Below are 72,089 nucleotides of genomic sequence, written 5' to 3'. Positions count from 1 at the left end.
GACACCGGTGAGCCCCATTGTAATCCCATGTGTGACTCCCGCTGGGGCACCCCTAAGGATCAAGGGAGTTGGAATAATAGGTAATAATATAACATTTACTTTGTCTTTTATAAAATAAACACGGACTCTGGAAAAGTTTAAACACTTTATCTCTGAAATATTTTGTGAGTCAGAGTCCAATACAGACTATTCAACAGTTTCTCAATAATAAGAATAATATTCGAAGCAAAAATCTTTGGAGACTTAACATAGACTTTAGATATTGGTACCTGGGAAGGGTGAAAAATGGAAACGGTACGAGGACATACCACACAGATTATATTTACTTGGAATGGTGTGAGGACCAACCCTGGCCACGGGCTGGGACAAAAATCAGGTGCCAACAGGACAAGACAGGTGCAGAACAGGACAGGTAGCCTCACCTAAGTGCAACACCAGCGTTACACCCCTCTCTACAGCTACTCTCGTACTCCGCTTCTCCCTCAGCAAACTCCTGATTCTTCTGTCAAAGTCCTCGACCAGCACTCTGCTCTCGATTCACCTTCAGCATACGTTGGGTCAGTGACAGGTCTGTGACATGTCTGACAATCTAACTAACTAAGCCTACCTTAGTTATACCATTTCAGAGTGTGTACCACCCCCTTAATATTGCAGATTCTATGTGTTCCCTTCATTTGATTGGTCAGAAAGACGAGGAGAGGTCATCACACCATACTAAGATGAGGTTATTTCCATTCGATATAGCTGATTAATGTTCCAGCCTATAATTTACTTTTCCATGCTTTTTATTCCACCCAGCAAAATTGGTTTAAAATCATTTACAATGTATTTAGATACAGTTCAATCTTCTTCCTCTCCTGAGCTCAAATGGTCAGGTTACCAGGAACATCGTGGGTAAGACAGTCATTGGCATGTGTTCATTGCCACTGCTCGAGGTCTTTCAATTCATTCAGTACATGCGCAGAGGAATTTTCAATATGGCGATTCAAGTCACCCTTCAGGCCCAAATACAAGCTATTAATAAAGTCAAAGAAAAACACGTTAGAATACAAAAATAAATAAATACACTGTATACCACTTATTTCTACTCTAGCCCCATTACTTTATTTTAAGTATAGCATTAATAGTTAAGCAAAACACACAAAGTTTAGTTCGAGCATGTGCATTAGAATGTGAAGGATGAAAGCGGCCATCTTTGGCACTAGTGCTCACCTGCAAGAGAATTCCACCAAAAGCACAGATGTTTCACACCACGTAGATGTGGCAGACGCATGTGCAGAAAAGTTCCTGCACTTTCGAAGGCCATTTTAGAACACTCGGGTTACTGTTAGTATATACACATATGCAAGCTTCCCCTTGATTCTTAAAATGCCGTGAAATGCAATTATTAGTATAAACAAAACATGTTGATTGATAAGTTACATGTTACTTCGAGAGAATTGAATCCGAGCAAGTTTCTGTACGTATGAAACCTTGCTCCATCACTTAACACAACCATACCTTTTTAATATTTAATTTTATTCATTTGTTACTTCACTAATGAATCTGCAGTTCATAAATGTTTAGAAAAAGTGCATGAATTGGAGTGGTGAGATTTACTATTCTTACTCTCGTCCCAGAAACATTGGAAAAGGTGTGAAAATTAAGGAGGTGCAATGTATTATTCTTGTTCCACTGCCACAAACATGCTGAAAGTGCATGAATGGACGTGGACAGTATTCTATCAAAAATCCAGTTCACAAGGGGCGTGGCTTGAGGTGTCAAGATGGCGGTCACGCTCTAAGAGTGCTCTGGACCCCCTCCGTCATCCGCCTCACATCCACCCGCTGGCGGCTGGCATCGACTCCTACCTTACACCTGTTTTGGCTCCCCCGACTGCTGGCTCGGTCCCAGTTCCATTTTGGGATGAATCGATGCTTCCTTCGCCTCGCTGGGCCTCCTCCCTCCTGGGGCCTTCCAGATGTTAAAATGGCGGCCTCCCTGCCGATCCTTCTCCGGGCTTGAAGGCCCTGCCCTGGCGGTCGGAGTTCGGCTGCCCCGCTACCTGGGATTCTCCCTGCGACGGCAGCGGCCTCTGAAGCTGGTGGGCTGAGGCGCTTGGCGGCCCGGTGCTGGGGTAAGGGGCCCCCTCCCCGCGTGGACGAGCTGTGCGGCCTGCATCGCTGGAAGAGTGGCGCTGCCTGGAGGCCTCCGGGCACGGCGGTGGGGGCAACCTGGAGCTCTGTGCGGCAGCGTCCCGGTGAGTGCGGCCCACCGGTGTTGAACGCTGCGGCTGGACCGGGGCGGGTGCTTTGCTGAGAGAGAGACTGGCTGGCACGGGACGTCGGCCCCTAGGCGCCGCAGCTGCTGATCCTGGAGGGTTGAGGCCTCCCCCCCTGGATTGTTAGGAGCCTTGGGGGGTGGATCTACCTGCTGCGGCCTGCTCCGGGCCTCCTGCCCCCCCTTCTGCACGATGGAGGCTCGATCCCTGCGGCCCCCTCCTGTGACTGTTGGCTCCCGGGGCGAAGAGAGATCTATCAGCTGCCCTTGACCCCTATGCCTGGTGAGGGGGTTAATGCCATTGTGAGCCCCTTCCCTTGTTGCCTGCATGTCGCGCCCATCTACATAGGAGTCAACCCGGGACGGCGGATCCGGGCCTACCGCTCTGCTGGCCCTGCCCCCGGGCGTCCTGGTGGTGAGTGGCTGCTGGGTTTTGGGGGTGCAGCCGCCGGGGGCGGCTGAAGAGGTGCCTGGAGCCGGGTGCAGCCTGAGCCACTTAACTGAGGAGGTGAGGAGGCGGGGGGTGCTGGGTGTGTCACCCCCCGAATCCTTCGGCGGCCATACCGGGCCGCGTGGACACAGAGCAGAGGGACTGTGGCAGAGGGACTGTGTGCTGCGGTGCTGCCTGGCTGGCTGGGCCGCCCCTGGGGCCGATTCACTGCCTGCTCCTTTGTCTGCCCCGCTACCGGAGAGGCGGGGTGCATGACTCCCACGGCCCGGCAGGTTCCCTGGCCTACCTTGGACTTGCAGCCTGGGAGGCCCGCCCTTCCCCACTATCTGAGGGCTGTGAGGTGTGCTGCGATTTGGTGTGGGGCAGATCGGCTACTGTGTCGAGTGGTGCATGTGTGTGCCTGCCCCCCCTCCTCTTTCCCTGGAGGCCCGGGACCTTACTGTGGATGCCGGTGGAGGGGTCCTGGGGTCTTGGGCCCACCAGGGTTGCCTTCCGGGCCACCACTGACGTGAAGAGTTGAGTTCCCCTAGAGAGCGGCCTCCTCCCTTCATCGTAGGGGAGCAGGTGAGGGATCGGCCACCATACCGGGTGGCGGGGGCTGCGGCTGAGGTGCTGATGCGTCCCCCCTTTCTCCCGTCGATCACCTCCACCTGACTCTTTGGGAACATGGGCAGAAACCGTGCTACTCAGGCCACCATTCCCCCAACCCAAACAAAAATGGTCCAATTCACCAAGCCTGATCGTGACTCAGTGGGTGGGTCTACAGATACGCCTGGGGCGGCCGGAGGTGACCTCTCCACTATCCTGCAGGCGATTAGCGCATCACAGGCCTCAGTGGAAAACAAGATTGGTGAGGTGAGGGTAGACGTGGCACTGATTCGACAAGACCTCCGTAATGCCACGGCACCTATTACAGAGGGGGAGTCCCGTATTTCCACAATGGAGGATGACGTGGGTGCTCTCAAATCCCTGGTGGCCCGCCTTCAGACACAGACCTCGGAACTGCATAGAAGGGTCGAGGATGCAGAAAATAGGGCCTGGAGAAACAACCTGCGCCTCCTGGGTTTTCCAGAGGGGGTGGAGAAGGGACGCACCAACACCTTTATCGTGGCCTGGGTCTGGTCCTGGATCCCCAAAGAGAAACTCTCCCCCTGGTTCGCGATGGAGAGGGCTCACCGCTCCCTCGCTATCAAACCCCCTCCTGGAGCTCCCGCTCATCCCATTATCCTCCGAATCTTCAACTTCCGAGACAGGGATGTGATTTTGGAGGCCGCCAGGGCACTAGGTCCACTGCACTTCCCAAACTCCAAAATGATGATCTTCCCGGATTATTCTAGAGAGGTGCAGACTCAACGCCGGTCATGTGACGAGGTCAAGCAAAAACTCTGGGCCATGGGCCTCCGATATGGACTCCTCTTCCTGACTCATTTTAAGGTATTTTTCCAGGCAAAACATACCTGGTGCGGCCCCCTCCCCTGCCCGGAAAGCAACAAACCAGCCTGGCCAGGAGGCACCCAAGGCGCAGCGGCGCCAAACTGGATCTAGAAGACAAGGCAACCACCGGGGGGGGGGGACCTCGAGCCAAAGGGCCTCCTCCCCTACTCTGGTGTTTTCACATATCGACATGGGTAGCGCCCCAGACGTCACTCGACGAAGGGCCATGTCAGACTGGGACCTGTTTGGGAGCCCCGTGATCTGTGGCTCTGGTGGGGAGGAGGGGGTGTGATCGGTGCTATAAGTTGTGTATCTTCATTCCACCCTTCAGGACTCGATATAGTGGGCCTATTCCCGTCCCCGTGAACGGGGTTCTACCTGGCTCCCCTTGACGACCCGGCCAGGGTTTACCTTATCATTGCACCTGGATCTGAACCATCCAATGACCTTTTTGTTATCCAATCCATGTTTCGCTACTGTGTGTACGCATCCGTATACATGGAGGGGGGTCTGACGCCATGCTCCTGACTGTTTGTTGCTAACCGCTTTAGAGTAGCGAATCACCTCTTTGTGGGGTAGTTAGTAGTTGGGGTTTTGCGGCGACAGATGCTTCCACTTCAGAAGTGTAGGGTGGGGGGAGTTGGGGGGAAAAGGAGGGAAGGGGGACCGTTGTTCCTCGACAGTTTGTTATTTTTAACCGTCTACGGGCCGTTGGTTGCAGTTCTCCTTGGTAGCCATGTCTCCCTGATTGGTCCACAGTTGACAAACAGATAACATCTTCCATCAGTTTTTTATTTTTGGCCGCCTACGGGCCGCCGTTGGAGGTTCCCATTGGTAGTCGTGTTCCCTCCTTTTTTGGGTTCCACAGTTGACGAGCAGATCATCAATTTCCATGGCCCCTTTTCTGAGCCCGGTGTTGGGTGGCGGATCCCCTCGGGCTGGGCAAGGTCCCACGCAGGCATCCGCCCCTCCACATTCCATTCCTCTAGATGACTTACACCCTCATTAGGCCTATCCACATCCTTTCCTGGAATGTCAATGGCCTCTTGGACCGAATCAAGCACACAGCTGTCCTCCGCACTGCTCAACGCCACACACCGGACATTCTCTTCCTCCAAGAGATGCACCTCCTGGGTACACAATGCAACTTCCTAGCTCGCTACGGATTTGACAGGGTCTGGCACTCTGGTTTTACACGGGGCTCCCGGAGGGTGGCTATCTTACTCAGAAAGGGGCTTCCATTTACCCTGGCTAAAGCCGAGACTGATGCGCAGGGCCGCTATGTGGCCTTCTCGGGAACCATTGAAGGGCGTCCCCTGAACCTCCTAAGCCTCTACTATTGTGTTTTTATCTAGGAGCCTAAATCGATATTCCTATTTTATGCCCTTGTCCGGTTATAATCAATAATATCCATACAACGGCATAATAATCATATCCATATTCAGTCGTAGCACATGCTGTCACATTAAGCAAGGCTACTTCCCCGGCCCCCTAGAAAGCACAACGAGTTCTCTAAACAATCCAAACCTCCAGCAACCTGGGAAATCCCCCTTGCTTTGTTTTGATTTCATCCTAGAACTCCTGTAAAGCACTGTAAGAACGGCCAGTTCTTAGTGACAGCTTTATTGACGTCTTATGTCCAGCCTTACGTCAAACCCGGCACCTTACAGGTATAAATATACCAACGTTGCCTTAAGCAAACACACGGTGGTGGTATTGGGAGCAGCTATCTACTTGCCCGAGAGCCCAACTGATGCGAGAGCCCACGGACGCTGCCCCTCCTCTTTTGACGCACTGAGAGAGACGCTGTCTTTTCTCCTGCCGAGAAATCCAGCTCCGGTGTTTCCAGATACCTTCGCGGGTTACTGGGATATCGAGTCCTGAGAGAGAGATACAAGACCTCCTGCTTTCTATTACCCAGGTACGGAGCTGACTAAACCCTTAAAGAGAATTCTTGAGTTAGATTCTTGGCAAAAACAAATTTAACTTAAACTGCTAATTACTTACTCCTTCCCACGTATTAGGCTTAGGTCAGGTACACAGGGGTAGGCGTATTTAGAAGCACTAGTTGAGTACGTTAGTCAATGTATATATGTATATATACTTTATCTATTTTAAAGTATCATATGGCTAAGAAACCATATCAATGCTTTTACAGTATTATTTTATAAAACTCCTTTTGCTGTACGCACTTTACTTTACTATGAGTATTGCAATAGTGGCAATTCATTTCTCTTGTATGAGGAAGAAGACTGCTCAATAAATTACACCTTTTTATTGAAAAAGCTCGTCTTTCTTTTCTCTGCATTCTGGTGAAACTAAGTACGCACATTTGACTGAGTGAAATAGCTGTCGATTGTTTTCACACGACTCTGAGATACACTCTTATTCTGAGGGAGCAAGGTTGTCATGTTATATGGTTGTCAGAAGCTAATCCCTTCTTGTCTATCCAGGGAGGTTAAACTCCTCCTCGTTTATTCGAGAAAGTTTCTAGTGACCTCTGAGCTAGCTGGCAAACCTTAAGTCTAATATAGTCAGTAGAGACCTAGTCGACCTCAGTCCTACGTCTACACTGCTGAATATATTATTCCAATGCGCAGAGCCTATTGGAAATATAGGAACTACACTACATGGCGCCCAACGTTTGGTAAGGCGATAAATCTAACGCAAGACGTTAAAGTAACTCAGTCGTGCTTTTTCACACAGACCCTTTTTCCCGTAAATACTCCAAAAGACGTCTGGAGTGGGTAAAAGGTTAAAATCCGCCGGAACTTAGTAGGAAGAGATTCCTATGTATAGTTTTTGGTTTAGTCAACGTTGAAGGATACAGTGTTCCAAAAATATTGTGCACCTAATCTTTGTTTCCTTGAAACTTGATCTGCAAACAAAAACCTTTCTGCCGGTAAAATGACGGAAAGTGAAGAAGAAAGGGAGGCAGCTAGAATTGCAGCTCCACTCCTAGCGGATGACACAAGTCTCCAAGAGAATGACCCGAATGCTATACTCATTCCGGTCAACATAAGAAAAACTATAACTCTTAAACTTATAGAAAATGGACTAACACTAAGAGGTGGAATAGTCGTATTCGTAATTGAGGCCCATGAATATCGGCAGACAGAGGTATTCTACACATGGATAAACTTTCCAGCAGCAAACGCTGTACCACACGACTTCCACTATTACAAAATAGAGGAACCTCCGGATGAGTACACCCCTTTCGAAGAGGTGGAAATCCCATTAAAATACCAAGAGCACCTGCTCTGGTTTAAAGGCGCCCTAAAACATAATAATCACATCACCAGGCTCGGTCCACTAGGTAGACCAGGAGCAACGTGGCCGGTTCTAGCCAGCTACACACCACATCCAGACATAGAAAAAATGTCATTACCAGAACTTTTAGTCCAGCTAAAAGTACTAATTAAAATACATAGACAATTAGTCCAATATGTCATGCGGTCTTCAACAGTCCAACCAGCTATTAACATTCCACAGCTGACCCCTCATCAGGGGAACACAAACAAAATTACACCACAGAACATACAATCATGTCTGGGTAAAGTACCCGCAAAACGGGAACAAATTCCATTCTGGTTAGCACAAAAAATCACTCAAATAGAGGCAGTATTTCCAGATACTACCCCTACTGAGAAACACAGAATTGTAACTATCTGCCTTCCAATGGGGATCGCACCACATGTGGAAGACTGTGACACTTGGGGCACAGTCTTTGCTTCCATTTACACAAAAACACATGGTGTTCCGTCTATGGCGATAATACCAGATGTGCTAAGACAGATTCAAAATGAATACGGTGCAGAACCTGCTTTAACTCTGGGTATGAAATTACTGAAAGACTTCAGGCAGGTCTCGGCTATATTATTAGCCAACATAAAAGGAGAAGCAGCATCTGTGGCGATCCGCCAGAAATTGAAAGAAACAGATATAGCAGACCAACCAACTGAACTTGCCAGAATCATAGAAAAATCCTATGAAGAACTAGGAAGAGATAGTTTGGGTGGGAAACCAGTAAAACCCCAACTAACTGAAAATCCTGAAAAGATATTTATTAAAAATAATCTAAACATACCAAAAAAGAGCTGGGATGGAAATAAACAATCCACTCCCAAAGAAAAAAGATTCCAGTCCAGAGGTAGGTCTCCTCGGCGGAGAGAAAGATCTCCGGACCAAGGGCACAAGTCTCCCCAGAGGGAGCCCTCTGAGAAAAGATACAACCTTAGAAATAGGGATAATCTGAAGAAACCTGATAGATATCAAGACATTGATACACGTCCCTCTCGACCTTTTCAGACTTCCTCGCAGAAATCGGAAAGGAGAGGACGGTCGGAACACAGAGAAGAGCACGTCAAGTCCAAAGACAAGGAACCTGCTCATCAAAGTAAAAAATTACAATTTCCAAGAAAGAAGGTAGCCAGCATTAAAATAGTTAAACATGCCGAGGATACTGAGGACACAACTGAAAAACGGAGAGTGGGCCCAGACAATGCTAGATAGCACAGCAGAAGTGACCATAGCTCGCAGGATCCTGATGAATCATCTGGAGACAGTGGACACGAATGAATACATTCAGGTGGAAACTGCAGATACCAGAGTTAGCAAACCTCATAAAATATACGAGATAACATTCTGTATAGAGGGAGATAAGACTAGGAAAGTAAGGGGTCTATTTTGGGAAAACCTTTCCAAAGGCTATGACATCCTTTTAGCTGAGAAAGACTGGCCACCAGAGTTTGTCAGGGAGTGCCCTCATGGCGAAGAAATGATTATGCCTGCCTTCTCAAATCATATTCCAATTCATAAAAAATATACATATGCAAGAAAATGGGCAGTAGCCCAAGCTCCTGCATTATATAAAAATCATGTAGGATGGGATGAGGACTCTCCTCCTCACAAAATCCAGTTAAAATGTCAACCAACTGCACAAAGACAGTACCCAATTAAGCAAGAAGCTAAAAAACAGGTCAGGGAGATCTTAGATCAACTTGAATACCAGGGGGTGATTGAAACATGCACCTCACAAATGAACAATCCTTTGTTTCCTGTCTCCAAGCCAGACGATTCGTATCGTCTAGTTTTGGACTACAGACACCTTAACTCATGTTGCAAGACATTTGCAGTACAAAACTCACACAGTGCAGCACTAATGAATAACATTGTGCGCAAAAAATACAAAACAACATTAGACATCTCTAATGGTTTCTTTTGTCAAAACATACCACCTGAAAGCAGGTATTTGACCGCTTTCTCAATAATGGGGTCGCTGAAAAATTTCTGTCGACTCCCACAGGGATTCAAGAATAGCCCAGGTTTATTCTCAGCAAGGGTAACAGAGTTACTACAAATATATGATGATGAGGCATTATCTTATGTCGATGACATCTATCTCACAGATGATGACTTGGATACTCACTTGAAAAGAGTGAACACCATAATACTTGGGTTCGCAGCAGAGGGTTACAAATTCAACTTTAAAAAGTCACGAATTGCCCATCTAACAGTCCTGTTTTTAGGATATGAATTATCAAGTGAAGGCAAAAGCCTAGCAGACAATTTCTTAGAGAAGTATGCTGTACTCCAAGCACCTAAAACGCTGAAGAACTTACAATCAATACTAGGTTTCCTGAATTTCGGAAGAACTTACATTTTAAATTATGCGGAGAGGGTTAAACCTCTCTATGAATTAATAAAACCTGATTTTAAACCAATCAATTGGACTAAAAAACACACAGAAATTTGGAGATCATTGCAAACAGACATGTTAACTAAAACAAAATTGCAAACTCGCGATAATACACGCAACCTTGTAATGCGAGTCATCCCAGGAAGATGCGGATTCACGTACCTGACCTCTAATGAGGGAGAAACGGTACCAATAGCTTACAAATCACACTTGTACACACAAGCTGAAAAATCATTCAGTCTTGCGGAAAATATTGTAAATGCGGTCAAACAGCTGTAGCAAAAGAAAAAGCCCAAGCCGAAGGCAAAAGGATAACTGTTTTAACAGCAGAATCAGCCTTTGAGTCATTAACAAGCCCACGTAATTTAACTACTGTGGCATTAGATCTAAAATGGATAGAATGGGAAAAACCTCTTGCTACAGAAAAAGTGAAATACTATTTTGACCCGGAACTGAAAAAACTAGAAAATCTAGAATATGAAGAAGAATATCCTCTGCCAATCGACATTCTGCCTCTCGAACAATATAAATGTGTAATTTACATGGACAGATTTGCACAACATTACGATGTAGAGAAAAGAATCCTACAACGCAGCGTGCGCGATTGTTAAAGGTCGCTGGCGCTTGGGTAAATTCAGACCGTTAATTACCAAAACTGAATCACTCAGAAACTGTTCAACTCAGCGAGCTGAAATAAGATCTTTAAAGATGGCGCTTGAAAATGCCGATCGTGAATTCCCGACACTAATAGTGTGCGATTCGCATTACTGCGTCAAATCTTACAATAATGATTTGCAGAACTGGGTTCAAAACGGTTACAAAGATGACACAGGTGCCACAATAAAGCATAAAAAGCTTTGGGAACAGGTAGTTCTTTTGCAGAAAGAACTACAAAAGACTCACGTGATACATACACTGAGTCATCAGCGTGATGGCGTTCACGCTGCAGGGAATTCATTGGCTGACACAGCCAAAGCGGAAGCAACTAGACCGGCTAACGTAGCCACAAAAAAGCGTTCAGAAAAATACATAGACGGGGAAACCATGCTGGTGGTAAAAACGTCTTCAAAAGGCGACTGTGCAGCATTACCCGTGAACTATCCACTCAATTATACATACATAATCGATGCAAACTCCGTTCCTTTTGCTCGAATCCCTGGAGTGGGGGATAGAGTAATTCCAAACACGAACAGGAGAATCTTCTTAACACAAGAAGCACATATGGGATTAGGTCTAAGGCATCAGATGATCAAAAAATCTCTGACAGAATTACAATCAGAATACTGGTGGCCGGGAATGAGCTTGCATAATAAAAAATTTGCAATAAACTGTCAAAACTGCAACAGAGATCGGAGTGGCGAACCGGCCGAAGTAGTGCCAAAACACCTAATAGACAGCATAAGGCGTTCTATACGCAAAATCAAACAGGAAAAATGCGTCCCAATGTATATTATTTAAGACTAGATTCACTTAAAATGTAGACACCAGCGCTTGGCTGACGCCAGAACTGTTATAAAAGATTTGTGAGTCTATATCGGCACATACGCAATTGGCATGCTACATTCTGATCAGGGTCCTGCTTTTAGCTCTCGAGCTTATAAGGAGGCCATGACCAGCATGGGCATTGCATTGCGGTACTCTTGTCCCTTCCATCCTGAGGGAAATGGGATTGTGGAAAGATAAAACCGAGACATGAAGCAATCTATAACGGCGAGGGTATTAGGCTCGGGTGATGGGTGGGTCCAACATTTAACAAGTGTCCAACGTAGTCTTAATAATCTGCCAAGAAATTCTCTAAAAGGTTTTAGCTCGTACGAACTATTGTTCGGTACTAGAATGCATATTCAGGATTTAGATAGTCAGACTTCAGTGGTAGAAGAAAAATGCTTTGATATCAAAGATCGTTTGGCTATTTTACAGGACTTAAATGAAACAAGAAAAGACCTGAGCAACATGAAGCTAAAACAGCAGCCAACAGCCACTGAAGAGAAACCACCTGTCCCAGCAAGGCCTGTCTGGATTCCAAAGATTGGGGATCTAGTCAGAGAGAAAATGGCGGTGAAGAAGGAATTTGGGCCTTCTTACAGAAAAGCAGTACCTGTCTTAGCTGTCAGAGGAACAAGATCAGTAGTACTACCGCCCCTTGCTGGTAAAAAGGAGAACTGAGTTGTATCCATCGACCTGGTAAAACCACAATCATGTGGCCAATAATAAGTAGTAGGCCCAGTGGACTCCCAAGAAGTAGCAGAACACCAAAACTTGCTACAATACAAGAGGTTCAAACTGAGAGACTAATCACATTTGCAAAACCTGCAGTGAATAAAAAAGGACTATGCAACAATGCCATGGAACTTGTGCCTCTTGAAACCCAAATTTCAACAGTTCGTCAAGAAACACCTGTCTACAACGATGTAGCCTCAGACTATGCTAATGAAACAAAAGATGCAAAAGCAAATAAAAATCCGGAAGCGATTCCAACAATTGACAGAACTGCATCTGGCTACTTCATCAATTTCGATGACTTTTCTGAGGATCCAAGCGAGCCTGAAGAACAGCCAACAACAAAAACTATTAAAAACAAAGTAACAGAACACTTTCATCAACTCAAAGAAACCTATCTGATTTCTCCATGGATTGAATTTTGGATTGTGTTAGGTGTACTTTTCCTCCTGCTTTGGCTCATCATGGTTCTTTGCTTGGGAATTTTTATTGAGGGAAAATACAGTACAATGGACACAGCAAGTCAGAATATCAACTTGGTCCTAAAGCCACACAAGTCATCTCACATCGAGAAAAGAGAACTATCATCCGTGAATGTCACAGCCAATCCAATACCCTGTGGGGTAGCTTGGGACAAAACAGATTACGAAATCTATGGCCCGGTCCAGCTCTTGAAGTATCCACACCAGTTTAAGGTTTCATTAAGTGACTTTGTAAAACCGAGCACATTCTCTGATGATTGGGACTTTGAAAGTATTAATGATATGATGTCAGATTTAGTAATGTCAGCAAAATTTACAGAACATGATTACTTGCAGGGTTCATCGAATTATGAAGAAATGTACTGCTACAACCACTTTGCACATCATTATTTGCATAAATCGGCTCAACCTAGAAATTTTTTAATTATAATCAATGGGAACATTGTGCAACTCCACCAAAAGGCAGTTCGAAAACATTTTACGAGAAATTCCCATACTTCTCAGGGTTTAACACAAGTGATGCAGAAACGTTTTATTTTAAAATGTTAAATAAGACAGGAATGAAAACAATGCTGACAAACACGAAATTAATCTATTCAGAAGCATTTTATGAAAAAATGACTACATTTGGTTTTGATTTCTGGAAAAACAACATTGAAACAAAAACCATCTGGGGTACCAAAGATTGGCAGGTCCAAGGTTTAGAATCATTATTTAGAGCCTTCATGATCCCAGAACAAATTATATTCTTGAATGACACCATTCAACAGACAACCCGTCTTGGCTTAGCCAAAATTAAAGACTGAAACAAACCGTCTATTCCAAAGCCAACACCTGACAGTAATATCACTACAGATGTTGAGATAGACGTATCCCATATTTTTAACCAAAACAGAACACATCCTGATTGGAAAAAATGGTTGATCTGGCCCACAGACACAAATAGCTGTCAAGATAGATTCCTGAACAAATTACAGGGGTTCAAATTGACCAGGCCAGACCCTAGATACTCCCAGAGACAACATCCAGGGATAGTTACAACATACAGTGTAGGAAAACTCTGCCTCGAATGGCTACACACATCCACACTGGCAGAAATGAAGCAACACTTGACTTTACTTAAAGATGGTGCTGACTTGCGTGATTTCATAATGGGACCACGCAAGCAGCGTCAAAAACGTTTCATAGCAGCCGGTGTATACGCTGCATACAACGATGCTTGGAAAATAATGCAAATTGAAACAGCAGAGAAAATACGAGAAATTGATCGTATCAATTTGGAAAAATCACTTTCTGTTGTGGACAATGGGTTAATGACTCTGTCTTCCAGAATATATTCACTGGACAGTATTGTATCATCTGCTATTGATATAATAGAGCAGGACTTACTAATGTTACAACACGGTCAGTCCCAATTGCGTTCTATTGTACAGCTTGGCTGGACGTTGCAAAATCTGCGTTCAGGCTACGTGCCCTGGCGTTTAATCAACACAACGTCATTATTCTCTATTTTTAACCTTACTGATACACAAATCCGTTTCGCACAAAAAGGAGCAGAGTATAGAATTCTGAGCATTGAAAAACTTGAGAGATTACCATTGACAATGTCAGAAAGACCTGTCATTGAATGGATAATACACGGAATAATAACAATTCCGATAACAACTTTCCAATTTAAATTCTGTCAAGAGTAAATACCAGCAGGCCAGTATGAAAGGTTGGGTAAAGGGTACATTAAGTCATCATGGAAATTACCTTACACACACACATGTTATAGTGCAAAGGAACAGAATGTATTTCTTAGTTGTAACAATTGTAAACGATCACTAAATGGTATACTTCTTTGTCAAGGTATTAACTTGCATGGGGCCTGTGAGGGGACTTCAAATAACCTTTCATGTCACCAACATGGCACACCTGCAACTCGAATAGAGCCATTCTTTAGACGGCTTTCTAACGGGAGCTATATTCTAATAGTGGACCACAGATGTTGTGTCATGGTGCCAGGAAAAGCTTATCTTGTGAGCATTAGTTCCATGGTCACTTGCTGTATGCAAGTATTGTATCCAAACAGCACTCCAGACACGGAGGCGAAGATTTGGCCTTTTTTGAATATCTCTTCTATTCGAATTGATACTTTAAGCAGAATGAAGTCTGTTCTTTTACAGACAACTGTGCCCTTGACGTCAATAAAAGAAATGTATGATCTTCAAGTTGCAAGGACAACGGCAGAGATACATACACTTTTATCAACAAATTGCCCCCTGCATTTCGCAGAAATGCTAAGCCAAATCCTAAATATGTCTGATACCAGCGGTATCCCACATATATTTAAGACAATTTTTTCGGGACTGTTAACACCCTTCCAAACAGTTCTGGGCATTTTTCCTAATTTTGTCCATTCTGTCTTTGGCGGCCTACCACTTCTGTTGGGACTCGTAGCAGGCATTTTATTTTTGATACTTCTGCTTCGATATGGCAAGCCAAGTCTCAGACAAGACTCCAGCAATGATGGAAGAAACGATCCTAGCTATACGCTATCGGGACCGCATAACTAAAGTCCTTGGATTAGCCCGGCTAAGAGATCTGAATATGACCTGGTTTCTTTCATTCAGACCCATCTGGCAGAATTGCATCTTACCTGTGCTTCGATGTATGCTATGCGGAGAAAAATGCGTGTTGGACGTCTGTCTTACACTACCATCAGCAGTACCATTGGATACAGATACTTTGCTAAGTCCTGTAAAGGCTCATGCATCGTGTTGTCCCCAGTGGCTACCCATTCTGATGACGGTATTCGTTGAGACTTCACCACTGCGATTAGAGGGTAGTGAAGTACGAGATGAGAGCAACATCACCCAGGTACGACCTTCTGTGAGCATTGCTGATCCTGACATCGATGATAGTAATCATTCTCACGACTGTACAGTTGCGGCATTTTCGAACTTAATCGAACTTTCACCTGAAGCCGTAGACAACTTTTTTGCGAGTCTGTCTGAAATGATGTTTTCCCCCGAACAAAAAGAATAACTTTTTAAGCAAACTAGTATACAGCGTTCCCTGAACTCTGAATTCGGCCTTCGGCTTTGATAAACAAAAGCTACTGAACATATTTGGAACTATATTTTTTTCTCTCCCCTGAGAGCGAAATTATTTTTTTTCCCGATTCCAAAATATTTACCTTTTTTTCTGGCACATGTACTCTGCTTGAAGTAGAACTATTCTTAGAGAACAGAGCTTCTATTTTGGGAACTCTAAAGACAATATATCACGTCAGCCTCTAGCACATCCGGTCCCAGGATGCTTGTTTCCGGTCCAGGGAAGACATGGCTTGGCAGTTCGGGCTAGACTGTTCCCACGAGGCACAGGGTCAGACTGATTTGCATATGGCCATGTCTGAACTGGGGTGGCTGAGTGAACTAAAGAATGGTGATGGATTAAACCCAGATCAGTTGACTGGGGTGAGTGTTTGATTTGTTCAAACGCTCCGTCCATCATCCCCTTTTGTATCGTCTAGCACATTTACAGCAACTGCATTTATATGTGTTAGGACACACAGCGGACCGTTCCCCCAAACGGAGCGATTCGATTCCGGAACTACAATTCCCGAAACCACCTCGCCAAGAACTACAATACCCAGGAGGGCACCGCGCGGGACGTACGCAGGCGCCGCCATAAAACAAACATCGGTGGCCGATCCAAGGGTTGCCGACGGAGAGCATCGGTTTTGGGTAAGCCGTTGGGTTACCTCTTCTGTCTGAGGAACTAACAGTCCCCGCTCAAGGGTTCTCGAGCAATAGAACGCTAACCAGAGATATTGCCCTATCCCCGCTCGAGGGTGACCGAGCGTCGGAGAACCCGACTTTCCTTTTCCTTTGCCACAGTCCCCGCTCGAGGGTTATCGAGGTTAAGGGAAGCCAAGGCTACCTGTACTTTTGCTGCAGTCCCCGCTCAAGGGTTATCGAGCGTGAGAGATGCTAAGGATACCTGTACTTTTGCCGCAGTCCCCGCTCGAGGGTTATCGAGCGTGAGAGACGCTAAGGATACCTGTACTTTTGCCGCAGTCCCCGCTCGAGGGTTATCGAGCGTGAGAGACGCTAAGGAAACCTGTAATTTTGCTGCAGTCCCCGCTCGAGGGTTATCGAGCGTGAGAGACGCTAAGGATGCCTATACTTTGCCCCTGTCCCCGCTCGAGAGTCATCGAGCGTGAGAGACGCTAACGTTATTATACATTGCCCCTGTCCCCACTCGAGGGTTTTGAGTGTGAGGAAGCGGTAAGCCGCAACACCAAGGAGCCCATTTACAACGCGTGCTTGCCCTCCGTTGGAGAGTGTCAGGACCGTCACACATGCGGAGGACGAACTGAGGATTCCCATCAACCTCAGCATATACTCGAGTGGCATTGTCGGCCACTGCTTAGCACGGTGTCCTCTGTTGGTGAATGCCGGGATCGGCATTCGTGCAGAGGACGGTTGGTACCGGGGTTGTTGAACCACCCCAGGGCGGGCGTTCCACCTTGATCACTTGCGTGCTGTTAACTCGTATTTTGCTACACAGTGCAAAATAAAGCTGATTACGACAACCTACAGGTCTGTTCTCTGTTGTGGGTAAGAACGTGGGTGACGTGTTTAGCGTTGCCCCAATCCTGAGGAACAAGGGGATTACATAATATCCGACCTAACACATAATAATCATCCTCCCGGTTGGGTGCGGTTTCATGGCCTCAATGGAAGATGTGCTGGCCGCTTTGCTGGATGTGCAGAACGAACTAGCTGCATCACGCCAAGAAACGGCTGACCTACGAGCTAGGATGGATACCCAGCAGAGGAATCCTTTTAACGCCGGAGCTTCGCATACCGGACAGCCAGCGGCTGTGGTGGTGGAAATGCCGGTGGCTATCCCGCTGGCCACCCCAGAAAGATATAGTGGGGATCCCAACACCGTCCAGGTCTTCATAACGCAGATGGCCCTTCACTTCGCTTGCAAGCCGAAGTCATTTCCCACGAACCAGGCGAGAGTCGCCTTTATGATCTCGTACTTGTCAGGGAACGCTGCACAATGGGCTGTGCCTTTGGTTAGTAGGGACGATCCACTTTTGTACGATTGGGACTCGTTTCAGGAAGGAATTCGTAAAAGTGTTTGACAGGAGAGCAGACTCATACACAGCTGATAGAGAACTACTCGCGCTCAAACAAGGCACTTAAAGGCTAGTCCAGTACTTGAATGCGTTCAGGCGCCTTGTGGCAGAAACCAAGTGGCCACCCGCAAAACAAACAGCGCTCTTCCACCAGGGTTTGAGCGAAGAACTGAAGGACGTGATTGCTCAGATCGACCCACAACCTGTACAGTGCGAGGACTTGATTAGTCTGGCACTTCGTCTGGATCATAGATTGAGGGAACGTCGTGGGGGAGGCCTTAAGAAGGACAAGGCACCTCTCGCTTCTGGTCAACCGGTTACCACAGAAGCAACGCCTGCGCATCGTGCAGAGTCCATGGATATAGGAGCCGTAAGAGCAAGCCTTACAGCAACTGAGAAGGAATCTCGCAGGAAGCAAGGACTATGTTTGTACTGCGGGAAGAAAGGGCATTACGTCCGTGAGTGCCCTATGAAACCAAGAACAGGACGGTCTCGCATCAACCGGTTGTCGGCTGCGACAGCGGAAAAGGGGGCGGAAAACTAAAGGACTCTCGGAACAGGGAAGGGGATTCCCGGAGTCATGGTTCCATCCCTTCAGCACAGATACATGCCACAACCAGTACCAGACACATGTTTATACCCCTGCAACTGAAAGTGCGAAATGAGTGGGTTTCGGTCTCTGCAATGATAGACTCAGGAGCCACGTGGGTATTCATGGATGAGAAAGAGGCGCACCGTCTAGGGGTGGCGCTTCTGCGGTACGAGGTACCGGAAGAAGTCTTTGCAGTGGATGGGCGAAGGTTGATATCTGGACCCATCAGTCAACATACTGGGGATCTTGAGGTGGTGTACGGACAGAAACACAAGGAGGTCTTAGACTTTAACGTCATCTGTGCTCCACAGTATGGTGTCATTCTAGAACTACCATGGCTAAAGAAACACAACCCCTCCATCGATTGGGAATCCCTAGTACTGCGTATGGACTCCCCGTATTGTGCCCGCTCATGTGGATGGACGTCGGGCCCTCCGTCCCTGACGTTGAGTCCCGGACACAGGGTGGCCACAGCAGCAGAAAAGGAAGTGCTCCTCCCCAAGGCATACCAGGAATACAGGGACGTGTTTGACGACAAACAGGCGGAAACACTCCCTCCGCATAGGATCTACGACTGTCAGATAGATCTGGTCCCTGGCACTAGCATACCCGGTGGGAGGCTGTATGCCCTGTCAGACCCTGAAAACATCCACCTACGCTCCTATCTGGATACCATGTTGAGCCTAGGGTTCATTAGGCCATCCAAGTCACCTCACCACTGTTCTTTATACCGAAAGCAAACGGAGAGCTCCGCGCTTGTGTGGACTTCAGGGCGCTCAACGCCATCACGATAAAGAACCGGTACCCACTACCGCTCATCAATGTGCTCCTGGAACAAGTCAAGAAGGCACGCATATACACCAAGCTCGATCTGAAGGGAGCGTACCACCTTGTCCGCATGCGGTGTGGAGACGAGTGGAAAACAGCCTTCAAGACGCGGTTCGGACTGTTCGAGTATAGAGTGATGCCGTTCAAGCTTTGTAACGCCCCTGCGGCATTTCAGTTCTTCCTGAACGACGTTCTGCGCGACATCCTGGACGTCTATGTCGTCGTTTACATAGACGACATCCTGGTCTACTCGGACTGCTTGGAGGACCACGAGAGGCATGTGTCTACGGTGCTGAGGATCCTACGGGAGAACTCGCTCTACTGCAAGCTCAGCAAGTGCGACTTCCACATAACAACGGTGGAATTCCTGGGGGTTATGCTGAGCCCAGAAGGACAAACGATGGCGGAAAGGAAGGTCAAAGCCGTAGTGGACTGGCCGGCCCCTAAGAGCATTAGGGAGGTGCAGAGCTTTCTTGGCTTTGCCAACTTTTATAGGAGGTTCATCGAGGGGTTTTCTGGACTGGTAGCCCCCATCACGCATCTCCTGAGGAAAGCGTCTACCTTTTTGTGGTCAACAGAGGCGGAGGGTGCATTCACTGCTTTGAAGCGGGCCTTTGTGTCAGCTCCTGTTCTTGCTCATCCAGACCCTGAACAGCAGTACATAGTGGAGGCGGATGCCTCAGACCTGGCGGTAGGGGCCATCCTTTCTCAGAGGAATGCAGCGTCAGGGTTGCTACACCCTGTGGCGTTCATGTCAAGGAAACTGAACGCAGCCGAGATAAACTACCACGTCGCCGAAAAGGAGCTGTTAGCCATCAAGGACGCTTTCACCGAATGGAGACATCTGCTGATGGGGGCCAGGCAAGTGGTATTGGTGTATACCGACCACAGGAACCTCCAGTTCATGACGGCTGCCAGGCAACTGTCTCCGCGTCAACTCCGATGGATGCTGTTCTTCTCCGGTTTCCATTTTACCATCACCTACAGGCCGGGCACTGAAAACAGGAAAGCGGATGCTCTTTCGAAACAGTTCACGGACGATGGACATCCATTACCGACCGTCAAGTCCATCATAAACCCTGGGGTGGTGGTAGGTGCGATACAGCCAGGGGCTTTCCTTCGTGGTATCCAAAGAGGCATCGACACGTTCGAATGGAAGACATGGCTTAGTCGACATGTGGAATGGCAGGTCAAGGATGGTATACCTGTGAAAGGCCGCTGTGTCCTGGTACCAACAGCAAGAACAGCAAGACTGAGGAAGCAAGCATACCAATGGTGCCACGAATCGCCTTGTGCGGGTCACTTTGGTCTGCAGAAAACGGTAGACTGTGTCGGGCGACAATTCTGGTGGCCGTCAGTGAGGGCTGACGTCTGTAGGTGGATAGCCTCATGTACTGTATGTTCCTCCATGAATTCGGATCATGGCCGCCCCCAGGGTCTCTTACAGCCGCTTCCGACCCCTACTAGACCCTGGGACAGCATCTCCTTGGATTTCATCGTGGGGCTGCCCAAGGACCAAGGGTGTACCACCATACTCGTGGTCATCGACTATCTCACTAAGATGGGGCGGTTCATCGCCTGTAAGGGAGTACCAACGGCAGGCCAATTGGCCATCACGCTTCTGAAAGAAGTGGTACGGGTCCATGGACTGCCCAGTGTGATCGTGTCGGATCGTAGGTCGCAGTTCACTGCGAGGTTTTGGAAAACCTGGTGTTCGTCTTTACACGTTACTTCCGCTTTGTCCACCAGCTATCACCCCCAAACAGACGGTCAGACCGAGCACCTCAATCAGACGCTGAAGCAATATCTCCGCTGTTTCGTCGATCTGGGCACAGAAGAATGGGTTGATAAACTGTGGCTTGCAGAAATCGCATAAAACAACGCCACGCACAGTTCAACAAAGGTGTCACCGTTTTACAACAACTACGGACACCATCCCAGGTTCCTTCCTCTGGTGCACCCAGCCACTACGGTGGGCATACCTGAAACCAACAGACAGGTCGCCCACATCAAGGAAACGATCGTGTGCGCCAAGAGGTGTTTGGAGGACGCCAAGAGGGCCTACAAGGCATCGGCAGACCGACGACGGAGGCCCGGCCCTCTGTACAAGGTGGGGGATTATGTCTGGGTGTCCTCAAAGAACCTGAGGTTTCGGAAGCATAGTGTTTTCCGCCCACGCTTCATCGGTCCGTATCGCATCAAGGAGTGCCTTAGCCCTGTGGACATGCGGCTAGACCTACCGGGCTGCCTGCGGATCCACCCGATGTTCCCTGTGTCGCTCCTCAAGCCCTCCTACGCGTCCAGAGGTTCCAGCCCTTCGCTGGTGTCAGTGGACGCTGACCGCGACTACGAGGTTGAGGGCATCAGGGATTCCAAGGGGAGCAGAGGCCGGCTCTGGTACCTTGTTGAGTGGAAAGGCTATGGGCCGGAGGAACAGTCATGGGAGCCTGTCTCAGGGATCTGTGCACCTCGCTTGGTCTCCGCCTTTCACAAGAAGTATCCGGACAAGCCTGGTCCGGCGATGGGTCCCTGATGGAAGGGGGATGTGCTGTTAGGACACACAGCGGACCATTCCCGCAAACGGAGCGATTCGATTCCGGAACTACAATTCCCGAAACCACCTCGCCAAGAACTACAATACCCAGGAGGGCACCGCGCGGGACATACGCAGGCGCCGCCATAAAACAAACATCGGTGGCGGGACACGGCGTCGGATATTCTGTGTTCATGTTTCCGAACACTTCCACTGGACGTTAAGAGACCCGATGCCGATCCAAGGGTTGCCGACGGAGAGCATCGGTTTCGGGTAAGCCGTTGGGTTACCTCTTCTGTCTGAGGAACTAACAGTCCCCGCTCAAGGGTTCTCGAGCAATAGAACGCTTACCAGAGATATTGCCCTATCCCCGCTCGAGGGTGACCGAGCGTCGGAGAACCCGACTTTCCTTTTCCTTTGCCACTGTCCCCGCTCGAGGGTTATCGAGCTTAAGGGAAGCCAAGGCTACCTGTACTTTTGCCGCAGTCCCCGCTCGAGGGTTATCGAGCGTGAGAGACGCTAAGGATACCTGTACTTTTGCCACTGTCCCCGCTCGTGGGTTATCGAGCGTGAGAGACGCTAAGGAAACCTGTAATTTTGCCGCAGTCCCCGCTCGAGGGTTATCGAGCGTGAGAGACGCTAAGGATACCTATACTTTGCCCCTGTCCCCGCTCGAGGGTCATCGAGCGTGAGAGACGCTAACGTTATTATACATTGCCCCTGTCCCCACTCGAGGGTTTTGAGTGTGAGGAAGCGGTAATCCGCAACACCAAGGAGCCCATTTACAACGCGTGCTTGCCCTCCGTTGGAGAGTGTCGGGACTGACACATGCGGAGGACGAACTGAGGATTCCCATCACCCTCAGCATATACTCGAGTGGCATTGTAGGCAACTGCTTAGCACGGTGTCCTCTGTTGGTGAATGCCGGGATCGGCATTCGTGCAGAGGACGGTTGGAAACGGGGTTGTTGAACCACCCCAGGGCGGGCGTTCCACCTTGATCACTTGCGCGCTGTTAACTCGTATTTTGCTACACAGTGCAAAATAAAGCCGATTACGACAACCTACAGGTCTGGTCTCTGTTGTGGGTAAGAACGTGGGTGAAGTGTTTAGCGTTGCCCCAATCCTGAGGAACAAGGGGATTACAATATGTGATGGAACGGTCTCGACCTTTTTTCTGTAATAAGAGCCATTTCATGTGTAAATTTCGCAAATCATTCATGCCGATATATATATGCATCCTTTTTAATGAATGATTACACTGCTTGAATAGCGTACAGTACCTATAATCATTTTTCGTGTATATCTATGCACCGTTTCAAATGCAAAAAAAAATGTATTTTGGGGTGGGTTGGAATACACATACACCTTTAAATGTTTACTATTGCTTAGTTTTAGTAATGATGGACATTAGATCGTGGAGTGGGTATTGTGTTTTTATCTGGGAGCCTAAATCGATATTCCTATTTTATGCCTTTGTCCGGTTATAATCAATAATATCCATACAACGGCATAATAATCATATCCATATTCAGTCGTAGCACATGCTGTCACATTAAGCAAGGCTACTTCCCTGGCCCCCTATTTTAAAGTATCATATGGCTAAGAAACCATATCAATGCTTTTACAGTATTATTTTATAATCCTCCTTTTACTGTACGCACTTTACTTTACTACGAGTATTGCAATAGTGGCAATTCATTTCTCTTGTATGAGGAAGAAGACTGCTCTATAAATTACACCTTTTTATTGAAAACGTCCGTCTTTCTTTTCTCTGCATTCTGGTGAAACTAAGTACGCACATTTGACTGAGTGAAATAGCTGTCCATTGTTTTCACACGACTCTAGAGATACACTCTTATTCTGAGGGAGCAAAGTTGTCATGTTATATGGTTGTCAGAAGCTAATCCCTTCTTGTCTATCCAGGGAGGTTAAACTCCTCCTCGTTTATTCGAGAAAGTTTAGTGACCTCTGAGCTAGCTGGCAAACCTTAAGTCTAATAGAGTCAGTAGCGACCTAGTCGACCTCAGTCCTACGTCTACACTGCTGAATATATTATTGCAATGCGCAGAGCCTATTGGGAATATAGGAACTACACTACACTACATTCCCCCTACACTCCTGCCCCCAACGCTTCACCACCTTACACAGGTAATCTCCTCCTTCCCACAGGGTCTTACGGTGGTAGGGGGGACTTCAAAGCTGTCCTGCAGCCCCTGCGTGACACGACGGGGACCCCATCGGGGGCCAGTGGCACCTCCACGAAGATCCTCTCGAGCTGGTCCTCGGCTCTGGGTCTCTGTGATGTGTGGCGGGTTTGGAACCCCCGTGGGGAACAGTACACCCACACGTCGGCATCCCATCATACTCACCTGACGCCTGCCACAGACTGCCAGCTGGTCTCTGGGGCCTCGATACTGCCCAGGGGGATCTCGGACCACTCCCCCATCTCCCTCCATCTCGGGTCCTCCCCGACGGGTCCACGGGCGACTTGGCGGCTGAACGCCTGGTTCTTGCAGGACTCTGAGATAGTGGAGTCACTTGGCCAGGAGCTGCGTTACTATTTTTCCACTAATACGGTTCCCTCACCGGGGACGTTGTGGGAGGCTGGCAAGGCTGTTATCCGGGGGGTGGCCAGGGGAATGGTCCACGCGAAGCTGTCGGAGCAAACGGCCCAACTTGTCCTGCTGGAATCTCGGGCGGCACAGCTGGAAACAGCCCAGCTCACTAGCAGCCACAGGGATTCCTCCCGGCAACTGGCAGCAGTTCGCGAAGAGATTGCCGGATCTTGCTGGAATCCGCTAAGATGCTTTGGCGTTCATCGGTTGCCCATATTTATGGGTGGGGTGATAAGAATTGCAAGCTCCCCCACAACCTAGTGTCCTATCCCAAAGTCAACCGTATTATCCCCGAGATCCGTTCGGATACTGGGGTCCTCCAAGTGACGTCCTCAGCCATCGCGCAAACTTTTGCTGCTTACTACGCGACCCTCTACACCGCTCATCCCCCGGGCGCTCCTCTGGCTGATTTGCTGGACAGGACTGGTACTCAACTGCCGTGTCTCTCTCCGGAGACTGTAGAGGCTCTGGATCGCCCCGTCACCCTGGAGGAAATCCAGGAGGCTATTTCGCTCTTACACCGCGGTAGAACGCCTGGTCCCGATGGGTACCCTCAGGAGTACTACGCGGCCTTCCGGGATATTCTGGCCCCCCATTTGGTCGATCTGTTCCGCCATGTGGCGGAAACAGGGACATTCCCACCCAAATCTGACGTGGCCACGATAGTGGTTATTCCGAAGACACAACCACCCTCCCTGAATTGTGCGGACTACCTCCCGATCTCACTGATCAACACGGAGTTCAAGATCTTTGCTACCATCTTGGCTCAGAGACTACGACCCCTCCTATAGGACCTGGTCCACCCCGACCAATGTGGGTTCATGCCTGCTAGGGGCACTCGTCACTGCATTCGTCGCCTCCACTTGGTTCTGGCCCACCGCGGTGGCCTAACCCCGTATTTGGCGCTGCTTTTCATAGACTTTGAGAAAGCCTTCGATACGGTGGACTGGGATTATCTGGAGGGTGTGCTGGAACGGATGGACTTCGGTTTCCCCTTCCACCATTTGATCAGGGTTCTCTAAACCAACCCCTGAGCCCGTGTCCTCATTAATGGGGAGCTTTCCGAGGCATTCCCGATTCGGAGGGGCACGTGTCAGGGGTGTCCGCTCTCACCACTCTTATTCGCGCTGGTGATGGAGCCCCTGGCAGCCCTCATCCGTCAGGACCCACTTATTCGGGGTTGGGCCTGGGACTTGAGCCAAGTCGATAAGATAGCCCTATATGCGGACGACGTTCTGCTTTACTTGGCGGACCCAGACAGCTCTGGCCCCAGGTGCCTGGAGGTTCTTTCCGCTTTCGAGCGGGTCTCTGGACTCCGCCTCAATCTGGTGAAGTCAACTCTGGTCCCCCTACACCCCACCAGGTACTGCTTTGACTGGCAGGCAGACATACCCCTTAGGAGACAATCGGTCAAATATCTAGGCGTTTGGGTAACCCTTCTGCCAGAGCTTGAATGGGCTTTGAATATCACGCCTTTGGTCGTCAGGATGAAGGCGGATCTCAAGAAGTGGCAGACCCTCCCCCTTAACCTCCTGGGCAGGAGTGCACTCTTCAAAATGATGGTCCTCCCCGGTTTTCTTTACATACTGCAAAACATTACTATCCACCTCCCGGGTAGTTGGTTCCGCGAACTTGACGGGGCTCTCACCTGGTTTCTCTGGGGAGGAGGGAGATCACGTCTATCCCTGGCGCACTGTTGTATCCCCCCGTTTGATGGGGTATGGGGGTTACTAATCTTCACCTCTACTACCTGGCCACGAAGCTCATCGTGATCCACGATTGGTATGCGGGCGGCTGGTCCGACCCCGCATACCGCGTGAAACTCAGCACATCGGATTTCACCCAGACCCAGGCGTTCTATATGGTAGCCCAGTGCCACAGGCTCTGCCCCCGGTCACCAGGACGGTGCTTCTGGCCTGGCATATGGCCCTACATCATGTGAGGTGGGACCGAAGCTCACTCGGCAGACGCCACTCTGGCATGGGTCCTGGATGCAGGAGGTCTCGTCCTTGCAGGGGTTCCGACATTGGGACCTCATCGGGATTTCACTGCTCGGAGATGTATGGGTGGGGGACCACATCCGATCCATTGCGGACCTGCAGCAGCGCCACGCCCTTCCCCCTCTCAACTCTATAAGTACCTACAACTCAGACACACCCTTCATACACATGTCTCACCCCCTGTCTCCCTTCCAGAGTTCAACCCGCTGGAAGCCCAGGTGATGATGGGGAACCTAGGGAGGGGGAGAGTGTCCCGCATATACTGGTCACTGGTGAACAATGGTCCCGCTTCCCTGGATCAGCTCAGGGCTCGATGGGAGGGATGGCTGGGCCCCCTAGAGGAGGCGGATTGGAGGGATGGCCTTATGGCGCCCAAAACCCTGACCACATCCTCCAACTTATGCATGGTCCAGCTTTACTACCTTCATGCGGCATACCTCACCTGACACGTCTATAACGGGCCCAGATGAGATCCTCCCCAGCACGCGCGCGATGTGCCTCAACCCCAGCCGATTTCTATCACATGGTATGGTACTGTCCGTGTTTGGCGCCGTTCTGGAGAGGAGTGGAGCTTCAACTCACCCAGGCCCTGGGATGGGAGGTTCCCCACGACCCGTTACGTCTGCTGTTGGGGGTGTTTGACGGCCTGGATGGCTCCAGGGCAGACAAGCGCTTTTTGGGGACAGCCGTGGCAGTGGCCAAAAGAGACATAGCGGCACTGGTCCCAGGCTAAAGCACCTACTGTACAGGGATGGAGTAGGGGAGTGGACTGGTGTGGGATCCAGGAAGAAGCCCTATTCGAAGCCCGGGGATGCCCTGACTTATTTAGTAAAGTGTGGGGTAAATGGTTGAATATGCTGCCACTATGATGATCTGCCTTCATTTTCTTTTATGTACGATTGTATTTAATGATTGGACTGCCATGGCCAAACCCGATGGGCCGACCCTCGTCTTGTCAACTGTATGCATTGTCATACCTTTTTTAATGATTAATGATCTGCTACCAATGAATTTCCATGTTGTTACAAATCCCAAAAAGTTGATAACCAAAAAATAAAATCCAGTTCACAAACATTCTGGAGAATGCAAAAATTGAGATTTACTATTTTTACTCCAGTCCCATACACAGTAGGGAATGTTCAAAACTTGTGGGTTGTGGAAGTTAGTTGCTATTCTAGCTTCAGATCCTCAAAAATCAGTAAAAGAACACAAATAGGGAGAGACAATATACTATTCATACTCCAGTGATACAAGTATTGAAAAAAATGCACATTTTGGGATTAGTAAGATTTAGGACCAGATGTACAATGTAAGTGGTCACAAAAACCTTTTGTCCTGTCCATCTTTGAAGGCTTCCCTGATGCAGAAATTCCTATTTTAAATATTTATGAAAGGCTTTTTAGTCAATTTCAAGGTATTCTTTTTAAAAAGGTTGACCGTAAGCAAATAACATGTGTAAAAGAAAAATCATGGTTCAATTCTGAGTTTAAATTATCCAAATGAGTGTTAATGATGGCTGTCGAAGGGTGCCTACGCGCAGAGATGATAGAGGCCAGGCGAAACAACAAAACGGCACTTGCAAGAGCCAGGAGCGGCTGGGTTGAAAAGAATTGGCAAGACTTTTTACACGCTGTTGAACTGAACCACAATAGAGCTTTCTGGCATATAATATCCCATGGAAGTATAGACAGCGCATGCACTTACCATCATCATATACAGCCTGAGAGGTGGTTACTCATTTTTCAGTGCTGTATGCTCAGGCTGAGACCAACGAGCCGTCCCTATGTTTAAGCGCCAATGCTGCCTATCTGAATTTGTTATTTTTTATGCATCTCACCTTGGAGACTTCAGCACTAAGCCGCGCTCGGATTGAATGGCAGAGTCACGCCGAGGATCGATCAAATCTAGGGAGCAATAATCAAAAAATCTAAACTCCTCCTACCCACAACCACCCAAAAGACAGAGCTTTTAGGGTAGAGTGTGCACGAACACGACGTTGACTATGGTCCTGCGCCGTGTTCGCTGAAGAAAAGCATAATTTGTTTAGTCCTGATTCTGGAGTGTATGGTCCTGATGAGAACTCCACATTAAGAAGAGTTCGAAACGCGTAGACCTTGTGTTCTTAAAGCCATAAGAAATCAACTAACAAAATGGAATTGTATGGATTACAGATTCGTGTTTAATTTAGAATCTATGGCTATGTGTTAAATCTGTTTTTTTATATAAAATTGATTGAAGATTGTAAATAAGAGCAGTATGAAAGAAAGTATGTATGAGTATGTTTGAATAGTGATTTGGTATGATACTAAGTGTGCATGATAGGAGGGGTGTGGATTTTTGACTCATTGTACAGAATGTCTTATTTGTATTTTTTTTGTTATAAGTGTTTTCTTTAGAAATGTGAAAAATTTCATAAAAAATGGTCAAAGAATTCTAATGAAGTAAAATAAAACAAAACAAAGGATTGATTCAAGAAACTAAGGTCTCCTCACTTTATGTTTGAGCTCCAAGGTGAGATGCATAAAAAATAACAAATTCAGATAGGCAGCATTGGCACTTCTTTTGTTCATAATACATAAGGCTGTGGCTTGGCCTTGCTGCTTGGGAGCCCATACCCAGTGGTATTTGGTAGTCCCTATGTTTAAGGCATGTTACTCCCCTTAGGGTTATCCAAAATGCAGATGTGCTGGATGAAGGTGTAATATCTTTTAGCCTAGCGGACAATTCTGCTGCTATAGGTCACCTTAAACCAGCAATTGCTACCAGTCATGACATTTAAATTAGAGCCCCAAGTGTGGATTAATTACATCAATCTCCTGTCGAATGCCATCGGGCCAGTGGAGAACTTCCTGAGTCCTGGATAGGAGCCGAGATAATCCCCATTTATAAGAAGGGTGATGCTGGCAGCCCATCTAACTATAGACCCATCAGCGTAACTGACAACTTACGGAAAGGTTTTGCAAATCAGGTCTTTAACAAGTTATTAAATTGAGTAGATGAACAGTGCAAACCGTCCCCTTGTCAAGCTGGCTTCCGCGCTAAAACCAGTACCTCTGATCAGGTGTTTAGATTTTCCCTTCTGTATTGGAAGTATGCATTGATACTGGATGAGCGGCAGACGCCATTGCCACGCCGAGCACCACACAACGGAGATATATGAATAACCCCCGTGAAAACCACGAAACAGCTTCCCAACGGCAGCAGTAAACTCCTCAGTGCCCGGGGGTGGGGGGGCCTTTCCATATAAAAAATCATACCCGAAATAGAGGTTGTGCCTCTACACGCATTCAGCCAACATTCTACTGCCCTCCGCCCTCCCTTGATACTGTGGCTACGCCCCCCCCCACGACCCTACTCGACAGAACTTTGCTCTCTTGGTTATTTTTGTGATCATGCCTTGTATGTATCCTGCCATTTTGAGATGGTTCCCCTCGATACCCATGACCCGGATACACCATCTTGTTGAACTTTGTCCTTTCCTTCGTTCCGCTGGGCTCCATCCTGTCGACTTTAAAACATTTCTCTTTTTCTAGACTACCTTAACTCTAACTCCCCCTCAGGTCCCCTTCTCTCCTCTCACCCATCTCAGCTTCTGACTCTGACGCCCCCTCCAGCTTTCTCTACCCCTTTTGTTGTTTTATCTTTCTGTTCATGCCACCTACTAATAATGCACTCTACTCTAATAATTAAGCTTTCATCAGTTCCTTGTGTTCCTGTTCCATGGTTTCTCACCCCCCCAACTCCCCCCGCTCTACTCTGACACTCCCTGGGCACACTTGTTCACTATCTTGACAGCGGAGTCCGAGCATTATGTCCGACGCCCGGTGGAGCTGCTTGGTTCAGCTATTGAGGAGATCGGCCCTGGCCCATCAACTCCGCCGTCACCTACCCAGCCGGACATTGGGCACAGTTTATTTATTTATTTTTATTTATTTATTTAAACTTATAAGGCGCACGGCTACCCGCAATGGGTTTCTCCCCGTCTCCCTGTTTCTTCTTTCACTACCCCTCCCACGACTCATTTTCTGTAACTCTGCCCTTTTACTAAGTTTTTGATTGCTTTTAACAAATGTAACAGTTTAGCCTGTGACTCTGATCCTCATTGTGTAACTTATGTAAAATGTGTAACTTGCAACTCGCTGTTCCTTATGTAAAGCGCTCTGATACCTACGGGTCTAGCCAGCGCTATATAAAACCCAAGATAAATAAATAAATTGTTGAATAAACAAAGATTGTATGTAGTTTTCATAGACCTACGAGCTGCATACAACCTTGTTCCACCGGGGTATCTATAAAAATTTCTAGCTGAGATAGGAGTTCCTGGGAACCTGATTAATCCTAATATTCTTATTGATAAATTGCATTAAAGGAACTATGCTCAGGTTTGTTGGGGCAGCAAGGGTGAACTGACTGCCCGCTTTCCTATCTCATGTGGCATACATCAGGGGTGTGTCCTGCCCCCATTTATTCACACAGTATATCAATGATGCAGTGCATTAACGAATGGCCTGCAGGAATGACTCGCTTGTCTTAAAAGACAAAAAGATTCCAATACTATTTTCTTGCGGACGATTCACTTCTTATATCTAAGACTTCTATGGGCCTCCAGGGATCAATACTCTCGTTGGGTAACATCTCGGTGTTGTTCTACAGTTAATCTCAACATATCTTCAACCTCAGTCCTCAATGTCAGCCACTCCATCCAGCTTAAATCAGACTTTTACCCTCATCCACCAAGGGATGGCCAAAGAGGTTTTAAAACTAATTTCGTACAAGATAGAATTTCTGATCACAGGAAAAACTGATAGAAGTCCCTGTCTCGCTGTCTGCTATTATGAAGACATCCCCATTTCACTAAGAAGGTTTAAAAAACAAAATACTTCTAGACTCTCAGGCCACGATGGATCAACAGGATCTCAACTCCCACTGCCAGTACTTGCTTCTGCCAACTGACGATGAGGAAGAACGTTTTAACTTCCTGGAACCCTGCCATCATATAACTACCATCCTAGTCTAGTCTGATCCCATTTCAACTATAAGAACACCTGTTACTTGGGTGCCTCAACAAAATGTCTGAGACTCCGTCAAAGAGGACAGAATTCCGCTGCTCGCTTTATTGCCAACACCCAAAAACGCCAACATATCTGACCAAAATCTAAAAGTCTTCACGGACTGCTGATAAAATAGCATAAAACTATGAACATGATGCACCCACCGCATTATACTTGTCAATGTACTGCAGTTCCGGAAAATATAGTTCCCTCTCCACCTCTCCCACCTTGCCCCCTAAGATCTAGAGGCCAATTTGTCCTCCCCATTCCGAGAACATGCATAGTACTACTTTCGACAACGCTTTTTCACACTTGGCCGATAGACTGTGCAATTATCTACCCACGTTTTGAGATGCACCTTATCTTTAAACCGTCCACCTGCATCTGAAACCTTTCCTCTAACCGGCCCAATGGCCTTCCTTCATTGCTTCCATCACTACTTTTTATCAGCTATGTTATTTTTCCAGCGCCATGAAGCCTGCATGCGCCTTCTAAGTAAATAATACAACCCAATACCTTAAGTAATTTAATGAGCGGAGGATGTAATCTTATCATCTATTTAGGGGCATTGCTGTCATCATATACCTTTAAAATATACATAGTTCAGAAACATCCCAAGACAGACTGGAATTTGCACTTAAATAAGTGAAGGGGGTTCATATAGCAGCGTTCTGTGCTACTAAGCTCATACTCCCCCGATGTTTGATGATATACAATTAGCCAATGTCTTTAAGAAAAATACACTGTGCGCCTTAAATATTCTGTTTACATGTGGGCAGCCTCTTTTTTTCCTATGCAAATTATATGCTCCTTTCATCGAATCATTCTTTTCTCCTTTCCGTGCCAAAGCCACTGACTTATTAATTATACAACAAATAATATTCTAAAGAAAAAAATGCACACCTCTGCAGCAAACCATGGAATCTATACTTAAATATTACAAAGAGAATCCTACGGTGCAAGTGCTTCTGTCTTTAACCTCGCGAGAAGCAGGCATGCAGTGGTCTGCACTCATGCAATTTTACATGGCCGTTTATCTTGCTTCTCCATAAAAATATGAGCTTACCATAGCAACCAGAGCTGTATGTGGTACATATTTAAGCTCCGGGAAGATTGGAGCTCGAGTAATTACTATCTCCAATTCAGCCATTTTTCGCACCGCAAACAGTATCACCTTTGAAGCTGAAAGTGTCCCTCTGGTGATAAACGTGACTGTTAAAAAGTGGTTTTGGCCCTGCTGACTCACCGCTCCAATTTGCATGGGAGGGCAATCAGAAAAGCTGTTTACAATCTGAATATTGCACTACGAAAATGGCTTGTACTCCAGGTGATACATTTTTCTCCGAAAATGTATCTGGAGTTTTCAATCAGACAGCACTTTTATGTTATATTTAGCTCCTAGACATTGGGGGCCCAGTCGTGCAAGGCTGGGACCCCATGCAAAGCGCGGATATAAACTTTGCCAGATGTTTGTCAAAATAGAAAGTGCGCTTTGATCTGTCGAGTGAACAGATGGAAAGCTGGGTTGCAGGGTACAAGATAAAATCAAAGAACACAACAAAGTCCAGGAAATACATAATAACGATATATGTATTTGCTGTCGCACTCATCTGAGTACATTACATAGCATCACTCCCAGGCACCTTGCACCATCGATGGCCATCGAGGCACAAACTCGAACATTTCTGCCATCAAATAACCTAAAACAGAAACAACTACAGAAATGAAAACACAGGAACGCACAAACGTGACCATTTCTGCCTCCAAATAAACAAAAACACAACTACAACAAGCATTTGCAATGCAATAGGTCTCGCATTTGCGAGAGTTTAAGCTATTGTAATTGTAAATGACAGTCCCCCAGATGCATCAGGCATCCATTTTGCGATTCCTTTTTAGCGAAAAATAAGGAATCGCTAATAAGGAATAGCAAAATGCTATGCAAGAAGAAGAAGAACTCGCTCAAAAAAATTTAATTTCTTAAAATTCCTTAATTACGATGCGCAAATTGGGAGTCGCAATTAAGGAATACCTCCCCATTCATTCCTATGGGCCTAGAGGCCCATAGGAATGAATTGGAAGACATTCTCAATTTGCGAATCGCAATTAGCGAATCGCAAATTGAGAATGCAATTTCAAGGGTGCAGGGGTGTCCGAAGGACACCCTGTTACACCCCCTGAAATTGATCTGTGCACATGTTGCACACACACATGCCCTTAGTGTGTGTGCGCAACATGAAACTTTGAAAAATGCACAAAAGTGCATTTTTCAAAATGTTTGCAAATTACCATGAAGTTGAACTTCATGGTAATTTGCTACTCCTATTAGCTAAATCGCTAATTTTTTAACTTTGATGCATTGCATTTAAGGAATCTTAATTTGAGATTCCTTAAATGCAAGTAATCGCAATTTTTTAGTGAATTCGTAATTTGCGATTTTTGCATTTGGGATGATGCATCCCAAATGCAAAAATACCGGTCGCAAAGGGGCAGATTCTGAGAATCTGCCCCTTTGCGAGCGGTTTTTACCTTGATGCATCTGGGCCAATGCCTTTTATTTATATGTTTTGATAATTAACACATAAATAAAAGGCTTTGTCATTGCCAATGGCAACAGCTCAAACTCTTTTAAATGCAAGACCTATTTCACTTCAAAGAAGCAGCAGCCATTGTCCCGGGCTGCTTGGAAAGTGAAAGCGTGCATGGCACACTGAATGTTGCAGGAAAGAATGTCGTGCCTGCAGTAGGAGAAACTCATTAAAGAAAATAGTCCTTACAGACTAAATAAGTTGTCCTGTGTAACAACCGAAGTAAAAGGGCCAGTCCTCATGGGAGGTTACAAATGAAGACAAGGCAGTACTATGGAGGGACTAACGAGCCTATTAACAAATCAGAAGCCAGCATTTACGAAGGACAATGACACAAGCCAATGTAAAATCTGGGCGGAGAGTGGGCGGGCCTTCAAGTCCAAACTCCAATACAGGATGCCTCACAGAGCAGCGCATGTCCTGCCCAGGCTCGACCTAAATACGAAAACACAGGAATGCAGCGCCATCCAAATGCAAAGTGATGTGCCTAGAACCATTCCACAGTGTTATGATTGCTAAACATGTGCATTAGCTCTGAGCACATCCTTTTGGGAGCATGCTCACATCTCCACAAGGATAATTACGTGCAGTCCAGCTTGCAAAATAATGCAGAGCGAGCCGTATTAGGGACCTGCACAGCACCTTCGTGGAAGAGAACCTCACCAAACCTCCTCTGACCTAAAAACCTGAAAATGGCTTGCGGGCCATCCCCACATGATGGTAGATCACCAAATCCCACCACATAGCCCACTGTGAGGCAACAAAAAATGCATCACTCTTACAAAACATGAGCTCCACAAGCACTGAGCAATGAGTGCAAACCCGATTTCACACACCTGAACACAGCAGCAGGATACTACCACACTGATAGTTGTGGTTAAGAGATATCCTGGCCAAGGGGATGTAGCTTAATTCCAAACTAAGGGGCTGCAGCTTAATTCCAAACCGCTCTATCATTCTGGCAAGAAACAGGAAATGCCGCATAAAGTTACATGTGGTGACATCTGCAGGTGACCTAACGACTTGAGGCTAAGAACCACCATTCTTTTTACAGAGGGAGTTAAGGGACATTGCCAGAGGGCAGTGGGAGAACATGGTCCTAGAAATGGAGAGATAACATGTATGAGATGTACACAAGAAACATGGCTACCCGAAATAATCCCTTTTCGCACAGCCCTTAGCCTTTGGGCTGGAATAGATAAAAAAACATACACCACTGACATCTTTAGGGGATAGTCACTAGGGATCAAGGGACGCAAGGATAGGGCTGTGGATGAAGACATGGATGATAACATGGCGTATGGTAGCTCTCCTCAGAGCCAACAGTAGATAAAGGCAGATAGAGGTTGTTTTATGTCACACACTTCCAGGATGATGTTTGCAGTCACTGTGAACAAAAGAATGAAGTAATGGAACAAATTGAGTAGGAACAAACACCCTTGTATGAGACACTTAATTCAGTACAGAGGGACTATGGGAAGACACTCCAGGCAATGAATGAGCAGATGCAAGTCAAAACAGATTGTGAGAAGTAGAATAAAAAAGTCTACCATGGTTGATGGAAATGTGGAGAATGGTGTAGCTTCTTTGCCATGAGGCTCTCTGGAGAGTAACAGTGAGAGGAATAGTTGTGGCCAATCAGTAGTAAGAGAGTGCATCCACTCTCCCGGGGTCCACTTCTATCCATTCTGTATTAGGGCTCTGATGGATGTGCCTCATGTGTGCAGCCCTTACCCACTGCTTGCATTACCCAGTACACCAGATGTCTACCACTGTGCTCCTTTCTATAGGTGAGATGAGCTTATGGCCTTTTGATATGCTCTTTCTGGCCATACCATCCATTTTGCAGGACGTGGGTAGTTTATGAGAGGCAGGTGGGGTGGATAGAGACTATGGAAAGGGACCCTGATGTATGTACACATCCAGGATCAGTAGACAGGAGACTCCGTAAGGTTACTGGATTTTCCAGGGTGTCTATGTAGGCATCTCTGCAGTCCCTGCGTTTGTCACCCATATATGTGCTAGTGACACATCTCCAAGGCTGGAGGCCTACTAGGTTCTTAGTGTATTTTTGGGTGGTATTGTAATGGCAACTGCCATATGACCTTGAACATCATGGTCTGTTGAGTTGGACTTGGCAGTGATTTTCCCTGGTCTCTCAGGTTCAGAAAGTGTCTCTTGATAATGAGAGAGCTCTGAGCCTGTTGAGTTTCCTTCTCTTAGGTCGGTGGACCTTTTATTAGTTGCCTGAGAGGTAGGAGGGAGTTAGCATCAATTCGAACACATCAACAAATATAGTCAGGCAATTAAGCCAGGAATACTAGCTGACGTTAGAGGGTTTTATTAAAAACTCAGAAGCAAACTGATACAGATGAGTCTCAGAAGCATAGTCTAAAAGTATAATATCACAAGGGTAAATCCAGATCTCCTAATGACATTCAGCCTAAGCAATAAGAAGCACATCAAATACTCTGTGGCTGCTATTCAAAAGACGAGGAAGATAATCTGAAAATTAAACTGCAAGGTTCGTTCCTCCTGCCTATTCATTAATAGATATGAAGAAATCTAGCTTCCTACTCTATCCTAAAATAGGAAAATTCTCTTTAATCCAGGGTAAGCAGGGAACAGGTGTCAGCATTATGGAGTCTTGCATAAAGAACTCCAAATCTATACAATGTATAGCAAGAAGTCACACAGTGAGAAGAAAAGCAAAGGAAGTCTGCGCCTCATGAAATCCTAAGGGTCTCTACACTCTAGCTAAAAATTCAACACCTATTAACAAACAAAGTATTCAAAGTAAACATCGTCAACATCTCCAGTACATCTTTCTTGGTAGAAATTGGCAACATTCAGCTCTTCTCGTACACCTTCAATTGGGAACATTCCTTTGACCTTGAACATCCTTTCTCCTCTATGAGAACTCGTCTCCAACTTCGTTAGAGCTTCTTTTTCTTGCCAGTAGATTCCTCCCGTACCTTACTATCGCTACAAATAAACAATGCCTTTTCACTAACTATTGTAGCCTTGTATCTGTACCTACAGGGGAGAGAACATGTAAGCAGAACAATTCTCACATGAAAGTTACACATTGAAACACTGGAACTTAAAGCTTCTAATTATGCTAAGTGAGCACAAGTTAAAGGGCACTTGAAATATGGGTGCACGAGCATTCATAATTAGTACATATAATGAATATTGGTGAAATAAAGCTTTGGTTACATATAACTGTGTGTTACAGCTTAAAACATTTGTATAGCTATGAAAGAGAATTACATGTTTACTAAATAAATTCAACAGTAGTATGCACACATTAAATGATTCTATTATGGTTCTATCATGGAACATTTCAGACATTCATTTGTACAACATTTTTTATTAGAATGTTATGCCACACCCAACAACAAAATGTGCCAGTCTGCACAAATCAACGTAAATGTATGACGTGTAAGGGAGGAGCCAAAATTAAGCTTCTCCAATAGCCATATTGTGTGGATTGGGCAGAATTGCAGCGGGTCATATGCCTTCATGGTCTGTGTTTGCCTTTTTCATGTGCCTCGATCATTATAGGTGGCTCAGACAGAGTAACTGTACCAACAACAGAAAACTTTGATAGAAAACTTAGCATCTTTAAGCTTATCAATATATATGTGAACAAGCTCTGCAATGGAGGTTAGACAGTCTGCCTTTCAACCTGCCGCTTTTCGGCAAGCCCATTCAGCAAGAGAGTGGTAATAGTGTTGTATTTAGTGGTGTTGCTATGTGGAGAACCTAGTCACAAATAGATTACTGAAGCATGGTGTGGACGAAGGCTGTAATTTCAAACAGCACATTTTATACTGAAATGGCAGAAACGTCACACTCACACAGTTGTAATGACAAAACATTTAACCAACAAATGATAATGTGTGGAAACTGACTTTCAGTAAATATTTAGCATTTGCACATTACCTATTATATTTCTTACTTCCATCTCACTTCAGCATTACAAAAAATGTGTATAGTTTGTGCTTTCCTAACTGAGAATCTATTTTAAGATGTTTGTACAGTTAATTTACTGGCATTCAAATGATGGTGTGCGTTAGAAAAAAATGGCATCCTATACCCTTTACTTCCACACTCCGTGTACCACAGCAAGATAATCAAAGTTCACTTTACAAAACCCTCTAACTTTACAGTCAGAAAAAGAAAAGACAAGAAAACATAAATCTCCTTGTTAAAAAAAAAAGCAGCAATGTGTCAGAAGACACAGCCTGACAAGTGAATTTGATCTTTGAGTTCACAGCAAATGTGACAAGGTCAAAACTAAATTTAAAGGCATCCTTATTGCTCATTCAGCTTCTGAACTTCAGCATGGTTATTTTCGGGGTACTGCAACAACCCCCACACCCCTACTTCTAGTGCCTATGATTGGGGCCTGAGTGCAGGGCCTTGTCAAATGCCAGGTCTTTAGTTCACCCACTATAAGGCATAGCAAAAGGCTGATGCCCATACAAGGGCTCAATGCAGTATGACAAATCATCAATGATTCCTTAACTACTGGAATATTTCCAGAAGAACTCAAACAGTCATTTATATGCCCTTTACTGAAGAAAACAAACTGGGACCCGCTGAACCCTGACAACTACAGACCCAATACAAATGGACCTCTCCTGGGCAAACTGATAGAAAGAGCAGTGTTCACCCAAATGTCACAATTCATTGAAGAGAATGACATACTTTCAAACAGCATTCCGTCCGGGAAGGGGCACTGAATCTGCCCTCCTTGCCATCTGGGATGACCTAAAGAATACAGTAGACCGCAACGGGGTTGCTGCGCTACTTCTCTTGGACCTCTCAGCTGCATTTGACACGGTTGACCCTGACACTCTGAAACAAAGACTTTATGAAGCTGGTATAGAAGGAACTGCTCTAGACTGGATCGCGTCCTACCTTCGAAACAGAACTAATGTCCTCCATACCCCACTTTTCTCATCCGAACCGTACTCCACAAAAGCTGGGGCCCCTCAAGGTTCTATCATCTCGCCCATGCTTTTCAACATCTACATGAAGTCATTACCAGTACTGATCATTAAATGTCACCCACGTGCTATAACTATGCAGATGACACGCAAATACTTCTTCAACTGGAATGCCCCAAAGACATTGGAAAATCACCAATTTTCAGCTGTCTCAGAGCCGTGGATCAGTGGATGACTTGGAGCCATCTCAAATTGAATGCTTCAAAAACTGAAATACTCACGTGTGGTGATTGGAAACATTACAACCTGCTTGCCGCATGGCCTGATGAACCGGGATCACTGCCTAAAGTATCGAAGGAAGTAAGAAACCTCGGAATGACCATTGACTCCATGCTGTCGATGAATGCCCAAGTGGATAAACTAGCAATATCAAGCTTTGCTACTATAAAAACACTGCGACGAATTTTCCCTCATTTGGGATTTCCACACAAGGTCCAAGCTACCATGTCCCTTGTTCTGTCCAAACTCGATTACGCCAATAGCCTCTACCACGGATCACCTTTAACGACCATGAAAAGACTACAATGGATTCAGAACTCGGCTGCCAGACTACTCTTCCATATCAAACCGCAAGACCACATCTCCCCTGCCTTGAAAGCCCTGCATCGGTTACCGGTTGCCAGAAGATCCATGTTCAAGCTGCTTTGTATCACCCACAAAGCAATACATGGAATAGGACCACTCTTCATCAGAAATAAAATCACCAAACACATTCAACAAAGGAACCTCCGCTCTAAAGGAGCATCTCACCTCAAAATCCCACCATACAAGAAAACAAACATGGGTGGCACATCCTCCTCTGTTCAAGCAGCCAAACTATGGAACTCTTTACCCCCAACATAAGGTCCACCAACAACCACCTTATCTTCAGAAAACTACTCAAGATTTGGTTCTTCCCCACATAAGCACCATACGCAAACAGAAATTTACAGCATATCCCTCTGTATATAAGCATTTGTTTTCACTATAGATATTTACCTATCTTTGTGTGTTACTTTGTATACACATGTAAAATAATTTTATGTTGTTAAGAGAAAAAATAATAATAATACATAAATAAAAATCATCTTTGGTCTACATGTACATACTTCCATTGTGCATCTATGTACCTTCCATGTACTTGGATCTGTGTGTCTGTTACTTTTCTCCTGAAAAAGCATATTCAATGCACTACCCTATTTCTCATCCTGTGCCTCTATCAATATCTGTAATCTACATATACTTACCTCCTTTATGTATCTATATACTGTCAATGTACTTATGGATCTATATATTTATCACTTTCTTCTAATTTAGCATTTCCAATGCACTAACCTATTTCTCAGCGTATCATTCGCTCAATATATCTTCTAGCCCAACCTTCTGACTCATCTCAAACTTCTTTCTACTACTCCTTCCAATGCACTACCCTATCTCTCATCCTATACATCTATCAATGCATCCTCTACATCCACTCTCTCATTTTTCCCAAACCCTATACCACTACTATGATCTCCAAAATACCCCTTTCTAGACTCTCTCCTGCTCTACCCCTCCTTGCATCATCTGACACCTCTTTTTACTATACCGATCCCCTAAAACAAACCTTTCTAAACTCTTCCCTCTGACTCCTCCCCTCCAAAACTCCTTTTTACTCATCCAAAAGCCTCCTCCTACTGCTAAGACCTAAAAAAAATCCTTCACTCTTGCATCCCTCTGCTATCCTTTTCAATCAAAATTAACAGACTAACATGTTCACTTCTTAAATTCCATATTCAACTATACTAATATACTACCCAAATAACTGAATAACATATCCACTACTCAAAATACTTCATATTTATACTATACTAATTTTCAACACTAATCCTTAATGGGTTCCAGAGTGGCGTGCTACGTGCCAGAAAAGGGCTTCAACACCCATCACGGGTAACAAGTGCTATATGAATGCAAATCGTTCCTCCCCTTTTATCCCTCTGCTATCCTTCTCACTCCAAGTAACTGACTAATATCCACCACTGAAATTACTTCATATTTCACCATATTAATTTACCACTAATCCTTTATAGGCTTCCTGAATAGCGTGCATCAAGAAGCGCTATGTAAATACAAACCTTTGTCCTCCTCTATCCTTCTGCTATCATTCCAAATCCAAATAACTGACGAACCTATCCACCACTTAAAATGTACTTGCATGTTTCACTATACTAATTCAACACTAATCCTCTATGGGTCTCAGAGTAGCGTGCTACTTGCCAAAAAAGCGCTTCGACGCCTCGTCAGGGGTAGTAAGCGCTATATAAATGCAATTACAATACAATACAGTTATAGCGGCTAGGTGTAGTGTCTGGCCAAACTAGAGGTGATATATAATAACAATGACAAAACTTAAGCCGTTGCGTGCTGCCGTCGGCCGTTGGATGTCGCGAACGCTACCTCCCTGGTGCTGCGCACGTCCAACGGCCGACGCATCCTCGCCCACCCTTTAGAACGCCTGCACCGCAGCGGATAAGGCGTTAACATGAAAACAGCAGTAAATAACAACATATATCTAAACAAACAAACTATTGTGGATCCAGAATATGTCATGTATGATGTCAACGGCGAACGGATATGTGATGTCATAACTGAAATATTTGAATATCATTTATAATGCCACTCGTGAAATCATGTATGATGTCGTGAGCATTTCAGGGGCATAGGGACCGTTTCAAAAGCAAGCCATAGCGTGCGCTGCTGCAATGCAAACTGTAGTTTGTACCCCAGATGCAATGCCTTTGACCCCACAATATTTATGCTGATAAAAAACAGATCTTAACAATGCAGTATCATTAAATAAGAACACATATCCAACCAAATAATGTATGATGTAGCCATAATGTCAATACATAAGTGATATTTAGCGTCACTGGTGACAACATCAATGTAATATGTGATTTTATGTGCAAAGCACCTGGGCTGCAAGTTAAGGATTGTATGACAGGACACATGGCTTGCTTTTGTAAATCATTTTGTAAATCCTGTAAAACTACGACTGTGTTGATTAGTAACTGTAACTGCATGGTAACTGTATATTTCTAAGGGACTATATACCATTGTCAGAGCCACTAGGATTATGCAGCAGTGAAGTGCTAGATAATGTGATAAGATTATCTAAAGTATGAGTCAAGAAAAACAAAATTTAGCGGCATTATATGACAAAGTCTATGGCTGTTTAGTTTGATTTACTTGAGCTTGAAACAACATTCTGTTGTAACCTGCAAATTACACATCAGATTATGTGGTAAGTGTGATAAATCCATAATTATGTGGCGCATGCTGCAGCCACAACTGTGCATGCTTTCACCAGCACAAGAAGAGTTATTGGCTGTGGAGGTCTGACCATTGTCCAGATGTAAATCGATCAATACATATCTAGGTTTCATATTCTCTGTGGCTAAACCTCTTTAATCTTAAACTGTAGAGATTATTTCCAAACGTCTTCCTGCTGATAAGTCATCCCACAAGTCTTTAAGTTATGTCTTTACTCAGTTGGTGAGGCTGAGTGTAGCATACAGATCAATAGATGTGCAAGTAGACGAAACATACTTTACCTCATTATTATAATTCCAAAATATGCTGATTTTAGGTTTGTAATAATTGATGTCCTTTGATTCCTCCATCAGTTGTAAATGATAGGCTTTCTTTGGTGATCTCTGTGGGGTATTTCTGAAATGGAACTATTTACTAGTTTTGTTTTCAAATACTGGACTCAGGAATATATATCTCCATCTTTAGTAGTATTAGTAATTCTGTTTATAAATCCATTTGCAGCCAGAAATACGTTAGTGTTGTTGGTACTGTAGAAAATGTGTTTGCAAATTGCCATTTACTGCTTCTGGTTGAATTTTACCGGTGCAGCATCCATAGCAGGAAAAGGTGGGAGGAACTGAGACGCTGGCCCATGAAGATCACAGAGGCCCAGCTGGGTATACTCTCCCAAAGTAGACTGGGCACGCACGGACCCCGTCCTCCCTAATGGCCCGCATTCTGACGGTGGCCAACCTGTAGCTTGATGGGCAGTTGAGGGCCCAACAGCAGCTTTCAAGGAGTGAATCTTGGCCAGAGACATACATGTTACATTGCAACTTTGTGTGTTACAGTCAATATTAAGGGTGGACCATGAGCAATGCACAAGAAGAGTTATTGGCTATGTAGGTCTGGTAGTAGGTTCATGTTCATGTGGAAGAGGTGTGGCACAGCAGTCAGGGTGCCTGACTCCGGACCACGGGTTTCATGGTTCGATCCCCGGTGCGAGCAGCAAGTCATCCCAGCACCATGTGACTCTGGGCAATAGCTTGCCTAATCTTCCCAAGGGCCCCCAGAGCCTGGAAACCACTTTGGAGGTAACTGTGCACTTTACAAATTCAAGGTTATTATTATTTATTATTATGCTAGTGTGCTTTGTCTGTTGTCTTTCTGACCAGGAACACAGCACAGTCCAGTCCACTACCAATTTACTGTCTTGAGCAGACACATGGCTGAGTAAAGTGAGTATTCAGCTCATGTTGTTTTATGGTGTCGGTGACAATTGTACCAAGCAGATCACTTGTCTTAATTGTGTCAGGAGTGATGCTCCCTTACTATTGTGTCTCATGTGATGGTCGCCCTCTTACATGTGACATAGCATACAGTGCACTTTGGATGCAGTCACTGAGCAATACTTCCAATTGGTAAGTGAGGAATGTACATTCACATGAGATGGCAAACATCACTGGTGCCATCAGTATTAGTGCCTACATGTTGGCATGTGTACCATTCCCTGTTGTAGTATCATCTGCACCACTGTTTCTTACATGATTTGTGTGTCTTCATAGGTTGATGTCTCTTTCCATCACAAATGTGTGTAGGCCAATCTATATTTGAAAATAGTTATTTGTGATGGGTATACAGTTACCATAGACAGGAGTGTGTAGACAATGGTGGGTGGGTCACACATACCCTAAGCCATTACTCAATGCCATTAGTCAGGTCCAATTGATGAAGCAATGAAGGACATGACAGGTAGACTAACAGTAATTTCTCACAATGTGAATTTCCATGCGTAAGTATTCAGTTATGTGAATTGCACTTGTTGATTTGTCAACGTTCATTCACTGACTGGTGACATGTATTAGGGATTAACAGGCAGAAATGTAGGGATCATATGTGAGTGTCTACACTCAGTAATACAATGGAATGTGTGTTTGGGAGACAAAAAAGGTACAGTAATGTGCCTTCCAATTAGGACACAGGCTAAACCACCTCTTCTTGCATTGGAGATTCCCTGAGCCTCAACAACCTTCAATGGTCTATTGGCTTTTAGGTATGCAATGCAAGAATTGTGTTCTCACCAGTACCAACCTGAACTGGGGAAGTCCCCAGGCCTAGCCAATTTATTATGCTATGGATATTTGTAGAGTAATTTCCCAGATATTTGGGCCAGATTGACTCCAGTATACTTTCTGTGCTACATGTGATACATAGCGAAGCTACTTAAGTACAGCTTTCATGAGACTATTCTGACAGTGGATATATGAAGAAGTTTCTATTAGGGGTTGTCAACATTGTGAAATGTGTATTTCCATGTCATCCTGTTCCTGCTACTGTGCATATTTCTGAAAAATAGCTGTATTAGTTGACAATCATGATGTGGCACTTGGTATTTAGCCATTTGCTGATTGCTGGGCCTTGTGTGGAATCTGTAAGAATGCATTTGTCATTGGCATCCTATTTGTGGACACCAGGTTACTAAGGTATACCATAAGACACAACCTATACAAGGTGGTCAAGTATCCTCCTAGATACATGAGGATGGAGTTCAGACAACTTTACTCAATTGGAGGCATCTGTGTTTAAGACTTCACTGTGAGCAACTGTTTACAGGTCATATAGCATGCATGCATGTGCTCATGCTAATATTGAAGCCATTATAGTGGACCTTGTAGCTTGTGTCTTTTGTACACTTGATTATTGTTCTGTAATCAAAGCTGTTGGTCACGTGTGTTATGGCACATTCAATAAACTTATTTTAAATGTCATTTCAGCATCATGCCAGGCAAGCAGAGGAGACAGGGCCAACATTATTGGGGAAGCAGCTGGCCACAGTGGCTCCAGTTGTGAGCCAGTGGCCCAGAGGCTGAGGGGAGTGTCACGGAGGATGCAGACTCAATATCATCATCTTCAGAGTCATCCCCAAGTGGACACTCCCTAGTGGTGGTGAAACATACAGGACCTGTGCCCATACAATCCCTTGTCCGCCACCCCCTTCCATCTTCACCCTCCCAGTTGCTCCTCACCCATTTGGCCAGGCCCGCTCCTCTAAGAGGGCAGCCATCTCCTTTGCTCCAGCCCCTGCTATCACCACTTCCCGGAGTGGGAAGGCTATTGACCTCCTGAGGGATAGCTCTGTTGGTCAGACAGCACTACTGCATGCCATCCAGGTGCCGCAGGACTGGGACCTGAGACCAGTCTCGCCTGGCTCCAGGGGGCCGGGTCGCTAGTACCACTGGCCCAGGAGAGAGGGAGGGGGCAGGGGGTCCTAGTGTCAAGCACTGCTGCACCGCTGCCACTTTTGTTACATGGTGCCTATATTGCTGGACTTCTGCAAAACTAGCCTCCAGTGACAAAACCAGCCCCCACTGGAAAAAAACAGCCCCAGCCTTCCTGCCCACTGGGAAAACACCCGGTGCCAGCTATGGCCAGTCTTGCCCTGCATCCAGGGGCAAGGCAGCCATCTGCAACAGATTTTGGCCAATCTGGAAGGCATCCACAGTGCTATGACTAGCCTACAGAGATCTTTTCAGGCTCTTCACTCATGTCGGCCTTCCACCCATCTCAAATTCCCCCCACCTTCTGCTTCTTCTCCATCTGAATTCCCTATTCCCATGCCTGTAACAAGCACACTCATATATACACACACACACACACTTCAACAGCCTCAAGCAGCAAATGCAAACAAAAACACAAGAAAATATACAAGCATGCAAGCACTCACTCCTCTCATTATCACTCCAGATACCACACCCACAGACCCACCCAATACCCAGCATTCCCCCAGATTCCATACTCCCACCCAAAGACCCATCCCCAACACCAAGCATTCCCCCAGACACCACACACGTTTCCATAGACCCATCCCCAACACCCAGCATTCCCCTAGATACCAGACACGTACCAACAGACTCATCCACCACACCAGCATTTTCCCAGACAACACATCTACATCCACAGACCTATCCCCAATACCCAGCATTCCCCAGACACCCCATCACCACCCACAGACCCATCCACCAAACCCAGCATACCCTGCACATCCACATCACACAGCAACAAAACCGCAAACACCCATACTTACCCACACAACAGACACCTAAAAAACACAAACAAGATATATCAGACACACAGACACATGCACAAATAACACACCCACCCACACCTGACACTTCCACTTCCACTCCTTCTACCTCACAACCCCTACTCCCTCACAAACATCCTACCCATTTTCCGAGTGAAAACTTGATATTTGCCCTTGCCCTCACCTCCGACACCCCAAAGCCAAAAGAACCTCTTTCACATCCCTACCCATCCTTTCCACATGGATGTATGACGTTACAACTCATACTTTTACAACGCATACCATTACAACGAAATTTTTACAACGCAAAAACTTTTACAACGCATGTATTTACAACGCATGTTTTTACAACGCAGGTACCTTTACAACGCATACCATTACAACGTAAGTATTGGTAAGTATAAATTAATTTTTTTAATTTAAAATAATTGAAAATAATATAATTTAATTTAATTTAATTTAATTTCATTTAATTGATTTAATTTAAATTTTATTTTATTTTTACCCTGTACCCCTGTACCCCAAAAACCCAAAACTGACCCTGAACCCTAAAAATACCCCTGTACCCCAAAAACCCAAAACTGACCCTGAACCCTAAAAATACCCCTGTACCCCAAAAACCCAAAACTGACCCTGAACCCTAAAAATACCCCTTTACCCAAAAACCCAAAACTGACCCTGAACCCCAAAAATACCCTTTTACCCAAAAACCCAAAACTGACCCTGAACCCTAAAAATACCCCTTTACCCAAAAACTCAAAACTGACCCTGAACCCTAAAAATACCCTTTTACCCAAAAACCCAAAACTGACCCTGAACCCCAAAAATACCCTTTTACCCAAAAACCCAAAACTGACCCTGAACCCTAAAAATACCCCTTTACCCAAAAACCCAAAACTGACCCTGAACCCTAAAAATACCCTTTTACCCAAAAACCCAAAACTGACCCTGAACCCTAAAAATACCCCTTTAACCAAAAACCCCAAACTGACCCTGAACCCTAAAAATACCCCTGTACCCCAAAAACCCAAAACTGACCCTGAACCCTAAAAATACCCCTTTACCCAAAAACTGAAAACTGACCCGGAACCCTAAAAATACCCCTTTACCCAAAAACTGAAAACTGACCCTGAACCCTAAAAATACCCCTTTACCCAAAAACTGAAAACTGACCCTGAACCCTAAAAATACCCTTTTACCCAAAAACTGAAAACTGACCTTGAACCCTAAAAATACACCTTTACCCAAAAACTGAAAACTGACCCTGAACCCTAAAAATACCCTTTTACCCAAAAACTGAAAACTGACCCTTAACCCTAAAAATACCCCTTAAAAAAACACAAACATATACAATTTAAAATATAATTATATACTTACCAATACTTACGTTGTAATGGTATGCGTTGTAAAGGTACCTGCGTTGTAAAAACATGCGTTGTAAATACATGCGTTGTAATGGTTTTTGCGTTGTAAAAATTTCGTTGTAATGGTAGTGCGTTGTAAAAGTTGCGTTGTAATGGTTGTTTCCCTTTCCACATACCAATTCCAGGCAACCTAAAAGTCTGAAAAGGATTAAAAAATATATATATATTTAATCTTTATCAATTGGATTTACTTATTGCCATTACCTTTTCATAATTATATGAATAATTTGTAAATATTTGTCCAAATGCAACAATGGCAGGACCTCCTATGCCGCACCTCATGCCAGTTCCAATAAATGAGTTCGCCGTGCAAACAACCACAACGCCAGCCGTTATATGGCGTCACTGTGCTCCAGATCAAAAAATATTTTGTCAAATGGGGGTGCGCAGCTCAAGATGTCCAGTAGGCAGATATTGACAGAAAAATAATTTCTTTATTCCAAATTTAATAAGGTCATCAGATATAGACATTCCAGCCAAAGCGTTTCATTCCCATATTGGGAACTTCATAAGGGCTGAAACAATATGACAAAACAACATACATATTACATTCAAATCGTGAGACACATACTGAAACAAGCAACATTTACCCAAAAACACTAGACAGGAACATGCAATCCATACCAATGAAAATAGTTCTATTTCAATGATTGCATTATTTATAGTTGTGTGCAATTGACAACAGTAATAACATCAGCAAGAAAGAAACCATAAGAAATACGAATGGAGAAAGAGAAAAGAGAGATTAGAAAAGATAAATGTATGGACTACATGTCTAATACCTAAATTTAAAATTAAAAAAACCCTGACTACAAAAGGGTGACAAGAAAAAAGTACCCTTCTAACACTAGATCAGACATTAATTCACATCAGAGTGATCATTTCAACCTACCTACAAATGTTGCTAACGTTTTTCAATAAAAACTAAAACAATCAAATACTTACAGATTATCTGCACTGTTCTTAGTAATTATTGAGTTCCTGCTTTCAAATCTAATGCACACTTTTTCTTGTTAGAAACTTTATTTCCTGTATCCCCACATATGGGTAGTCATATCTAAATCTCAAGCAAATAAATAATAAAACAGTGTAAGAACCAACTGATATAACTACCTAAAGTGATATACTGGTCCAAAAACCTAAACTGCAGATATGAAATTTAAGGGGTACTCACATCTTAAAGAGCAGATAGTGTATCATCCATGGAACAAACATCCAATTTCTTCCAAAGTGATCAATTGACTCAAAATATGTTTTGAATCAACATATGTAGAGCCATTAGCCCACATTATTTATTTTTACATTTCTGAACTAACATACTGTTAAAACTCACCTAAACAAGAATAGTTGTGCCAGGCTTTATAGACATTCAAATTACAGCTCTAATATATTTGCAAATCCATGATAAGGTCTGGAAGAAAATACCAAATAACCACAGTCAAATTCCCAAAGCTTTGCTAATAATTACAGTCCAATCCTCATGGTTGTTCCACAGAAACCTACTGGTAAGATAACTGGCCAGACATCTTACGAATTGCAGCAACCACAGTCATTCATCAGTCGCCATTTATAAACCCACCTAAAATTGCACTGAATTACTTGTTTAACAAAAAGACCACTAAGTGGAATCAATGTAATTGGCTGTTTTAAAATTCAAAAATGAAAAAAATCAGATGACAAATGAACTTATAAGAAAAAATAAAAAGTGTAGGGAAGAAGTATAGTAAAATAAGTATAGTAATATAGATCTTCCCCCTCTTCCCTGGCAAACCCCTTAAGAAACAGCTTCCACCGGATGAAAATGACTATTTCATATAATACTATGTCCTACTTTTATTTTCACTGTGTAAATGTAGTTATTACTATTTGCCAATGCTGGGGGGGAGGGGACAGTCAGCGTGAAGTTTTGGTTTTTACGTATGTCCTCTTTACAAAGAGTACCTAACAGGTATTCCAAATTTGGTAATATGCTATCATCCTGTATGCAACTGGTGTATGTCGGACAATTACCGGCGAGGTACTTTAAAAATTCAATAACATCTGTTTCAAAAAAGAACTCAATAAAATATGTTGTAAAAACAAATAAAAATGGGAAGTTAATAAAAAATGGATTTGAACCCTAATCCATGCCGGTTATAGACTTGAAAAGAAACATATAAATACAATTCAGCTATCTTAATGACCAAGAAAAATGTTGGCAAGTTATCAATCTGTATCCTAACACATTTCCTATGATATGTGGAAAGAGAGACTGGCCTAAGGAATGGCAATATCTTAATGTGACCCAGGTAGTGGATAAATGGAAATTAAAGAGTAGTCACATCATAAAGAAACAAACTTACACTTTTTACCAAAGTTATCAAATTGGACCAAAATTAATTTTGAAACAACATATGTAGAGCTTTTAGCCCACATTCATGCTATTTCAATTATGATCTAGTTAGCAAATACCCCACTGTTAAAACTCACCTGAAATAACAATAGATGAACAAAACTTTAGTGCTCCCTCCATGCCCTCAGGTACTCCAATAATTCTTATATTAGATTCCAAAAACCAATTAATAGGTGTGTACACTTCCTGCTGAGTATTGACTTGTGTCTCATTCACAACTCATTCAAGAGTTGTGACTCTGGCCTATGTCCTTGCACACTTTTCTGTGATAGTGTTCAGCCTCCCATCAACAGCTTACATTTTTTGGTTAAGCATTTTCTTCCTTGCATTTGATTGGCTTTATTTTCTTGATGGCCTCAACATTTATAAAGCGGTTTTAAGCATATTCTTGCTTGACGTTAATGTTAAAGCTGTCAGTTGGGAGCTATATGATTCTTCCTGTGCATCAGAGTCCTCCACGGAAGGTAAGTGTAGTTTACTAGATTGTTTCATTTGCTTAGATGCTGGATAAGATTTTCCTTGATCTAATTTGAAATTTATTTGCCATCCGTCTCTCTAATCCAAATCAATTTAGAAGAAATATAGTGAGAGCCTGATATTTGACTAGAAATATCAGATGATTTCAGGGCATAGATCGCTGTTCCAAAAAGAGGCATCTGTTTCCTAGTGAAGTTTTCTTATGTTCAGCCTCAAAAGTTCTTGGTGTCTGGCATTCAAGTGTATTGTCTGTGCTCTAAAGAGACGAAGAGGCTTCTCCCTGTTGATATCTACCAATCTGACTATTTTCTTGATTGTTGTCTCAATAGAGGAGTAATGGATGACTCCAGCACAGAAAAGATTTGTAGTTTTTGCTTCTTTTCCTATGTTTTGCGAATTTATCGTTAAGGGTCCTGCTATTCATTATTATTTTTCTTTCCTGCTTTTCTATCATCCTAGTAGTTGGATATGGTTGGTGGATATTTAGTCTGGGCCTACTGTACATGTTTGCTCTAGAATAGCATCCCATATGGTTTCTATCAAGTCTGTGACTTTATTGTTGGATATTATCACTGGAAAATTAAATACAGAGGATGTACTGGGAGTAGTCTCAGCTATATTGCCAGCTCAGCTGTGAAGGATGGCTTATCAGCCTTGCTGAACATTGGAGGGTTCTTAAATTATCAAATAACGGTAAGGCATCTACTGGTATAGAAGCTGAGTGCCTGGTGGTCAATAAAGATGGATTTTGAGACAAGAATCTCTGATGTTTGAGGACTTGTATTCTAACTGGGGCAGAATTGTGCTAGCCTACAAGATTGGCAGAATCTTTTAATGCTTACATTTGTTATCGACTGGATCTGAGCTAGTCACAAAGCATTACCCAGAGACTTCAAAACCTCTTTAATTCACTGGTGGATAAAACTGAAATATGTGCGGTTGGTAAGGTCCTTGCTTTGATTGAACTTCCTCCATTGTAGGTATTTTGATAGAAGTAGTCATAGGTATTGGCAAAGCTTACAGAACATCTGGCTTATCATGAAGTATAGCCTTTAGCATGGCACTTGGCTAAAAGAGAGGTCTCGCATGACACCTTCTAGATTTCCCTCCAGTCTACTTGAAGGCACTATGCTGCCCCTCTGGTATCTCTTTTGGATCTTCCCTGTTCACCAGCGAGAGTTTCTGGAAGACCAGTGGAAATCCTGCAGGTCAGCATTCCTATAGTCCGTGGGTCTCCTGAAAGAATACTTACATCCTTTCACAGGGGTTCAGCCGGATACTGGAAGCTAACTGGAAGCTGAGGCGTATTCATACAGAGCTATCTAGCTGGGAGTAAAAAATGGCTACTGTTCATAGTGTTTTAATAGTTGAGTAATTAAATGATTAAGCACCCTATTTACAAAATTGCCAATGTCTTGGCTCACACACTTTTGCCAGGCACCCACCTTTCTATTTCACAATTCTCTGACAGAGGATTAATGGGCCCCAGCAGATGATACCATAATTATGTCTGTATTGGAATGAGTAGAGTACCTGGAGTAAAGAGCTATGACAGGAGCACACTGAATCAAACTATTTCCAACTGTGAGGTCAAGAAAATATTTTGTGACAGTCTGAGATGCTTCAGGAATTGTCGTTCTTTGTGTCACACAACTGATAGATTGCTCCTGGAAAACAGTGAGTGGCTGCTCTCCACAAGGTCTCTCAATTCTCCATGAGTCTTATCACCAGCCACCAGTGTTACTACTCCCCTCTCACGGTCATCTTCTGCACTTCATAGTGAGGACATGAGAAGGGACCTCAGGCACTCTCAGTGCTCAGTCACAGTGCTGCATTTCAGTATTGTTCCTGTCAAACAGCTTGACCATTGTTTTGTTATTGTATACAATACTTAATGGTAATTAGAAAACCTTGCTTTGTAATATTTGAAGTAGTTCTTTAGACATCCATGAACATTTTTATTTTGAAAAATGTGGACAGTTAGTACTAAAATACTTTCGTAGAAGTAATTTGTGAAAAATAAGCTTCATGAACTTTTTTTCTGGTTCCTCTGTGATGGGCTTGAATAAATATTTAATTTAATTTCTTATGTAATTCATCATATAGTTTTGAAATGTTAGAGTTTAGTTCTTTTATTTTATTTTATGTTATGTTACTACATATAAGTCTTTTATACAACTACAGCTATAACTTGCTCCAATTCATTTTGTTTTCTAAAACCTTTAGTGGAATAAATTAATCATCTTATATTTCACATTAAATATATTAAGATACTTCTGTTCAATACCTTTTTGCATTTTGTTTGTTCTCTCTCTGTTTCTGTTTAGATTACTTTAAGGTATATGGTTTTCTGATTTTTTTTTTAGGGGGGGTTTGTAGCCTGTTTTTTCTTGTCTGTTGATAGTTTATTCCAAATAATATTTTTATTTATGACAATTCTAAATATTTATTTATGGGATAATTCTTTTGATGTATTCTTTTTACCAAATCAGGATTTTTTTGCTGATAATTTAGATATATTTTTCACAGTTTTTAAAATATTTGTATATGTGTTCCAATCAGGTTAGGCAATATTATTGACATTATTTTATTTTAAGTTTAAGTTTACACTTATCATTTTTTTAAATCTATATTAATGGTTCTATGGCATCTTAGTTTTGGCTGAAAACTGTTTTACCGAAGTTGATCCTAATACAATAGAGATAATCTTACTCACTATAATATCACTCAACATATTTTAAAGTTCTCTTTCCCCTATGTGAATATGGAATCTGAGTGCAGTTTTATCCTATAGTAGTTGTTTCAATTGTGTCTGCATTAATATGCATAGTAATTGGCTTTAGCTGCTGAAACGTAGCTGTTCAGCAGAATGCATATATATACTTGTCATTATGCACATTTTTATTTTTGTAATGTTGTTTACAGTGAGTGCTAAAATCAGTGGCTGATGCAGTAAGCACTAAGAACAGATTTTTATCTTTAAATAGTTATTGAAAGGTGGCTGTGTGACTGTGCTAGTATGTTTTTGTATGCATGAGGTTTAGTGTGTAAACAATATATAAATGTGTGTGTGTGTGTTTAGTTTTATAAAGCCAGAAAGGAAATCCCTGGAAACCTCAATATATCCTTATTCACACCATTCTTTCATCACTCTATCATATAGCTTTAGGTTAAAATATATAATAGCCAACTAAAATGTAACGTTTACAATATTGTTTTATTAAAAAAGGAGATTTTTGTTTTCCTTAGCAATTTTAAAATTTCAGAAATATTCCTGAAAGCATATATATCAACAGTACATTATATGACGTAGTACATAGCATAAATACAATTTAACCATAAAAGTCCCATCACAGGACACATTCAGGACAAAACATTTTCAAAAAAATATAATCATAACATAGTAATCACAATTAATCATAGTTACCCCTTTGACAAAAAGCAATTCTAAAGCTCTTATCTGATCTATCCTAAGATCCAAGACGCCTATTGTCTTTTGTATTGAGCTTACAGTACCAGACTTTCTGTATATCTGTAGTCTCTTAGGCTTTGTTAGGATTCTAAAAGAAAATGCGTTGACGCGTTTCGGTGTTAAAAGCCAAAAGATATGGAGACACCTTCTTCAGGACCGTAATTCTTTCTGGGGTCACTTTTCTGAGTACTTTGGGTTCCTTCTGTTTATGTGGAAAGACAGAAAGCAGTCTTAAATTATGGCATATAGCCGTCATATCTGATTTCACCTGAACGGAATACCTAGATTGTGTTATATTCTATGTCATATAAGTTTAAACTTATTTCCGTAGCATTTGCTTATTTTAACCAAAAGGAGCATCTATAATTTCTGTATCTTTGATATATGAAATACTCATTTGGAACTTTTGCCTATCCAAAGTTGGAAGTGGATTTGCCATACCCATATTTTTATCTATGAGCCATTTTTGTATTTCAGATTGTATGGCTTCATTTCTAAGTGGTATACTTCTTGATTTCTTCGTTTGTATAAAGACACAGATATGCAACTTTAATAATCACAGACCTCCAATAAAAATACATTCCCTTTCCTGTTTGGACCATATTGTTATCTCTAAATTCGTAATGTCATTCTTATGGAGTACATATTCACGGTTTGGTTATATACATAGTAAAGAAGCATGTTCTATACGCATAACATAAGAAACATGAATTCATTGCAACATTACCAAGCATATCTCCTGGCCAAGTTACATTTTAGTATGTAGCTTTATGTCTTATTGTCTACACTCACACTCGTACAACCACATCACAGTCCACTCGATTACTAACCTTTTTGTTTATCCCAAGTTAACTGTATGTAACCTTCTGTATTTTCTTTTTAGTTGTTTCAGGATGATATTCCACAACAGTCTTTCAGGGCACCTATTATGGGATAAGCACGATATTTAATAATAGTTTACCCTACCACTATAGGGAACAGTCTAATATTAATGGACAATACCTTATTGGGTGAGTATTTATATCATCTGGTGATGGCTCTGTCTTTATATGATGATTTATTCTCCCGCCTAGAGGGTAAATGAGACACCAAGTGTTTATATGAATAGGCGTTTCCTCTTTAGTTTAGTCATTCACTCTCTTTTAGCTGCCATTCTATGTAGTTTTTTCATTACCTACTTTATTTAGGCTTGAATGGGCTTGGAGAGTAGTTCGTAATCTTGACAGCGAGATATGTCTGATAGATGATTCTCACTCTTCGATGTTAAAAACAGGATATATTCTGTAGGTAAATGCATATTATTTAAAGAAAGGTTTATTCTGCGGGACGAATGTTTTTAGATCACTTTTCTTCTTTAAATCCCTTATCAACTCTAAAATCATTCGGGATACTTATGTTAGGGGTCTCACCTCCTCCCCCCGCTTAGCCCTTGGGCGTTATGGGTGGCTCCTGATTAGATCTAGACCCTTTCTATGCCAAAACACTAACCTGTTTTGCGTGGTGCTCCTCGCTCGTCTCCACGTCCTTTTGATACTGAGGGTGTGCTGTTTTTTCCCTCTTTTTATCCTACCTCTAATTAGCCTTAATAGTCAATTGCTTTTGGCAATTATAGCCGCACGCTGTTGTTCTCTGATTTAGCTCGGTCCTACACGGCAGACATCTTTGAAGGGAAATTTTTACATTAATATTGCGTCGTGTTGTAACCTTATCACAGTAGAACGTGCCCTTTAGTTGTGATTTATTTAGTTTATTAGTTTATTCAGTTACGTGTTATGGCACCTTGCTTTCATAATTCTATTTCTTCTATTCGTGAGATTGCGTGTCTGGGATACTAACACGCATGTCTAGTGGCCATTTTCATTTCTTCTATGATGTTGTTCTGTCGAGGTTCGCGGCCATCTTTAATGATATCGGGAGCATTGTATTGCTATGCTCCCGCATTTTGTTTGATACGATTTATCTAATTTGTTTCTTTATCTATAAAGACGACTCTCTGTTATATATTATTATAAATATACGGGTACCTGCTTCGCTCTGAATTCACATGCACGTCTACCGGTCATTGTCCTTCAACATGTATTCAATATTTACACGCATGTCTACTGGGCAATTACGATCCTTCTGCGATTTTATTCTATCGTTTTTCATTATTTTTAACCGTGTATATGCCTATCTTAAACACCTCATGTGTGTTTAAAAGCTATAATCCATCCCTATAGTTCGTTCTTAACAACGGCCATTTTGGAACAGTCTATACACACGCATTAGCGTCTATCACCTACATATATCTTATATCTTTTATATGGGTGTGGAGTTTGTGGGGTATACGAACCCCCACTGTTCTAATTCCTTCCCACTCGAACAGTCTTATCTTTACACCTACTGCACACAACTCGTTCATGATTTAAAATAGAGTCTCCCAATCTTCTCTCGAATTAAGGCCACATTTGACAGTAATAAATTCTCTCATTGACTGTGTTTAGTTTTAGCCTTGAGTTAATAAAGTTGAGCCTTTATTATTGTTGTAGCAAAGTTGCTTTTTCTGCATAGTCACCATTCATTTTTTCAATTTTTCTGGGACCTATTGTTGCTGGCATGTGAACTCTGTACATTGTAGCACAGCTATTAAGCACCAAGGTGGTACTATTAAAATTAGGTTCACTTGATTGATCTGTTTATTTTTCATGTAGGGTTGAGGTACATTTTGCAGACAATGCACCAATGGCATGGCATTAAAATGTCATATGTAGAATATAGTGAGCATTTGCACCACCCATATATATGTTAAAAATGTATGGTAACTAGGAGCACCACTTTGCATGGCTGGGCTTCGAAAGAAGGAAGAAATAAAACTCAAGGACTCCTGACTCCTGCTGGTGCCTAGAACTGGAAGTCTCCTCTAAGGGTCAAATGGTTTACCAATGTTTGCCTGTTCCTAGGTGTAGGACATTAGGTTTTTGTTTCAGGATGGTGAAGACCTTTCTCAAGTAAAAGCCACAATCCTTGTCAGGGTGAAGCCCCAAAAGTCACTAAATGAACCTGTGCTTAACCCTCTGATAACTTGGCGCAGAAGCATTCTTAGAGGCAAGGTGTTAAGTAGGTATGCAGCACTCAAACAGTAACAAAGTGAAAACTCAACACAAGAAATATCCTGCACCATTTTACAAAAATAGAGAAAATTGTATTAAATAATGTGACTCAGGATCGGTAAAATCCAATCAGTAGAACAGAAGTTGAGAATGTTTAAAGTGTTTCTTGAAAATAGCGCCTAAAAATATCAAAGCACCAACTGCGAGCCTCCAGTAGCATAAGACTGGGCCAAAGTTGAAAGTTAAGGCTGACCGCGGTAGAGCGCGGTTCACATACACAAGGTGGTTTGGGCCCAGTCTCATCTTACCTTCAGAATTAGATGAAATTTTGAAGAGAAATGTCTGAGAAGGTAAAACTAAGCAGAACAAGGCAGCCAGCGATGTCAGAGGAGGAGGTGTTGTTGTCACAGAGCTGCCGGGCAAATCCGCTGTGAAGAGTTCTACATTTGGACTTAGTCTCTTTTTTGGAAGTTGAAAATCTCCAGCTGGACAAGGTTGCAGGAAACAAGTGCTCTAGGAGGCAGGATGAGCTACCGAAGAGGAGACGCTGAACAGGATTTGTTGCAGAGAAGATCATAGGAGGTGCTACCGCGAAGGCAGGCCGACTGCCAATGCACCATGGGCAAGGCAGGCTTCAAGAAGCAGGGCAGTCTTCTGGTAGCAGTAGAGAAGTCCTTTGAAGTACAAAACGAGTCTCAAGCAGCAGGGCAGTCATCTCATGTACAAGGCAATTCTTCTGTGGGTCCTCCGCAGGTCTAGGAGTGAACTGAAGAGTGGGACTGAGAGTCCTATTTTTATACTTGGTGCCAGCTTTGAAGTTGGAGACGCTTCTAGAGTTCTTCCTCACAGATGGTGCTAGGATGTCCTTCCTCCCTTCCAGGCTCCATTGTGTCTGGGGTGACAAAAAAGTAGTGTGAAGGCCTATGTGAATGTGCTAAGGTTGCTCCATTGAAATGTACGAGGGGCAGGGAACAGCTCTGCCCCACACATCCTGGCAGAATGGTCCATCCTGCCAACAACCAGCCCCTTTTCCTGTCACTGTCTGGGAGAAATATACAAAGGCTAACTGCCATGCTAATCAAAGTCATGTGACCCAGGCTGTAGGCTGCAAGCACTAAATAGGAAGGGCACAAAAATGCCAACTTTCTAAAAGTGCAATTTTTATAATTGTGACATAATATCCAACTTTACCATTAAATAGGCTTTTAAATTACAATTCTTTTTAAACCAAACATGATATTTCTACCTGTTCCCAATAAAAATGATTGCTTATAAAATGTAATAAGGTAACCCAATGTTTTCCCAAATGAGAGACAGGCCTTGTAAGAGTGAAAAACGAATTTGAGTTTTTCACCACAAGGACATATACAAGTTAAAAGTGCATGTCCTATCTTTTAAATACCGTGCACCCTGCCCTAAGGGCTGTCTCGAGCCTACCTTAGGGGGGACTCATATGCTTTGCAGTTGATCAGGGAGCTACTTATTGCCTCCTTACGTGAAGCCCTGATTCCACCTGAGTGGAAGCATGCAATGGTCCTTCCGCTCTTAAAGAAACCTAACGCTGACCCAGCCCAATTATCCAACTTTTGCCCCATTTCCCTGCTCCCAGTTTTTTCCAAGATATTGGAGAAACATGTGAATTCGCAACTAACTCACTATGTGGAACTCACAAGTTCTTACACCCATCCCAATCAGGGTTTAGGGAAGGATTTTCAACAGAAACCACACTTCTAGGAGTCAGTGAAATGATGTGTAGTCGCTTGGATGCTGGCGATACTGTGGCACTCATATTGTTAGATTTGAGCGCCGCTTTTGACACGGTATCTCACACCGTGCTTTTGCAAACTCTCCAATCCATCGGCGAGACTATATCTGCCTTGAAATGGGTAACACATCTTTTGTTGGACCGTACGTTTCAGGTTTCCTCCTCAAAAGCAGCTTCCAAAATCCATGCCTCCCCTTATGGGGTGCCGCAGGGCTCGATTCGTAGCCCCTTATTGTTTAACATTTATGTTAAACCTTTGGCTGACATCGCCGAGGAGGTAGGACTGTCGATTTTTTCCTACTCTGATGACACCTAAATAGTATTCTCCCTTTCTGCTAAAGGAGCTTCTAAGCCCTCTTCTCTTCAAGTTGGGCTGAGTAAAATCATGCAGTGGATGCAAATTAATTCACTAAAGCTCAATAGGGAGAAGACAGAGGTGCTCATCCTGGTGAATGATAAAGGGCTTTGGGGTCCCCAACATAGGCCCCCTGAATTGGGTGCTCCCCCTCAGCCTACTAAACAAGCTCGGAATTTGGGATTCATCATCAATGACCACCTTTCGATGAGACTTTAAGCAATAAAGGTGGCTGCAACATGCTTTTGCTTACTTAGATGGCTCAAACAAAATTTATGGATGTTGCCGGACTCTACAAAAAGAACTGTAGTCCAGGCCTTGGTCACCTCTCGCCTGGACTACAGCAACATCCTTTTTCTTGGAGCCAATAAGGAGGTCATTTGTGAGTTGCAAGTCGTTCAGAATGCTGCTGCTCGCCTGCTCTGATCCCTAAAACTGCACCTGTTTCCAATTCATTGCATGAGCTTCCCTGGTTGAAAGTGGAAAATTGCATTAAATTTAAGACCTTAACTTATATGCACAGGATTTAAACAGGCAAAGCCCCCCAATATCTGAGTTCCATTGTTCAACTGTATGTCCCCTCTCGCTCTCTCCGCTCAGCCAACCAGATACAATTTTCGGTTCCGAGACATAGATTGTCCAGGGTAGGCGGCCGATCTTTTTCCTACTTAGGTCCGACCCTGTGGAACTCTTTTCCTCTATCCTTGAGGAACAAGCCCAGTTTTGTACACTTTCATAAGATGCTGAAAACGTGGCTTTTTAATCAATCGGTCTTCCATCTCACTTTTGATTGTTTTTGATCTCTTTCAGGCGGCGCCGGGAAACCCTTGTGTAGCTGAGCGCCTTATAAAAGTAAATAAAATGACATAACATAACATTGCAAAATAATGTTTAGGCCTGGCAAAGGGGTAATTTGTCCAAGTAAGTCCAATTGGAAGTTCAAAACTGCACACATGCCGCAGTGGCAGTCATGAGACATGTTTTAAAAAGCGACGTAGCTGGGTAGCACTATAAGTGCAGCAGGCACACTTCTAGCATTTAATCTGTGGACCCTGGGTACATTATTCCACTTTATTGGGGAACTATAAGTAAATTAAATTTAGCAATTAAGTGTAAAACCAATTTACCATGTTTTATGGACTGAGCACAAGCACTTTAGCGCTAGTAAGCAGTGGTAAAGCGCACAGAGTCCTAATGCTAACAAAAACAAAGTTCAGCAAATTACGAGGGGGAAGACCATCCTAAGACTGACAGGTCCAATACTGGGATAAAACATGCAGAATAACTCCTGAATTCAGGATAGCCCAGCTGACCACATAGGAATGTACCCCCTGAAGGAGCCTTGGCTTGGGTGAGACCTTATGCCTAGAAGCCTACCCTGGAGGCCTGCATTTTTCCAGCAGCTGGAAAAAAGTGGAACTTTATTGTTTTTGGCACCTATGTGGTCAAGAAAGCCATATTTGGTCTGCTCAGAACTTTTTGTTGCAGTATAAACCGTTCAGTGTTAAGTTATTTGTCCTCATGGAGCCATGTCCAGCAACAGTTTCTAGCCTTGCCTCACTAAAGGATTGTGATAACTAAAAACAGTAAGTTAGTCTGAAGGTAGAAAGCTTGGACCACGGCAAGGCAGCAAATCTAATCCAGCCGTGAATCTGCCTTGGCAGGCATGAATTCCAGCTTATTCCAGCTTATATATTCTGCTGTCAAAATCAATAGCTTCAGTGGGAACTCCACAACAATGTATTTGACTGAGAGAAAAACTATAACTATAGAATAGGTGATCATAAATTAGAGAAGGTGCAGTCCTTCTCGTATCTGGGCATTTTATTTGATGATCATCTAAATTCTAAAGCTTTAATTGAAGAACGCTGCAATAAGTTAGTGTCTAGCACAGGGGCAATTATGAACTTTGGCCGCAGACTCGGACGCTGGTGCCCAGATCAAATGATGAAACTATATAATTCAATCTGCTACTCCAAAGCGGCGTATGGGGCGGAACTCTGGGGGTTTTTCGAATCTGAGAAACTACAGGTAGAGGAGAATACATTTATGAGAAGGCTCCTCAAGGTCCCTCTTACATTGTTCATGAAGAACTGGGTGCGTTTTTTTTATATAGAGGACAAGGCTCAGGTCAGGCCCCTGTTAGCATGGCTAAAGATCTGGAACAATCCTGAAGCAAAACTAACTAGACAAATAATTATGGATTGTCTAGGTAGGGACAGGGGAACGAACATTCCATGGCTGAAGTATCTAAAGGCCGCCTTCGAAACGATTGGCTGATCTCTTCTCAAACCCGACCGGAATGACAGGTCAGGATAGGGTTAGTGTGAAGAAGAGGTTTTTCACGCATAAAGCCTCCTCCAGAGAAGAGAGGGATTGGGGCAAAAAGTCGGTCAAAGCCTACGGCTTAGTGAGGACCACTGAAGGAATGGAACCATACCTTGCCCTCATACACAACGCCCCGGATAGATTTTTAATCACACCTTTTCGGCTCAATCTTTTACACTATTTATTGGCTGACCCGGCAGGATTTACTAGTGCAGCTGAGCCTAAGGGTCCCTCCGGCTGCGATCAACGATCTCCGCAGGACGCCCTTCATTTTGTATTACTATGCCCTTTTTATTCATTGCCCAGGCGCCGTTTTTTTGTGAATCTGCTGAAGAATAATACATTTAAACATGCTAAGGTGGCCCTTCTATTTTTACAAATGGCACAAGACCCCCTGACCCTACTTTCTATTACAAGTTTTTTAAGATTAGCAGTTAAGTTAAGAGAGACAATAGGGATCTGCTAAAAGGAGTGCCCAAGGAAAACAAGAGTAAAATGTGGGGGAGGGATCAGGGCTCAATGGATTGTAAATAGAATAGTTTGTGAACCCCTTTTTTAAAAGAAAAGAAAAAGTATATACATATTACTGTTATTTTAAACTGTCCTTTTATGGTGTTTTGTAATGTCGAATAAAGTTTCTTTGATGATGATGATGACTGAGAGTAATACTTGCTGTCTTCAGCCATGGACCTTGATCCACTGGAGCACTTTGACTTTCTAAATACAGACTAAGCAGAGCCCAGTGGGCCCACCATGAGGCTGGAGCAAATTACGTTATATCCCTGGTGGAGGGGCCACCCATCTAATTTATATATACCGAAACTGGATTTTCTTTTTGAAATGAAAAAAAAGTAATGCCCCTCTCCTCAAGGAAAACTTCTCCCATTTATAATTGTTCCACTGTTTCTTACCACCACGTTTTATTTGGCTTTGAAAAGCAGTAAAAAATGAATGTATGTACACCCATCTAAGTTGAGCAGGTGGATAGGTATCATTTCTGCAACAGCCCCTACTCCCCAGAGCCATTGGGGAATTTTGGCCACAGCAGAGACAGAGTAGTGTCTCCCGTGGCAAAAAGTTCTGCCAGCATCTAAATCACTTACTGTTTAGATGATTGAATAGAAACCATCCTCACACTATAGAAATGTAGTTACTTTGAAAACGACAATGATTTATGTAATGTTTGCCTTAACTCTTTCGATGCTGATGACGGAACCGCTCCGTCATCAGCTGCGGTGGCGCTGTGCTGATGACGGAGCGGTTCCGTCATGGCCCGGCCGCCGCGCCTGCTCGGCTCGGATTCCGCGCCTGCGCTGGGCGTTCTATTGAGCGGGCGGGGCCATGACGGAACCGCTCCGTCATGAGCACAGCCCAACCGCGGCTGGTGACGGAGCGGTTCCGTCACCAGCATGCGCCCGCCACACGGCCGCCCCGCCCCCTTAGCGCTGCGGCGGAATAGCCGCCGCAGCGATGTGGTTAATGTTTCATATATTTCAGTTAAATGTAGTTCTTACAGCTACTTTCCTTTGGACTTTGAGAGGTTCAGACCTCTAAGCTGCTCCTTTGATTCTTTGCTGAGTGTGGCTTAGGCTAACGCTCATTTCCCTGCTGGTACTCTTGATCGATCTTCTGAGATACTGACACCTTCCCTCCCTTCCAGTACTTTCCTGCATTCTCTTATTTTTTGCATTTCCCTGATTTTTAGAACTCTGTACACTTTTGAAAAAAACTTTTAGTTAGCATTACAATTTAGATGATTTTACTCATGTATAGAAGAGAGAACCAGAAACTCTTCTCTGAGCACCAGATCTTGCTACTGATCTTTGGTATTCCTGTGACTGAACATTTTGTTTGTCTATTACTGGTACCTCTATACTTTTTTGGGAGGTTGCGTTTCCCTGTTGTTATTCTGTATCATTATAGCATGGTGTTGAGATTTGTTTAGAGTAGTTTGACTGCTAACTTGTAACACACCTTCTTAACTATTATCACTGATTTCTGGCCTTTATTGTGTAGCCAAATGTGTTACATTGTTAATTTAAACTGATTGTTGTAAAGCTAACTCCGCCTCTCAGGCAGCAAAGAAAAGTTCCACCAGAGGATAGATGGTAAGACAGTTGGCCCAGAATGCTGCACCAGATTTCAGTTTTTGGTTGCCCACAAATGCACGTCTGTGAGCATTCACAAACGTGCAAGGCAAACCACACCCTGTAAGGCTCATTTTCCACTTCTTGCATAGGATTTACTACTGTGGATTTCATTGCTTTTAGACAGAGAAATCTGCAGTACTAAAATAAATTATATCTCCTGAGAATCCTTTTGTGAATTCCTGACAGGTGTAAATTGGGTACTTTCAGCCATAAACATACAACTGAAAATGCCTCTTTGTGAAGGGTCAAATTGTTGAGAACAATGTGTGAAACAGTCTGTCACACAGACTAAAAAGTTGTGCTCAGCACTCCAACCAGTTAAACTAAGCAGAATAAAAATAAGAAGGACAATTCCATTTAATTTCCTACCTTCCTTAAACAGGACAGAGTATTTTGGATTGTGCAGAAAGTAATATACATGTTATGAATTTCATAGAATGAGATAGCTAGTAGTAGTTCATACATGACATGATCAAGCTAGTCTACACATCCTACTGTGATTATTTTACAAGTAGGAGATAGTGATCTTGGACATATTCCAGGTTCACACTTTTATTCTATTAACAAAGGGGCAATTGCCTCTTTTTATGCCATCGATCCCGATTGCACACTTTATTTTTGCACTCATAAGTAGACCTTCAATGCTAACTTCAACTCAGAGATGGAGTGTGCACATTCCAACGTAAATCGGGTATTGGCTGCACAATTTAGAGATTACTATTTTGACAGTATTTACCATGGCTGTATTAGATTCAACAATCCAGCTATGTTTCGCAGAGATGATGTTGGCAATACTGTAGTTGTACGAATGTGCAAACGTCTGTGCATTCGGGGCACATGTTCATTAAAACTTTGAAAGGCACAGTTGAACTTCATATTATGTCCTGTATCTAAAAACAAAGTAAACACATTTTCATAGAACTTGAAAAAGCACTGAATGTCTGAAAAGAAGGAATGCCGATTAAGGGGCTCATTAGGATCCCAGAGTAGGAGGGAACGACCACATGGGCAGCGGCGTTCCCTCCGTGAAGATTAGGATGTGACCGCCAGGGTGGCGATCACATCCTCTATCTTTAACATTGCGGCGGGTGCAGCTTCAAGCTGCACCCGCCGCAATGTTAAAAATGCATACATTGCATTTGTATGCAGAAAGCGGCAGGCACCGTGCGGTGCCTGCCAATTTCTGCATACAAATGCAGGGGGGTACCATGGGTACCCCCCATGTGCACCCCCCACCCCCCCTTCACCCAGGGGGCCCGCAACGGGCCCCCGAAGTCAAAATCCGTATGCTTTTCCACGGCGGAAAAGCCGCAGTGGAAAAGCATCTCTTTCACACTATTCTAATATGGCTGGCGGTGTCTGATAGACACCGCCAGCCATGTTACAGCTTTTCCGCCGCGTTTGTAAGTCAACCGCGGCGGAAAAGCGGCGGACTGAAACCAGGACCCACCAGCCATCATAATGTGGCGGTGGGTCTTTGGTGGGTCCGCAGAGGATTTTCCGCATCCTCCGGGCCGGCGGTGGCTTCCGCCGGCCCGGAGGATGCGGAAAATCCTCCATCCTAATGAGCCCCTAAATTTGGAGACCATCTGTTCAGTCATTTCACAGTTATGCATGCCGAAAAATATCCTTTGAAAAATATAATTATGGCATGTGAAATTCAATTTTTGGACATCTGTTTTTACTTTTGAATCATTCGTCCAACTTGCACAAAATTTGTCAATTTCTTGGGTGTGCTATTTATATTTTTCTCCAGGTTTTGATGCACATTGGTCAGGAAGGCCAAGATTATTAAGGGTGCAAAATCAGATTTCCTACGGAGTGTGGTGTCAACCATAACAACAGAGTTGCTATTGCACATGCAAAAATATATATGAACACACACTCTATCTATCGATCTATCTATCTATCTATCTATCTATCTATCTATCTATCTATCTATCTATCTATCTATCTATCTATCTATCTATCTATCTATCTATCTATCTATCTATATATCTATCTTTCTAAATATCCATCATTGAATGTATTGCATCCCTTCCCAAAATGGGATCCTCGGGGGGAGCAGAGCGCTAAGCGGTCTCCCCCGGTGGATTTTTGCCCGAATGGGTCAGACCATGGGCAGTGATTGGTTAGAGGGTAGGAGTAGCGCGAGCCAGGTAGGTACATAGGTTTTTAGTCAGGCGGGTACGCCATTTTAGATATTAGTGTGAGGAGGTAGGATTTGTTAAGCGAGGCGCGTGTGAGTTGACAGGTTTTTATTCACTATAACATATAGGGAAGGCTTATATTTATGTTGGAGATGGTGTCGCAGGTGGAGTTGCAGGAAGCGCTCCGCGTCATTGCTGAAACCGGCAGAAACGACCTGCTGCGTGAAGGTGGAGACGGCGCTACGGCTCCCCCTGTTAGGCCCCCGAAGAGGCAGGCGGCGAAAGGTGTCCGGAGGGCCGTGGAAGCTTGCTATCCGCTGTCAGTCCAAGGAAGAGGCCTGCGGAGAGCACGCTCGGCGCGAGGCTCAGGTCGTCAGCAGCGAGAGGCGGCCAGCTCTTTATGTTGAGAGGCCGGAAGTCGCGTTCGCTTTCCCTGGCTTTGCTCAAGGGGACCAGCTGCATTGCAAGACTGCCGGGTGAGTCAAGCATGCCCACAGGAATGAGGGCGGTCCTAGCGGGGGGTGTGTCTATTAGGGAACTAAGTGCTCTTGGAGGAGAGAGGGGTCGACGAACAGGAGCAGGCCCTGTAAGGCTGCCGCGTCCCAGACCGGTCCCATTTTTCAGTGTGCCTCAGAATGCAGGAAGCACGAATTTGCAGGTGGCTGATACGCAAGAGCCTGCTATTTTAGGTTCAGGAGCTAAACAAATGCAGCCCCGGGCACTTGTAGATTATTCTAGTGGCAGTGAGGAAGAGATGACTGAGCAAGCTCCACAGGATGAGCACTTCAGGGGGCAAAGGAGCACTGTGCCTGCATTTGTTATTGCCAGGGAGGCAAAAGACACGGGTGGTATGGAAGGAGTGGGTCAATTTAGTATTGTTAGGAATAGCGCAGAAGCTGCTATAGACAGGCAAGAATATGACCAAGATTGGCTGGAGGTACAGGACATTGGACAGGGGGTGCAGGTCTGGGAGGGTTTTCAGCAAGGACGATATCAAGAGGATTTTATGGATTACATGTATGGCAATGGTTTAGAGCATACCAGGTTTAATCAGGAATACATTTTTCTGGTCGCGTGCCAGGCGCCTGCGGGTTTTGGACCAGAGGAGGATGAGTTTGGTAAAAATTTAAATGGTCAGTGGGTGTGGGTAGAACATTCTACAGCTGAGGACAAGCAGCGAACCAAAGGGAGCTTTGAGGCCACGGGTAGCAGGGTGTTTTAGTGGGGAGACAGGAGGAGGGTTCGCTGTTCCCAATAGCTCAGCAAGTTAGGGGCAAGAAGAAGACTGGCATGGATGGAGCACCTGGCAGAGCGGCTGATCTATCAAGGGCGGCCACTGAGCAGAGTGGTTTCAATGTTGAATTTTCGGCGGATTCACATCAGGCGGGCAGGCTTTTAGAGCGAGGGCCTGCTTTTAATTGGGCAACATATGATGGGGGAGTGGGGGATGGAGAACGTCCAGGAAGAAGCCAACAAGTTACTTATCCCCAGAGTACGGGGGCAAGGGATGAGGAATTTGAGGTGGATTTAGAGGAGGGGGGATGTGGAGAGATTGTTTGGGGACCTAAGGAAGTTGGCACAAATAACATAAGGGACAAGGGGAGGGGGATTGGGACAACAAAATCTGTTAACTCATTTCAGGTTCAACGGGAAGATGCAGCACCCGTGGCGCAACAGGAGAATCTCGAGCGGATATCTCAATCGGAGTTGCGGAGGAGAGAAGAGCAACTTCCAAAGGGTAAGCCGTGTTGGTGGGGGGCATGGAATGTTGTTCCACGGGGTAATGAAAAAGGGGACAATGAGCAGGACATATTGGTGCAGAAGCAGGTGCCTTGTCAACCAACAGGTGAGAAAGTTCGGGGGTGGTAAAAGGCAAACGCAAGTGGGTACTGAAGAAAGGGCACCCAAAAAGATTACCGTATATGGGTATGTCAATGCCGCTAGGCTCACATTTGTCACTGAAAACTAAACAAAAGATATGGCAACAGGAATATGTTGATGTTTTTCGCTTGCTGCACCGTGATGTGCAAGCAAAAGAAGGTTCAAAAGAGGAAGAAATAGAGCTGGCTAGGCGCCCTAGAGTGCCTCGTAGTATGAATAATTGGACATTGGCCTTTTTAATCTTTGCTAGCATTTACTGCGAGAAATACCCAGAGAGGGCAGTCTCAATATTCAAATATATGGATGTAGTGAGGAAAGCACACATGCATTTCGGAGGCTTTTCGTGGTTGATCTACGACGAAGAGTTCAGGGCAAGGATGAGTATGTCAGGGGACAGACCATGAGGGGACATAGACGCTGAACTCCGGCTTCAGTGGATGTCATCCTCTCACCCTTCGGCAACTACACACACAGCTAGCGAGTTGCCAGTGACGTACCAGCCCTTTCAAGGGTGCGCCGCCCAGGGAGGGGCGGGAACGTTGGCTAGAGGGCAAACAAGTGGAACGGGATCATGTTGGAATTACAACCAGGGTTATTGCAACAGACCATACTGCCGCTTTAAACATGAATGTTCACAGTGTGGAGGTAGGCACATGCTCTTTCAATGTCTTACAGCAGCGCCAGGTACATTGGGACACAAGTTTCAGGAGCAAGGGCAAGCAGCAAAGAGGAGAGGGGCAACACTCCCTCCTTAATCAAAAGGCTTTTACCCCAATTAAATGGGAGTTGTTTATCCCTTGGTTTGATAATTACCCAGACAGGTCGGCGGCGGCCAAATTATATTGGGGGTTTAAAGAAGGTTTCCGAATTAGCTACAAGGGCCCTAGACTCAAACGTTGGGCAGACAATTTACGATCTGCAAAGGAATTCCCAGACGTAGTACGAACAAAATTGGAAGAAGAGGTTGGATTAGGCTGGGTAGCAGGCCCCTTTAGTGAAATGCATTTAGCTAATTTGATCGTTTTTCCGTTAAGGGTCATTCCTAAGAAAACAGCAGGGGAATACCGAATGATACAGCACCTCTCATGGCCAGAGGGCATGTCAATCAATGATTTCATTGCAGAGGAAGATACTTCAGTTTCTTATACCACAGTAGATGAGGCTTTGAGAATGGTCAGAGGGTTGGGAGAGAAGGCAGAGCTAGCAAAATGTGACATTCAGTCAGCGTTCCGATTGATTCCGATACATCCGGTAGACTTTGAGCTAATGGGAATGCAATTTGAGGGCTATTTCTATTTTGACAAAGTGTTGCCAATGGGATGTGCAGTCTCCTGTGTCCTTTTCGAATTATTTAGCTCATTTTTTCAGTGGGTTTTCCAACAGTTATGTAGTGCAGGTCAAGTTTGTCATTACTTGGATGATTTTTTATTCATGGGGAAGGCACAGTCTAAGCATTGTGAGCTAGCATTGCAAACTTTTCAGAACATGGCCAAAGAATTTGGGGTGCCTTTGGCACCAGACAAAACAGAAGGACCAGGTACACAGATTACTTTTTTGGGCATAGAAATTAATACAGTGGTGATGATGGCAAGGCTTCCGCAGAACAAGTTGGAAGAGATTAGAGCATGTGTCAAAGAGGCATTGCAGGTAGACAAGTTGCAGTTGAGACAGGTGCAGAGGTTATTAGGTTATTTAAACGTTGCGTGCAGAGTAGTCAGGGCAGGCAGGACTTTCTGCAGACAACTAGGTATGGCAATGTCAGGTGCAACGATGCCTCATCACAAGATTAGACTAACCAAAAGCATGAAAGAAGATTTGAGAATATGGCTTTTGTTTCTTGAGGAGTTTAACAGGGTTTCCTTATTTTTCATTGAGGAGGGGATGAAATGGCAGGTACAGCTTTATTCAGACGCATCAGGGGCAAACGGATTTGGTATTTTTTGGGACGGACATTGGTGCGCGGAAGTGTGGCCAGAGTTATGGAATACACAAAGTCATAGTATTGCGTTCCTCGAGCTTTTCCCACTGTTAGTAGCATTGCAGGTATGGGGACACGAGCTTAGCAATAGAACGATCCTTTTGCATGTAGATAATATGGCAGTGGTCAACCTGTTATATAGGCAGAAAGCAAAAGACCTGAGAGTGTTGAGTTTATTGAGGGCTTTTATGTTGTTGAGTCTGAGATTGAATATAGTTTTCAAGGCAAAGCACATCCCGGGTGTAAATAACACAATCGCTGATGCGCTTTCGGTTGCTGGCCCCGGGAGCAGCAGTCATGAAAATACCTGTTCCTCACAGCGCCTGGGCTCTAGGGGACTGAGGATCGTGCAGCTTGTGGAGCATTCTCTAGCGCCGTCCACTCAACGGAGTTACATGCTGGCATGGCATGAGTTTATAAGTTATGGCAAGACTTTCGGCAATGTAAAAAGTGATGAGATGTGCATTCCTTTCATTCTAGATTTTGTTTTAGCATTAATCAATAAAGGGCTTTCTCATACCACAATTGCAGGAAAATTAGCGGGGCTTTTCTTTCTACGGGCAGTTGTATTGGGGATTTGATCCAATTAACAATGTCCTAGTAAAAAAAAAATTAAAAGGCTTGCAGAGAGAGAATTCCAAGATTCCCCACACGAGAGCCCCTATAACTTTTGAGTTATTGCAGCAATTGTTGTTGAAATTACCAGGATCCTGTTACAATTTTCATGAAGTTAGGATTTTTAGGTTATGTATGATATGGCTCTTTTATGGAGCATTTAGAGTTTCTGAATTATTAGGTTTAAGGACTGAACCGGGTTTACTTAGCAAGGATTTATGTTTGGAAGGCAACAGTTTAAAAATCTGGTTACACAAATCTAAAACTGACCAGATGGGGCAGGGAGTGTGGATACATCTAAACGTCAGTCAAATGAAAGGTTTTTGTCCTGTAAGGGAGTGGAGGGATTTTAAGGCTGCAAGGGGCTTTTTAGGGGGGCTGATTTTTGTCCTCAAGTCAGGTGAGAAAATGTTGAGCCACCAGTTGCTGGTGGTTCTGAGGAGAACTTTATTATTACTTGGGAAAGATCCAACGAAATTTGCAACACACTCTTTTAGGATCGGGGCTGCGTCAGAGGCAGCTCGTTTGGGGCTGGGTTGGGGTGCGATCAAAAGAATAGGTAGATGGCTTTCAGATTGCTGTGTGCGATATGTCAGGAAATAAAAAAAAAATCAAAACAAGCAAGATTCATGGTTATCGTTCATGTTTTAATTCAGTGTTTTCTTTCATCTAGGTGATATTCGGAGTTTGCGTCCTATCATAAAACAAATATGGATCATAGGGCATTCGTTTGACAAGTGGGCTGCGATTTTTGCCGACCATCAGGTATATGGACAAAATCTGGGCATCCCCAGCGATGGACACGAACTTTACTGGTTCGGTAAAGGGGGGATGAGATGGGATAACTTGTTTCCATTGCTAGCAGAAATCAGGTATGACAGAGGTGGCCCCGACATGCTAATACTCCACTTAGGAGAAAATGATTTAGTAGCACTATCAGGTTTATGTTTAATAAGGAAAATGCAGTTAGACTTAGCTGTGATCATAAACAACTGGCTAGGGACCAGGTTGGTGTGGACGGAATTTGTTTTCAGGAAACAGTGGAGGAATGCGCGGAACCACAGTGCTATGGAGAAAGCACGGAAGAAACTGAACAGAGCAATGAAATTCTTTTGTGTGGGCTTGGGGATTCAGACCATAGCACATGATAACATCACTGGCAGAAAAGGCCATTTGTTTAGAGAAGAAGGAGTACATCTAACCCAATTGGAAATGGCTTACTATATTCTGGAGATAAGAGACATGTTGTCCAAAGAGTTGCAAGTGGAGTTGTGGGTATCTTCAAGAGTGGGAGACGAATAAAAAAAAAAAAAAATGTTTTTAAAGTGGAACAGGGCATGCACAAATATTTTGGGTGGGGTCGGGAAAAATCCGGGGTTTTTCCTGAGTGGCGGAATAGGGGGAGGTCAATGTCTAGAGCGGACTTGATCGTCCTTCGTGAGAGAGGGTGGGGGAGGAGCAGGATGGGGGAAAGGAAAAGAAGGAAAAGTGAAATATGTTAGAAATATGGGGTGAATTCATGAAATGAAGTTTATGGATGGTTTTGGTCAATAGGAGTGGTGTGGCTCACTGGTTAGAGGCGGCAGACCCGGGAGCAGAGGACGGCCCGGGACCAGGGTTCAATTCCCGATGCGGCAGGGTCTTGGACCAGGGTCAGCAGACTCGATAATTCTCGCCTCGGTGCCTACTCTAACTAAGGATCACACTCGGCAACTCTGGGCATTAGCTTGCCTCATCTCCACAACGGCCCC

The sequence above is a fragment of the Lissotriton helveticus genome, chromosome 9 (genome assembly GCF_964261635.1).
Source record: "Lissotriton helveticus chromosome 9, aLisHel1.1, whole genome shotgun sequence".
NCBI lineage: Eukaryota > Metazoa > Chordata > Amphibia > Caudata > Salamandridae > Lissotriton > Lissotriton helveticus.
Note: the sequence above shows the minus strand (reverse complement) of the source record.